Source organism: Canis lupus, chromosome X (genome assembly GCF_003254725.2).
Source record: "Canis lupus dingo isolate Sandy chromosome X, ASM325472v2, whole genome shotgun sequence".
Classification (NCBI taxonomy): domain Eukaryota; kingdom Metazoa; phylum Chordata; class Mammalia; order Carnivora; family Canidae; genus Canis; species Canis lupus.
The window spans coordinates 89,410,028-89,478,285 of NC_064281.1; the positions used below are offsets into that span (position 1 = coordinate 89,410,028).

At 37.2% G+C, this 68,258-nt stretch overlaps 2 long non-coding RNA genes across 2 annotated transcripts; one reads left to right on the plus strand and one right to left on the minus strand.

Annotated features, from left to right (window-relative positions):
- Positions 1-5,048: 5,048 nt before the first annotated feature.
- On the minus strand, positions 5,049-32,982 carry LOC118353725 (uncharacterized). The gene is made up of 3 exons (XR_004813084.2): positions 32,647-32,982; positions 14,521-14,613; positions 5,049-6,400 (listed from the first exon to the last, which is right to left on the minus strand). It is a non-coding gene; the product is annotated as an uncharacterized LOC118353725 (long non-coding RNA).
- Positions 32,983-33,053: 71 nt separating this feature from the next.
- Positions 33,054-60,515, plus strand: LOC112649446 (uncharacterized). Its single transcript, XR_003129580.3, has 3 exons — positions 33,054-33,263; positions 56,554-56,767; positions 59,804-60,515. It is a non-coding gene; the product is annotated as an uncharacterized LOC112649446 (long non-coding RNA).
- The last annotated feature ends 7,743 nt before the right edge of the window (positions 60,516-68,258 follow it).

Genomic DNA, 68,258 nt, shown 5'->3' on the forward strand with positions numbered 1-68,258 from the left:
AAAGGCAGACACTCAACCACTGAGCCACCCAGGCATCCCTATAATATAGTTGTCTTAAATATCTTCTGATACCATGGGGATGGGATTTGTTACCAGGCAGTGGGGATAAAAGTCCTTGCTTTTAATTTGGCTGTCTTGGAATCCTCTAACCAGTGGTGTTGGAGAACCTTGTTATAGCTTTGTGAGAGTGGGTGTCTAGGTTTCCCCTTAAGCTTTTGCCTTCATGAATGGGAGTCAGGTTACAGTTTCTTCCATGGTGTCTGAGTGCAGTAGACTGGTTTTTATCGAAAAGGCTTTTGTTTATTAGGCTCCCCTCTTCCTGATTCTTTGGCTAGAGACAATCAGGCTTGTTGAAGCTTTTTTTGTCTGCTCCTGTGGAGATTCATGAGATGGAGATGTATCTATTTCTATGTCTCTCTGTATGTATCTATCTTTCTGTCTGGGAACTCACCAGTGTATCATTCCTCAGTACCCTAAGTCCATCATTGATTTGCTTTCTTTTTCACCATCCAGAGTCTTTATATATTTGCTTTATATACGATGTCCAGCATTTTCAGTTGTACTTAGCAGGAGGAATAGGGAAAATACATTTCCATTTTCCTGGAAGTGGAAGTCCTGACCTGTTTCTAGATTTGCCAAAGGCGTTCCCTGTAGAATACGTTTTACAAGCAAGGCCTCAGAGCATTACTCACATGTACCCACTTCCCTATTCACCATTGCCCTTTTGCATTTCCATTACTTCCTTCAAGGCTCAGCCTCTTTCTCATTTTATAACAATCTTTATTTTTTTTTAGATTTTAAATATTTATTCATGAGAGACACACAGAGAGAGGCAGAGACATAGGCAGAGGGAGAAGCAGGCTCCCTGCAGGGAGCCCGATGTGGGACTCAATCCCAGGACCCTGGGATCATGACCTGAGCCGAAGGCAGATGCTCAACCACTGAGTCACCCAGGTGCCCCTCATTTTAGTATAGTCTTTAGTCATGCCTTCAGTAAGCATTTTTAAGGGCTAAACTCTTTCACTGTTTGTCTGACAATGTCTTTTTTCACATTCACTCTTGAATATTCAATGGCCCCAGGTGGGCAGTTATTTTCCTTCAGCTGTGGATGATGTCCACTGTCTTCTGGCCTGTGTTGTTGATATGAGATCTACTGTCTGTATGATTGCCATTTTATTGGGGGAATATATCTTTCCTCGGATTATTTGTAATCTTTACCTTTGCATTTGTTATTCTACAGTTTTCCCACCTTGTTTCTGCATGTCACTGTAATTTGACTTATCTCCTTTGGAGCTTTGCTCTTTCGATCTGAGTATTGGTGTCTTCCTTAAATTCTCCCCTCTTTTCACTACTGTTTCTCATCACTTCCTATCTTCTTCTTTTGGACTGCTTGTTAGATATGTCATTCAGATAGCCCCTGGTCACATAATACTAGCTAATTTGCTTATCATTCTGGTTTTGAGTTCTTTTTTGGGGGGGAGGGGCTGAACACTGTATGCTTTGTTGATGGTACATGACAAGGTAGGGCTCTCCAATCCCTCCCCCTCTCCAGGGGTTCTGGGATGCAAACTGTGTAAAGGTCGAGAGATTCTCAGTGTGTTGGGGAATGAGTTGGGGCAAGGACTCTCTAGCAACTGAGGGCCTCTCTTTTCCTCTTGTTTTTGCTGCAGCTGGTGGTCCAGGACGCTCTTACTCCTTGGAGGCCATGTAGACCATAACGTCCACCACATGGTTTCTGTAGCCAAATTGTCATGTCATTTCATTGTCATGCCAGGAAATGAGCTTGACAAAGTGGTTATTGAAGGCAATGCTGGCCCCAGCATCCAAGTCTGTCACTGTTAAAGTTGCAGGAGACACCCTGGTCCTCAGTGTATCCCAGGATGCCCTTGAGGGGGTCCTTTGATGCCTACTTCACCAACTTCTTGATGTTATCATATTTTATAGCTTTCTCCAGGTAGCAAGTCAGATCCACCACTGATACGTTGGGGGTGGGGACATGGAAGGCCATGCCAATGAGCTTCCTATTCAGTTCAGGGTGACCTTGCCTGCAGCTTTGGTGGCACCAGTAGAAACAGGGATGATGTCCTGGGCAGCACCCCTGGATATCATGCCACAGCTTCCCAGAGGGGCTGTCCATGCTCTTTTGTGTGGCAGCGATGGCATGGACTATGGCCCATGATGCTAAAGTTGTCATGTATGACCTTAGCCAGAGGGGCCAAGCAGTCGGTGGTGTAGAAGGCATTGTTTACCATCCTGAAGGAGTTGTCATACTTCTCATGGTTTACGTCCCTCACAAACATGGGGCTTCAGCAGAAGGGGCAGAGATGATGACCATCTTGGCCCTACCCTTCAAGTGAACCCCAGTCTTATCCATGGTGGTGAGGACCCCAATGGACTCCACAGCATACTGAGCACCAGCATCACTCCATTTGATATTGGTGGGATCTTGCTTCTGGAAGATGGTGATGGGCTTTTTATTGATGACAAGTTTCCTATTCTTAGCCTTGACTGTGCCATTGAATTTGCTGTGTGGAATCATACTGGAACATGCAGACCATGTAGTTGATTGAGGTTAATGAAAGGGTCACTGATGGTAACAAGATCCACTTTGCCACAGGTAAAAGCCCAATGCCAAATCCGTTTACTCTGACCTTCACCATGGTGTCCTGGGGATGTGGCTGGCACTGCACTAGAAGATGTGGCTGTCTGTTGAACAGAGAGGATCCAAGAGCTTGAGTTATTTTTAGATTCCTGTCAGCTGGGAATTTGTCTTTCAAGATTCATTATGATTATTAAAATAGCTATATTTTATTCAGTATCCATATGTCCCAAGAGCAGAGTTTGGTGTTAGGTCAATTTGCCATGTTGATGAAATGACATATACATTACTTTTTATAGTTTAAGAAGCCACGGTTACAGGCTAATGTGTTTCAGGTAACACATTCCATGCAACAGCATGAGAGTATGTTTGGTAGGCTTTTCTACTTGCTTTCATGATCATTTATGAGGAGTTGTGTTCATTTTACCATTCTCACAGAAAAAAAAGAACCCTTTCTGACTCAATCCCAAGCATAAGAAAATAAAATGTATGCTTAACTACTAATACTGTAAATAAATGTTATGGCTTTTAGGGATCTTGTATTCAGACTAGCAAGGAGCATATTTGGTTACACTCCTTGTATCACTTTGGTGTAATGAAAAATTGTTACATGGCATGTGTAACTTTGTTTGACTGAAATAACCTAGGATTTGCTCTGTGTTATTTCTCAAGTTTAGATCATTTATTTTCCCCTTGCAGACCTAATTTAGTTAAAATTCTGCCTGGTAATTTTTGAGGTTGTTCATCTCCATCCCATGGCCTGGAGATCCAAAATCAGTGGTGTAGCATACCAAGCACACTTGCAAGTTAGAGAAATCAAAGAAGTGAGCAAATGCAATGAGAAACCAGACAGGACGACCAGGGCGAGTCGTGGCCAGAAGAGGAGAGAGACCCATTATGGCAGATGAGCTCATCACAAGATTGTGAATTATGCCTGAGGTGGAACTGAAGCTGCCCCACACAATCTTCACTTCAGTGCCAGGATGAGGGTGAGCCCACCGTTTCCATTATTTGGAAAGCAGAGTCTCTGCAAAATACGGGATCATGCCTTAGACCCGTTAAGTTCTACACGATTGACAGAGTTCAATATTTTTGCATGAGAGCCTGCTCTGGCTAAGAGAAGATGAGCTGAACGTGGGGAAGATGTGGCGGAAACCCTGACTCAAGTCACATAATAAAGTCGAGAGGAACTGTTGTTCCCTAGACTCCCTGTTAACGTCTCCCCTATAAATCTTGGAGAACAGGCTGAATGTGAAAAGTGGTTTAAAATAGGAGTATTTTTGACTTCAGAGAAAAACTATTTTGACAAAATTGCAGTCATTTCAGTTGAAAGAATATTCATACTTATGATTATTACTGAATTTTATATGTGTTTTAAGATGCCAGTTCTTTTTTTTTTAAGATGCCAGTTCTTATGTTTTCCTTTATTTATTCCTCCTTAAGAAATGACCGTGGCTGACTGAATACAGAGAAATAGGAAAGGCGCCATAAAATGAACTAGACTTTTTTCCTTCCCATTACATCTTATTTATTTCTTAGTCTCTTTCAGTCCTAAAGCTTATAATGGGGACCATTATTCTGGACTCTATTTTAAAATCAGCTTATAGTACATTGGACTTGGAATCCTACTGTTATCATTGTTCCTTGAATTTTATTCCAAATTATATTGTAAGAATTCATTAGAGAGCATATTAAAATTACACTCAGAGAAGAGTAGTCCAGCTTTAAATAAATAAATAATGAAATTCTACAGATTCATAAGAAAATCTGGTGAAATTAAATGTTGGACAAAAATCCATAGAATTCCAAAAACAGTAACAAAACAATCTTTTAGCAGGTTATTTACTTAAATTCAGCTATGCGTTTGGAATGTTCATTGCTAGCTTTTTGGAATCAACTTTACTGCATATAAATTTTAGAGATTTATTTGAATATAAAGTTTTACTTTTATTAATATTATGTACATGTGTATGTATTATTACAAAATGAATGAACAAATGTTGTTTTCTCTCCCCCAGAATCCAGTTGCATCTACCTGATAAAATTTTTAAAATCTTAAATCTCCTGAGGGATTTTTCAGCCTATGACTCTGATATATTTCTTTAATTATCAGGTAGGCACAGTTACATTGTAGAAAGAGCATAGATTTTTTTTTCCAGGCAGAAAATCAGTGTTCAAAGCCTCTTTGTTTTGATGACAGTCTTCATGACCTAAGACCAGTTAGTTAATATCATTAGAACTCAGTTTCCTCACCTATAAATTGGGGAAATTAATATCTGCTTCCCAAGTCTTGTAATTAGTAGGCCTTGTTGTTTTTATAAGCAAAGATTCCATCCACTCTTGCATGATTTGAGAGATGCAGTGATGATCATCCCCTAAATATTTTTCCTGTGGATATTACCATGGTATTTAAAAATCCCATATCATATTTACATGTAGATTCCTGAAGGTTTATTTTTAAAAGTACATTTTTTTCTGAACAGAGGAAAGCTTTTGAAGTCCTTATTAGATCATAAAAGTGAAGTTGATTGAAATTTTTTTGTTGCCTAAAACTCTGATGTTCTAAGTGCCGTCCCCAAAGTAGCATGTGTGAGTATCACTAAGGAGCTTGTTAGAAATGTAGAAAGGCAAGCTCCAACCCAGTCCTACTGAATGAGAATATGCATTTTAATAAGGTACCAGTGAGTCACAGGTACATTACAGGTTGAGAAGCATTTATCTGCATGACTCCTGAAGAAATGGGATAATTTTTGATGTGGGAGAGTGGTTTAAGTCTGGGCAGGAAAGGAAAAGTTTATTGTAGTAGAAGACCTTGTATATCGGATGAGAGCAGGATGACAGACATCAAGGAGGGGAGACAGAAAGAGGGTTCCAGAGGAGACATGTTACATATTTCACAATCCCTAAAGAGATATATCCTTCATGACAAAGACTATTGGTAATCTAAAGGAAAAAAAAACAGAGAACTACAATACAGAGAGCTTCAATGTTATAAGAACTATATTGCATTTTTATTTAAATCTGTATCAATTCAAAAGCAGAACTTCTAGGCTAGTAATACTTCTTACAGACTCTGGAATAATAAACACATTTACATGTTAGCTCATGTTCATCCTACAAAACATGAAACCTCTGATCACTTCTAGGACATAATAAATCATAGATATAATCTATGATCTCTATATAATAATCTGGAACACTTTTTACCTTAAAAGTCTTATGCCTGGAAACTAATTGGCTTTGGGACCTGTTTGTTAAAAGGTACTTGATTTCATCCAGTCAATGAGATATACGTGTTTGTATAAATCAAAATATTTTTGAAGTTTTAAGAATCATTCCACTAATTGTAAAGCAGGACCAGGACCAGTTTCTTTCTTTCTTTCTTTCTTTCTTTCTTTCTTTCTTTCTTTCTTTCTTTCTTTCTTTCTCTTTCTTTCTTTCTCTTTCTTTCTTTCTTTCTTCTTTCTTTCTTTCTTTCTTTTTCTTTCTCTCTTTCTTTCTTTCTCTCTTCTTTCTTTCTTTCTTTCTTTCTTTCTTTCTTCTTTCTTTCTTTCTTTCTTTCTTTCTTTCTTTCTTTCTTTTTCTTCTTTCTTCTTTCTCTTTCTTTCTTTTTTTTTCTTCTTTCTTTCTGAATTTTAGTCCACAAATGTCAATGAATTCACTGGATGAGAACAAGTTAAAGATAATAAAACTTTCGAAGTGAGCTTTGGAAAGGCTACTTGAAGAAGTGCCATGAAGTTCCTGCTCCAATGCTTGTTTTCTCAGTGATTCACAGCATGGCATCATAAATCAGCATTGCCTCTGAAAATGGGTGGATTAAAAGTTAGATTGTGAGGGACACCTGGGTGGCTCAGCGGTTGAGCGTCTGCCTTTGGCTCAAGGCATGATCCAGGAGTCCCGGGATTGAGTCCCACATAGGTCTTCCTGCATGGAGCCTGTTTCTCTCTCTGCCTCTGCCTCTGTCTCTGCCTCTCTCTCTCTCTCTGTCTCTCATGAACAAATAAAATCTTAAAAAAAGTCAAACTGAAATAAAAGTAAGTGAATGACAAAATATACTATATATTTTCTATTCATGAAAAGAGTATATATTGAAGCCATATGAGTTCATATTTCTATATATATAATATCTATAGCTAAGTTTATATTTATGGAAAACATAAATTGCCAATGGATACTTCAATAACATTTGTAGTTAAGGGGGAGATGCCCTGATAGCAGTACATTCACAGGCAATTTTACTCTTTGCAGAATGGTGAAACTTGTTTCGTTTTCTCAGCAAATATATCCTGTACCACCTGCTTTGCCCAAAGAAGTAAATTAAGCATTGCAGTGGGTATAAATTATCTAAGAAAAACCCTTTATGTTATTATGGTCTAGTAAGGGAGACAAGATATTCTAGTAGAACACATAAGTGCTATAAACAAAATGTTCCTGGAGTGCTCGAGAAGAGTATGAAATCAACTTGGGAGAAATCTCAAAGCACAATGGAGGAAGTGGCCTGGAAGGAAACCTTTAAAAACAAGGATTGTAATCAGCAGACAAGTGAGGAGGAAAGGGAATTTTAAGCAGAGAACGACACAGTCTATGCAAAGCAACAGAAAAGGCACATGATATTTAAGAAACTGCTGGAGTCCTGTGTATGTGTAGGGAAGCAGAGGGAAATTAAAAAACTGTGTTGAGACAGTGGATTTCAACCGCTCCACATGTCAAAATAAATCATCGAGTTAGAGACAGATTGCAAAGGTCAACCCTGAGGTGATATAATAAAGTTTACTCTGGCCTTAGTGTCTAGAAAGGATTGGAGAGTGAAAGGGTTTGAGCAGGCCCACTAAAACAGACCACTGTGCTAATAGTCCAACAAAAGGGCAACAGCTAATAATTATGAGAAGCAACAATGGAAATGGAAAGAAAAGCTAAGATGTATGAGATCCTGCTCAGAAGAAGGATAGGATAGAGTGATTTGTTGAAGGTAGCCAAAGTCTAGGAAGAAGGCAAAATCAATGCTGATTCTGAAATTCAAGTTTAGGAGACTAAATGGATAGCAGTACCATTATCCAACTTAGAATATAAAAATTCAGTGAAGACTTCTGTGCATCACTATGAAAAGAAAACTTAATAATAACCCTTTCCTGACACCCATGGCTTTAGGTTAGTTATCCCCTTAATATACAGTTTCGTAGCACAATGAACCTTTAATTGTGGCATATCTTAGAATGTAATTTATATTAATCTGTATGGCATTCTACTATCTATGTGCCCTATGAGACCACAAAGTCCACGAGGGCAGAGAAGCACAATGTCTGGCAAATCATAAGTGCTCAATACATTTTTTGTTGGTTCAGTTTTCCATGTGAATGGTTGAGTAGACAAAAGAGTGAATTTTTAAATAACTTATTAGAAGCAACCAGTACATATTAGTGGCACAAAAATATTTACATCAAAGACAGTCGGTGTTAACTTGCATATCTGTTTATTCCAAGAACTTCAAAATGATGAAATTGTGCATTTGCTATCAACCTAGTGGGACAAAAATATTGAGTAAACTAATTTGATGAAAGACTCCTTATGATGAGGTTATGTAGGCTAACTTGAACAAGAAAAATTCAGAACCTTTTTAGAAGCTCCATCTTTGTGGGGGCACCTGGGTGGCTCAGTTGATTAAGCGTTGAACTCTTGGTTTTGTCTCAGATCATGATCTCGTGGGTCTTGGGATTGGGCTGTGTGCTCAGTGAGGAGTCTGCTCAATATTCTCTCCCTCTGCCCCTCCCCCATTCACTCAGGCTCACAATCTCTCCCTCAAATAAATATATAAATTAAAAAAAAATCTATAAACAAACAAAAAGAAGCTCCATGTTTCTTAGTGTTTGCTCTTCGTAGGACAAGCATGTGCTTAAAAGATTACCTTTTATAATTCAAGATCATAGCAGATGATTTTGTGTGAATTTTGGAAATTGTCAGTTGTATGTCTATGAAATAGAACAAAATTACATAAATGAACCCACTCTTCATGAAATGTTAAGGGTGGTGGCCTGCACACTTCTGCGTCCTGCATGACTTAAAATGAAAAGAACCGAGAGGACTTTTAGAGAGCTGCAGCTATTTGTTGTTCAAGATCTACACATCTTCTGTCTATTGTTAAACTACTGTTCTTCTGTCTTGTTTTACTTATAGGAAATGGAAGCTAAAAAGCTTGAAGGACTTGGTGATGATTCTACATTTAATTAGTGACAGAGCTAGACAATACGGGAGATGGACTTTATATGTATCGAATGTGTGTCTTGTATGTAATACCATTTTAAACATATTCATTTTTAAATGTCACAAGTCCCCTCTGGGATAACAGATGTCATCCCATTTTCTGCAGACAAAAAATTGGGGCTCATGATAATTCACTTTTTCCATGGCATATACTAAGTTGTAGGGTTGAATTCTTTGATTTCAAATCCCATGCTTCTTTAACAGCATCATGCAGTGTGCCAATCTTCCTGGTTTCTGCTACCATGTTCCAGACTGATCACTTTCTGGGCAAGATAGAGCAATTTCAGTAGAAACATTGTCATCCAAAGGGAAGGTATGTTCTTACACTATAAACAGAATGAGAATTTACGTGATTATTGGCAAGGTTGAGGAGACAAGGTAGATCTGATTTGAGCAACATATAGCCCTGACTCAGAAAAGCAGACCTGAAAGAAGCAGGAAAAAGCATCTCTGGATTGACAGAGCATAGTAAGCATTATCATACACTTAGGGAAAGGAGGACTAGAGGTTGGCAGTTGGAGGCCACCAAGAGAGACTTGGTCTTTGTAATTTTTGTCCTGTTCTGTTCCCCCGGATTCTTCCCTTTTTCATTGTAGCAAAATATACATAACATGAAATTCATCGTTTCAAAGTATACAGTTCAATGGCATTTAGTATATCTGCAGTGTTGTGCAAGCATTTCTACTGTGTAGTTTTAGAACTTCATCATCTTCAAAGGAAGAATCATATCTATTAAGCACGGATTCCTTTCTTTTTAAAGTCAAGGGAGAAAGCAACTGTACAGGCTGGGATAAAAACATTTAGCTGTGAAACAGAAAGCTTCCTGCTAAAAAATAATCAAGAGCATCTCCAAGTTTCCCAGTCATTCAATTTCTCCCTTCTGCTGAAATGTACCAGCGCCCAATCAAAGACCATAGGCACAGACTGACAGAGAGCTGGAGTTTCATAAACCAAATTGGTTAAACATCCATTCTTGTCGTGAACTAAGGGAATTACCATCGAAAATACGATATAAGACTCCATTGGGATAACATACTTTGGTCATTAGGACTTTACTACCCACACATATAAAAACCAACAAAACTTGATGTGTGCGAGTGGGATGGGGAAGAGTCGCTTGTAGTTGTTACTTAAAAGGAGGAAAAAGAAGTTTGTGATAAAATGTTAACACATGGTTTAGTGTTTCTAGACAAAAAGAAATCAAGAAAGTACCTAAAATATTGAAGAAATATTGCCCAGGAGGATACAAGAGGGACAAAACAGAGCAGTGGGAATGAGGAGAGAATTGCATAAGGAAAGCAGAGGCATGATAGGTTAAGTCTTCTAAAAAGTTTAATGCAATGAAAGCGACAACGGAATCTACTGGAAGGTTTCCTCAATGGAGCAGAGCAACCCTGCCTCCAATAGAAAGAGAAAAAGCAACTGATAATTGATTTTCTTCCCCAACAGGCCATGCTCCATTCACAGTAACCATGCAGGGTATTGTCTGCAGAAACCCACCAGATGGTCTGAGTGGAGAGGGAGAATTCGCAAGATGATACAAGGGAATACAAATCAGCCACTTTTATTGCAGCGTTGCTTGGAGTTTGATGGGAATGGCAGACGGCAAGAGTTTTTTAGTATGCATTTGATATCTTTCTTTGGGGAACCAATTTACTTTGATATTTTACCTCAAACATCAAAATGATACACAGTACCAGAGGCTCTCAGCGGGCTTTCTTAGCATGTCCCCAGAATGGGGACAGATTCAATCTCCCAGCCTCTCAGGTTACAACTCATTAACGGGAGAACAAGGTGACTAACAATGTGAGACAGTGGGCCAAACATTTACAAAGAACATTCAAGCACTCTTCACACACCTCTTGGAAAATCTCAGTAGGCAGGATAGAGAACAATTTTGGCTTTAATGGCTTCGATACAGTTTTTTAGTAGGTAAAATAATTTTGATTATTCACTTTTAGAATACCAGCAAGGAGTTTATTTATATCTTCCCAGAAAGGATCATGTTATAGGAATTGAGGTAGTCTTCAACCTAGGAAAATGCATGGACTCCAACGCTCCTTTTTAAGCTGGTGGCTTAGCATTTGTAATACATTTTCTTTTAGAGACAATTTACAGAATGAGTAGCCAGGTCAACCTCCAAACCCAGAATGTAATATTAAACTCAGTCTTAGATCGTGAAATAAAGGGTCATGAGTCTCTTATTTTTCACCCCCTTTCCAGGGCAAATGGTCAGTTTAAGGTAAATGTTTAAGACAAGGAAGGCTGGTCTTTGATTTGGGACGCATACCAGTGTCCTAGAAGCCACATAAAGCTCAATGCCCCCAGGCTGCTTTAATTGCGCCCCCTGCCCACTACCGTGGGATTCCAAGCAGGCCTGATCTGCCTCTTAAAATGCTGCCGGATCCAAAATTATCTATTTTATTTGCCTGTTATAAAATTGTCATGCTTTTCTTTCAGATAATTCATATTATACTCCAGTGTCAAGAAGGAAACAACCTGCTTTAAATCCTTCTTAATGCATGGATGGCTCATAATCCCTCTTTGTTGGCACCGATGTTTAAATTATTTAAAGAGACTTCTTGCCAATCCAGATATCGATAATCGACAGACTTTGTGTTAATAACATGAGGTGAGAATATTCAACCAGTGTAGGCAATTTTTTTTTCTGAACAGGAGGGCTCTGAACAGGTTAGTGATTCCTGAATGGTTAGCTCTCTCAAGAGATGTTGTCCCTAAAATGTTTCTGATTGTTTCTTTTTTGTTACTTTTTATCACCACTCCCAGCCCCCCACAAGTTTGTATGGTGACCTAGTGGTACCCGAGGCAGGATTGGTGATAAACATCAGCATTGAGGACTCTCCTAGAGACCAGGCAGGAACAGAAATAGCAGCCCTGATTTGTAAGGTGGGTGTTTTAGAGTGGAAAAATTAACTGGTTACCCTCTCATGATCAAATTCACTAGTTTTCAAAATGAATTTAACGATTCGTGAGAGCAAGATGTTCACTCTTCTGTCTGATTAAATCCCAATGAATCGTCAGCAGTGCAGAAACAGTATACACAGCATTTGACAATAACAAACTATAGGATGGCAGAATAATTTAATGTGCATTTTGTATAAATCAAGCGTTGTGTTTCCTCCATTGGGGTTACTTTTGCTGAAATGCACTGGGGAAAGTCATGAATAGGCAACAAAAATATTAGCACTTAAAAATCAGATTGCAAGGGCAACACAAATTTCATTGGTGTTGTGTGTTACTGAGCAAACAACTAGAAAGTCTATCAAGAAAAAAATGTGAAATCGATTAAAATTGAGATATAGAAAAAAAACGACTGAAATTCATTTACTTAGTGTCCTAACCCTTGCCAAGTCTTTAAAACTGTGGTTTCAAATAGAAAGCATAGATGAAGAGTAAGATTAAACAAGCAGGTATAAATTTACCTCTCTGAGAAGCACCAATCAGACAATAAACAGGCCAGAGAAATGTATGATATCCCAGAAAGTTAACAGTAGTGAAAATATTCTCTCCAGGAACCAATGGATTTATTCACTGTGAGCTCACTGATTGCTTAAGCATGGCCAGTTTTGGAGAGAGTCTCATCCTAAATAGCTGTCCTCTGAGATAATTCTATTACCTACTAGGCATATCCTTTCCCTTCTCAATGATGCATTTCTGGAGATTCTGAGCCTAGAAAAATAATCCTGGTAATAATGGACAAAATATACCATGTATTAATTATATGCTGAGTTTGATTGCAATTGTTCTACACCCATTATCTCATTTAATTCTCACAACTCTGTGAAATAAACATTGTAATATTTTCATTTTATAGATGAGAAAAATGAGACTTGTGAGATTGTGTCTGCCTGAAGTCGCATAGCTGGTGGAACTGCGATAGAAACCCTGATCAGTCAGAGAAAATCCATGCTCTAAAAGTCATGATCTTAAAAGTGGATTCATGCATGGGGTGCCTGGCTGGCTCAGTTGGAGGAGCATGTGACTCTTGATCTCAGGGTCATGAGTTTGAGCCCCACATTGCGTGCAGAGATTACTAAAAAAATAAACTTTAAAAAAAGGTGGATATATGCACACTAGCAAAAGTTCAAGAAGATCACTTGGGTTCTGGAAGTTAATAATAAATTATATATATATTTTTTTGTTTTTTTTTTTGGAAGTTAATAATAAATTATATATTTAAGTAAAAGCAAAAAAGCTAATGGGTACCGATATTTAGTGTTTATAGATTGACACAGGCACCCTCACTAGACTTACATATCAGATGGTCAAATACCATGGAGTACATGACTTGTTTCAGGGTAGCATGGGCATTTCACTACGCGGAGAAGTGGTAGTGCCCTGTCACTTTTGGCATATTGCCACAAGTTCCAATTTCTGTGTGTTTATTTTGTGGGTTACATTATGCAGTTTCCAATGGGCCAGTTGTTTGTTTGTTTAAGCATACTTTGTTTATAGGTGATACTAAAACGTAAACACAAACCAACACGAAAAGATGGGGCTGACCGTTCTAGTCTCTGATGTTTTTCTTGTTAACTAATTGTAAACAGAGTAAAGATGATAGTACAAACAGATCTGATTGGAAGGTGGCCAAGATGTATTTTAAAATTTTTCTGGAATCTATGTGAAATGCAGATGTACATCCACTATTATTAGCGATGAATGAATCTCACTCTAGATGTATATTGTGTCTTCAGCTATGAGCTATTGATAGTATGAAGCTATATTGATTAGCGAAGCATTAAAAGCTAACCACTTTGAACATGAGCATAAATCCCTACAAATACTTCAGCAACATTTAAAATCATTAAGTCTCTATGCGGTATTTGGTAACAGTTTTCTAAAGTCAGTCATAACTATTTATAAACCTCTTTTGAAGTTTCTTACTATACTTGCTTATGCCTACAAATTGTAAATATCAATACGTATATTAAGAGCACTGTTTAAGAACCGTGTTAGGATTGTAGGGATGCTTGTCTGGCTCAGTCGGTAGAGCAAGTGATTCGTGAAAGCAGGGTCATGAGTTCAAGCCCCACCTCAGGGGTAGAGATGACTTAAAGTCATAAACTGATCTAGGAGTGTAGTCGAAAATGTTTAGGGACACCTGGGTGGCTCAGCGGTTGAGCGTCTGCCTTTGGCTCAGGACGTGATCCCGGAGTCCTGAGATTGAGTTCCACATCAAGCTCCCTGCGTGGAGCCTGCTTCTCCCTCTGCCTGTGTCTCTGCTTCTGTCTCTCTGTGTCTCTCATGAATAAATAAATAAAATCTTTAAAAAAAAAGAGAAAATGTTTAGAGATCAGTCTTCTAAATCACTAGTACTATGTTGTTCCTCTAGGAAAGATGAGGCTTAAAGCTGTTCAGTGAAAGGACATTTAAATAGTAAGAGAATAAAAATGTGGTTTCAGGAACATAAGTTCTCAATGGCTTACTTAAAGCTTTCCAACTTTTAGTGTCTTCTTCAGTTTGTTTCATTGTCCTTATTCTACATAATCTTCAACAGTTTTAATACAGCTTTATGTGTCAGAACTACTTGGATCTGTAGTTTCATTTTCCAATTTTCTTGACTCTGTGCCTTCTGGTACATTATGTTACATACAGGTGAACTTGTCTACTATATAGCATGTTTGCAAAATCAGGTATTTTACCTTATTGTCCTCGCTCATTTATTTTTTTGGAGGTTGATTCTCTGGATTTCCAACTCTCTGAAGCACTTCTATTCAGCTAGTTTTCTTGAGTGACTGTGAAGTAAATTAGATATAATTTATACATTAATGCTTTCATGTTAATATATAAAATATATTTGGAAACATTATAATCTGGGTCATGTATATTAATTTCTCTCTCTCTCCCATGACAAAATTGCCTAAACTCTCGAACAAATTTCACCTAATAGAGTTGGTGCTGTCATATGCCTGGGGGCAGCCCCTTGAACTGTGGCGACGACACTACTTGTCAGAACTGAGGTACAATCAGCAAGTGGTAACATGGGAAAAATGCACAGATGGGTATCAAGAACACTGAGAGTAGATAAATCCACTAGGCTAGGGCATATGAGGGAAAGAAGTGCAGGCCCAGAGAGAACTGGCATCAAGGAATTCCAGAGATAAACATCAGGCAGATATATTGCCGGGTAAGAACTCAGTCTCAGAACAGACTGGTCGAAGGCAATAATGATTCAAGGTTAGAACTCTAGTATCTGGGGGGCAAAAACACTAAAAAAGATATAGAAATTTATGATGCAAGGACTCTTGAAAATTGAAACCGTGACCCAAATTCAAGAACTGGACCATAAAGGGAGATCTTGATGTCATATAGTAAGGCAAAAACTGAATTTACTAGAAGCAGGGTACACTTTTAAAATATTGGTAGTGCTCAAGCTGGTTTGATGCTTTGCTGCCAAGATATATATCTAAGGTCATATGTTCCTTTTGCTTCAGAGTCAGCGAGTGGGTTGGGGTAAATTGACCCTACTGTGGGGCCCATGGGAAGTAAGCTCAGGAAACCATGGTAGGGATTTGCTAATCTGAGCAAGTGTCGTGCTAATTGGTGCTATGAAGTACTGGCACATTTTGTGGTTTCCTTAATTTCTATCTCCAGATTGAATTTCAACTGGCTATGTCCCAGGGTAAGAGGTTATTGTAACTACTTTTAAATAACGTCAGTCTGTATGATGAAATACAGATCTGTCACTGTAATTGTGCGCACTGATGCACAGGCTGTATTAGTCAGGTTTTTTTTTTTTAGAGAAACAGAACATATATACATATACATATACACACACATATATATATATGTACATATATATGTAGGGGATATATATGTATACATGCATATACATGTACATGCATACATATATGTATATATACATGTATATATACATATGTAGGAGATTATAGTAGGAGGTTATACATATGTATATATAATTATATGTATATAATCTACTGGTTCCTTTAAGCAACACACATACATTACATATATAATATATGGAGATTATATATATATATTATGAGATTATATATGTATGTAATATATATATAATCATAATCTCCTATTGGTTCCTATACACACACGCACACATGCACTGGCTTCATACAACCATGGAGGTTGGCAAGTCCAAATCTGCAGGATAGGCTGGCAAGCTATAGACTCAAGAAAGAGTTGATGGTGCAGCTTAAGTCCAAAGGCAGTCTGGGGCAAAATTCTCTCTTTCTCAGAGGATGGCAGTCCTTTTGCTCTTAAGACCTTCAACTGATCGATTTGATGAGGCTCACTTACCCACTCACACTATGGAACATAATCTGCTTTACCCAAAGTCCATTTATTTAAATATTAATCTCATCTAAAAATACCTCCACAGCAACATCTAGACTTGTTTGGCCAAATATGTAGGTACCATGGCCCACCCAAGTTGGCATATATAATTAATCATCATCCAGGAGTTCATATATAAATTCACTTCAACAAAATTAATATTAATTGTTTACTCTTTCTTAGGCACTAGACTGGGTGCTATGAGTCAATTAGAAATGGTTGGTACTGGTAGTGTCAATATCAGCTATGGAAATATTGTAATATTCTGGGCACAGTTGGGGACTTGAAATAAGGCAGCAAAAGGAATAAGAATGGAGAGAAATGGACAGATAGAAGATATTCTATCTCCTCAGCAAGACTTGGGGAATAATTAGATTTGGAAGAGGGCGAGGAAGAAGGTGGATGGACATTTGGGTGGATGGATATGTAATTTATTAGAAGAAGGAGTAACTTATGGGAAGATGAATTTACTTTGGAATCTGAGATGCCCTGGAACAACTAGGTGAAGTTATTCAGTGGGCAGTGGATATATGTTTATGTGGATCCAGAGGTCTGGATACAGATACAGACTTAACTAGTTGGCCAGGTCAAAAAAATGAAGAATCATCTTTGAGCACCTACCCTCCATCCAAACAAACAAACAAACAAACAATCCTGTGAGCTCAAAGTTTGAAATCTAGTCTCAGTCTCCTCATTTTTCCCTACTTCCTTGCTAATAACCTAGTGAAAATCATCACTGTTTCTTGCCTGGATTAGAGCAACAGTTTCCTAACTGGCCTTTCTACTTCTAGACGTAAATTCCCATCATGGCCTATTATGAATTAGTCATTATGACTCTTAAAGCATAAGCCATATTGATGAAACTGGAGGCTATTATGCATTGTGAAATAAGCCATATACAGGAATAAAGAGCAAAACTACATGATCTCACTTACATGTGAAATCTTAAAAGTTGAATGCATAGAAGCAGAGAGTAGAATGGTTTGCCAAAGGTGGAGAGGTGAGGGATAGGTGAGGAGATGCTGGTCAAAGAGTAGAATGTTGTAGTTACATAAAATAAATAAGTCTAGAGATCTGATGTACAGCATGATAGCTATAGTTGGTAATACTGTATCAAATACTAGCAATTTACTGGGAGTAGGTTTCAGGTGCTTTCTCCACACACAAAAAATGGTAACTATGTGAGTAAGTGATATGTTTATTAGCTTGATTGTAGTGATCATTTCACTCTGTACATACTTGTCAAATCATGTTTTATACCTTAAATATATACAATTTATATATTTGTTTGAAATGTGTAATGGGGCACCTGGGTGCTTAGTCAGTTAACCGTCTAACTCTTGATTTCGGCTCAGGTCATGATCTCAGGGTCATGGGATCAAGCACTGCATTAGGTTCTATGCAGGGACTCTGCTCTAGATACTCTCTCCCTCTTGTCCTTCTGCCCCTCCCCCCACTCAAATGCTCATGCTCTCTCTCAAATTAATAAATAATAAATCTTAAAAATGTGTAAAAGATTATAAGCCATATCCTGCCATGCCCCTGATGAAAATTATAAAATGGTTCCTCATTTCAATCAGAGCCAAAGACCATGTCCTAATGATGGCCCACAAGATTCTAGATAAACTCCCCACTCCACTGTCTTACCTAATACTATCATATCCTCTCATTCACTCTTCTCCCACCATACTTGTCTTGTTCTGCAAACGTGCCAGGCATGTGCTTGCCTCAGGACCTTTGCACTATCTGTTCTCTCTGCCAGGAATATATATCCTGTATCCTCCAGATATCTACATGGCTCACTTTGTCATTTCATTCAAGTCCCAGCCCAAAGTTATGATCCTGTTGAAGGCTTTAGTGACACCCTTATGTAAAATAGTATCTTGATCCCTTAACTTGCTTTATCCTTTTATAGCACTTATTACCAATCAATACATTTATTTGTACCTTCGCTAACTGGAATACAAACTGAATGCAAGTCTATTTTGTTTACATATCTATTTACAGCATCAGATTTATTGTATATGGATACTAAACATAGTCACAAGAGTGGATAGATCACCCATGAACTCTTATACTGTGATAAGAGGTCCCAATATGAAGCATTGAAAGAAATCAACATTTACGAGATGAATAGAGAAAAAACTCCCACTGAAATTGAAAAGTGACCACACATGTAGAGAAGAGATGCCCAGGTCACCAAAACAGAGGAAGGAGAGAATTTCAAAAAGGAAGGTAAACAAATGAAAAAGTAAGATATAATATTGTTTATATTTGCCATTTTTAAGAGTCCGTGATTCTTATTAAAGCTATATGAGTGACTGTGAAAGTAAGCTGACCAAAACTGCATTGGGAGACAATATTTACAAATTGTTTAAAATTGTTTTATAAAGTAGAAATATAGGGGTATTCAGAGTTAAATGACAATTACAAGGTATTTGGCAGTGAATGCTTTAGATTTATTTTATATTACAGCTGGAGTCTTTTCAAAGAGTAGGCTAGATTCAAGAATATGTTTTAATCTCTATGAATAAATAGAACTGCTGGACTCTGAAATAACTAAGTACATTGAAAAGTTCCATACAATTTTTGATTAGCTATAATGAGAGATTTTTATTATCTGCTGGGATCCATAAACTATTGCCCTAATACCACATGTCATTTTGTGAGCAATCTCAGCTGGGACAGAAACAGAACACGCGTGTATGTGTGCATCTGAGGAGGCAGTAGAATTACTAGCTGGAAAGACAGAGAGGGATGAGATTCATAGAGGTATAGAGAAGAGACAGTTCAGAGGACCTGAGCTAGGTCTCAAGGGGAAAAAGCAAGTGCAGGGATACTCCATACTGAGGCCGTGGAGGCCACTGAATCAAGAGGAGTTTTTCCAGAATGGTGGGGGGTGGTGGTGGTGAGTGGCAAACACTCAGGAAGGACAATACTTCCTCAAATATACTAGGAGAAGAGAAAAATAGCTTGGTAAATAGAAATAAGATTACATGATCAAGAGAGGACAATATAAACCCACACATTAGGCTGAAAGGGAAATCTGGAACAAGAACCAAGTATTAGAAAACACTGAATGAGGATTTACGTTAAGCTAGTCAAGCATAAGTAATAAGTGAGATGCTGTGCCGGTAATTTGTCTCATTTCATAGATAGCTGTAGATGACTTGCATCTGGAGACTCCCTGGTCCTTTGGTAAAATATGCCATAAGCAAATATTTTTAAAATGGGAATGATATAAGAAACATTCTTCTGGGTACTGTGGAGTTTCAACAGAAAAGTTCTTCACTGGGGGCTATATTGTTATAATACTTGAGAAAGTAGCAAAGAGAAAGCTACAAATCCTAAGGATTTGGTCTTTGGGAGAGAAAGGGTTGAAAAACCCAAAACAAATAAAACAAAACAAAAGAGCACCTAATCTTAAGAGGGTAGCAACACAGAGGTAGCTACTATCAATCACAGTCTATATATCATGTATTCTTGAAATTTTAGGAGTTATAAATGGGTTACTGACCTCAATCGGTATGATCTTAGTGGGTTAACAATTATGGAAGTTTTGTTCCCTCTCATCATTCAACTCTACTACTTCTGATATCCCTTCCATATTAGGTAACAAATATCTTAAAGCTATCTTGACCATATGCCATAGTTTTCTGGTCCCCGGTCACTTTCGGTTATTAAAAAAAGTCATGTGGTTTATATATTTATTCATTAAGACCTAAGTGTTTTTAATTTTTTAAGGTTTTCTTTAAATTCCAGTTAGTTAATGTATGGTATTATGTTAGTTTCTGGTGTACAATATAGTGATTCATCACTTCCATACAACACCCAATTCTCATCACAAGTGCCCTCCTTAGTCCCCATCATCTATTTCTCCCATCTTCCTGCCCACTTCCCCTCTGGTAATCATCAATGTGTTCTCTAGAGTTAAGAGTCTCTTTCTTGGTTTGCAACTCTCTCACTCTCTCTCTCTCTCTCTTTTTCCACTGTGATCGTTTGTTATTTGTCTTTCTCTGACTGACTTATTTTGGTTAGCATAATACTCTATAATTCCAACCACATCACTGCAAATGGCAAGATTTCATTCTAAAAAAGTCATATAATTTAAAAACTCCAACATTCAATCTCATTGGCTTCAAAGCTTTCCTCAGAGTGATACCAGGAGACACCTCTCCACCATTGATGGAAAACCTGACCTTTTCTTCTACCTTTTTAGAGAAAAACTCCTTTGGATTGAGGCATAGAAGGAAGAATAAGAGAGATAGTAGGCTGTACTAGCTTGCATTCCTACCAACAGCGTAAGAGAGTTCCCCTTTCCCTGCATCCTTGCCGACACCTATTGTTTCCTGACTTGTTAATTTTAGCCATTTTGACTGGTGTAAGGTGGTATCTCACTGTGGTTTCGATTTGTATTTCTCTGATGCCAAGGGATGTTGAGCATTTTTTCATGTGTCTGTTGGCCATTTGTATATCTTCTTTGGAGAAATGTCTGTTCATGTCTTCTGCGTAATTCTTGACTAGTGCAGCCACTTTGGAAAACAGTATAGAGGTTCCTTAAAGAAGTTAAAAATAGAGCTACCTTAAGACCCAGCAATCCCACTACTAGGTATTTACCCAAAGGATACAAATATTGTGATCTGAGGGGACATCTGCACCCCAATATTTATAGCAGCAATGTCCACAAATAGCCAAACTATGGAAAGAGCTCAGATGTCCAACAGATGAATGGATGAAGATGTGGTATACACACACACACACTCACACACACACACACACACCATGGAATATTACTCAGCCATCAAAAAGGATGAAATCTTACCACTTACATTGATGTGGATGGAACTGGAGGGTATTATGTTGAGCAAAATAAGTCAATCAGAGAAATGCATTTATATGGTTTCACTCACATGCAATTTAAGAAACAAAATAGAGGGTCATAGAGGAAGGGAGGGAAAGGTAAAATAAGAAGAAATCAGAGAGGGGGACAAACCATAAGAGACTCTTAACTCTAGGAAACAAACTGAAGGTTGCTGGAATGGAGGTGGGCGGGAGGAGATGGGGTAACTGGGTGATGGGTATTAAGGAGGGCAAATGATATAATATAATGAACACTGGGTGTTATATGCAACTGATGAATTACTGAACTCTACATCTGAAACTAATGATACACTCAATATTAACTAATTGAATTTAAATAAAATAAGTCAACAAAAAATAAAAAAATAAAGTGAATCTCTGAATTAAGGAGAGAGAGGGAGAGAGAGAGAGAAAGAAGGAATCCTCTTACATGGTTAGTCTTCTGTCTATTGCTGGTGACTTTGGCTAATGGGTCCTCATTGACAGCGTAAAAGTCAGGATTCAGTAAGCTCTGTTACAGTAATAAACAACTCCAAAATCTCAGTGGCTTACAAAAAGAACTTTCAAAAATTAATCTTAAAAGTCTTCTGGGATCTAGGTGACTCTTCAGTTCATATTTTCCCATGTGTTGGCTTAGCATTCCAGGGTGTTTATATCAATGTGGCCTCTCCATGAATATTTTTACAACCACTGCAGTGAGGGAAAAATAAGCTGGAGCACCAAGCATTGGAAATGAAACACTTCCATATAGAGGTGATACGTGCTACTTCTGCCACATTTCATTGGTCAGATCATACTATATGTCCACATCACATTGCTTCAATGGGAAACTGTTCCATGTGTTCAGAGGTAGAAAGAATTTGGGTAATGAAGAATGATGGTAATGCCTACCACTGATGTCTTGTTTGGTTTTGGGGGGTAAAGGGCACCATACAGTGTAATCTTCACTGAGCTTCCTGATATTGGCTGACAGTATGTTAGAATCATACCCTAACCCCTTCTCTGGGTAAAATGTTTTGTCGATTTTTGTCTGCCTATATAGCCCTACTGCATCTGTCTCTCTTGTACTGTATACTCCTTCATGTGGACTTAAGGATATTGCCAGGTTCTTTTCTGCACAGTCTAGTGCTGTGGAGTACTGGGGAGTGTCTTGTGTGAGGGCTTTCCTCCCTTTTACCAAGAACACCACACTACATTTCTTCTTTGATCTGCTTCCACTGGCTGTACCAGGAAACTCTGCCTTTACAGCAGAGAAGGAAGCAATGGTAGCTATGTCTACAGATACCCCACGAGCTCTGGGAGGCACACGTCAAGCTTTCCCCAAAGCTCCCTCACTCCCCACTACTATACTCCCAGAGTGCCACAGGCAGGTCTTAACAGGCATCATGCCAACAGTGAGATATTTATCTCCTAATCCTACAGAGGAAAGACGGAGAGGAGCCGCTATAACTTGCCATTAGAGTGCCTACTACATGCTGGCTTGCCTGCCTTCACATTAGCCTTCTGCTTTTATAGACTTTGGGAGTGGCCTGCAGAGATACTTGAGGCTAACAGAGTCAGTTCAGCAGCTTCTTTATAATAACCAAAAGGGAGATGTCTGGCTCCAATTATTAATTAGGCCTTGGAGGCCTCTCTAAAATGTAAAGTTTAAACATTCTTTGTTCTTGGCTTTGGGCTGCAGGTACCAATTCCAAGGCAAAAGCAAAGTCATCCTCAGTATCCTTTCCTATCAGGGGTCTTTGTTTATTTTTCTTCCGCTTGCATAACTTAAAAGAAATTTGAAAAGGGAGCTATTCCTTCGCACATTTTTTAGTTGATATGTAAAATCTCCCCATGTTTGAAAAGTTGTAAAGGGTTCCATGTCCTGCACATTGTAAACACTGACTTGAAAACTTCACAGGACCAATTCCCAGCCTACACAAATATGATCGTGCACTCCCTCTGCCCATCACCCATATTCAACAAACTTTAAGATATTGCCACACTTGCTTTATCTATCCCTTTTTTGTTATCACTTTTTTTGCTGAAGTCTTTCAAAGAAATCGGATGGCCCATGTCATTACATACTCCATCTTCAGCTTGCTTTTCTGAAAGTATGAACTTTTTGTGAGAAAACCACAATGTCATTCTTGTAACTAACAAAACTAAAAACAATTCTGTGAAATCTGTTCCAGTTCCCTACCGCCTATGTGTGATAGTCAGCTTCCAAGATGACCCCAGATGATCCCCACCCTCTGGTCTTCAAACTCTTGTATGGTATCCTCTTATGTTGCACCAAAGTTAGTCTGTGCGACTAATAGCATACAGCAGAACTGATGATATATAACTTCCAATATGAGGTTAAAAAAAGGCTGGCTTCTATTTTATGTATTCTCTCACATACCTGCTCTGTCTGTCTTGGGTCACGTATACTGGGGAAAACAAGCTGCCATGCTGTGATCTAGCCTTGTGTAGAGGCCTGCATAGTAACGGACTAAAGCCTCTGGCTAACTACCGGAAGGGAGCAGGAACCTGCCAACAACCATGTGAGTTAGTTTGGAAGTGGATTTTCCAGTCCCAGCCAAGATCTGAATTGACTGCAGCCCTGGCCAACAGCTTGACTTCAACCTCACGAGAGACCTTGAGGCAGAAATTTAGCTAAGCTGCTCCAAGATTCCAGCCTCTTAGGATGTGTGTAATACAATTGTTGGCTGTTTTAAGTTGCTAATTTTTAGGGTAATTTTTAAATAGCGGTAGAAAAAACCAAATTACTGTATAACACTACCCCAAAACTTAGCAGCTTAAAAAAACAAGGCCTTATTTAAGACCTTTATTATTCTGTGGAGTGACTAGGCTGTTCTGCTGATCTTGCTGAATGAGGTTCACTCAAGTGGCTGCATTCAGCAGACGAGTTGTCAGGGAGCTTAACTCATTTGGAACATCTGGGATGACTGGACCTTTCTCTTCAGTCTTTAACCCTGGTCTTTTTCAAGGGCATGTCAGTTTCAGGGAAGCATTTTAAGTGGTCAGAGGCAACATTTTCAAGGACCTTTCTTCAGCTTCAGGCTCTATAATTCATACAATGTCATATTTATTATATTCCATTGGTCAAAATAACTCAAGGGAAGATCAAATTCAAAACACTGGGGAAAAACACACCACGTCTTGACAGCAGGAGCAGTAATGTAATGTGGCAATAGTTTTCAATCTACCCCAGTTCTCTTCTAGGCACAATTACTTACATTCTCACCTTGTATAACATAGCTTATCTTTTCCTCTCAAATTTGAATCTCATTAAGACATTTGGCTCAGGCTCAAATTCTTAGTCTCATTATCTAAGTCTGATCCAAATGTAAATTAGGCTCATACATGTAGTTCATCCAATATATTTCTAGAAGTGCAGTTCTTGACCCTAAGACCTGTCAGATAAAAAGTCATGTTATTTGCCTTCCTCAGATATATCCAAAGGTAAGATAATGCCAGGATACCTACAATAAGCACTTCCATTTTTAAAAAAGGAGGTCCAAAGGTAAACAAGATAGACAAATCTTTAGTTATTCTTACCAAGAAAAAAAGAGAGAAGACTCAAATAAATAAAATTATAAATGAAAGAGGAGAGATTACATCTAAGATTATGCAAATACAAAAAGATCATGAAACAAGTATGAACCATTATACATCAACAAACTGGGTACTCTAGAAGAAATGGATAAATTTCTAGAAACATATATTTGACTAAGATTGAATCATGAAGAAATAGAAAATTAGAACAGATCGATTACTAGTAAAAGGATTGAATCAATAATTCAAAATTCCTGGCAAAGAAAATCCTAGGACTAGATAGCTTCACTGGTGAATTCTACCAAACACTTAAAGAAGAATTAATGCCAATTCTTCTTCAATCCTTCCAAAAAATCAAAGAGGAAGGAACACTCCCAAACTCAGTTTACAAGCCCAACAGTAACCTGATACTAAAGCCAGAAAAGGACACTAAAGAAAAGAAAATTGCAGTCAATATCCCTGATAAACACAGATGCAAAACTCCTCAACAAAATGTTAGCAAATCCAATTGAACAGTACATTAAAAGGATCATACACCATGAATAAGTGGGATTTATTCCAGCGATGCAAAAGCGGTCAACATATGCTAATCAATCAACACGATACATCATATTAAGAAGATAAAGGATAAAAATCATATGACCATCTCAATAGATGCAGAAACAAACATTTGAAAAAAATCTAACATTCATTCATGATAAAAAAAAATTCAACGAACTGGGTATAGAGGAAATAAATTTGGTATAGAGGGAATGTACCTCAACATAAGAAAGGCCATATATGACAAGCCCATAGCAAATATCATACTCAATGGTGAAAATGTTTCTTCTAAGATCAGGAGAAAAAAACAAGGATGCCCATTCTTGGCCCTTTTATTCAACATAGTACTAGAAGTCCTAGCCCAGAGCAATTAGTCGAGAGAGAGAGAGAGAGAGAGAGAGAGAGAGAGAGAGAGAGAGAGAGAGAAAGAGAGAGAGAGATCATTCAAACCAAAAAGGAAGAAAGAAAATTGTTTCTATTTGCAGATTACATGATATTATATATATAAAACCTTAAAAGACTCCACCAAAAAACTGTTGGAGCTAATTAACAAATTCATTTGTTTCCTGTACCTTACTGTACATAGCTAGGAGAAGCCAACTGTCATGCTCAACATTCTGCTGAGGCATGTCTTTAGCCCAAGTTGTAAGTTCATTTATGTGTATTTTCTATTCTCCAAGATTGTTCAGGTGACATTTTGCTAATTGTTTCGCTATTATACAATGTAGATTCTCTTTTTCCTAGACTCAAATAACACTTCTCTGTTGCTTTTCCAGTTTTAACTAGCTGTCTGACATTTCTCAAAACTTTGCTAACAGACTCTCCATTGTTTTCGTAGCCTCTGCCTGCTTCCTGGTCCCATAGACAGTATTGCACCTTTTAGTGCTTTGTTACAACATCACAATGCTTCTGCAAACCAATATTATAAATGTTACCTATTACAAAGTAATAGATCACCCCAAAGTTTAGTGGCTCAAAACAATAACATTTTATGGGACCTCCACCATATTTAAAACTAAGAACATTTCCATCACCCCAAAGATACCCTTGTTCCCCTTTCCAGTCAATCTCCATCTTTGACATCAAATAACCACTTGGAGATCTTCAGTCTATCTCCATAGAAGGGATATGTTTTTCCTCAAGTTTCATGTAAATAGAATCATGTACTATATACTCTTTTGTGTCTGTAATCTTTTTCATAGCCATATTTTGAAGTTCATCCAATAGTTTATGTTCAAGGAACTCTATGAACACAAAGCAAGAGAAATACTAATGAAACTACATCTAGGTGCTGTAAAGCCAATGAAAATAATAGAGAGACAGCAAATATTAAATGCATTCAAAAGAAAATAAAGGCATTGCCTCCAGAGAAACAATAGATGATAGTTGAATTCTCAAAAAAATAATGGAATTTTGAAATTATGAAAAGTATATTCTCTGATCATGGTGCTATTGAGCCGGGTCTATTAAAAATCAAACAGATAACTAGGAAATATTTATACATTTAGAATTAAGAAATACAATTCTAAACAAAGGCTAAAAATAATTATAAGTTAAAAATATTTTGATTAAAATGAGAAGTAAATGTCAACATATCAAAATTTTTAAGATGCAGCCACAGCTATCTTTACATGGAAATTAAGAGGAGTGACACCGATGGAAAATATGGAATAAAGACTGCTAGATATCCACTCCTTCATAAAAGTAACAAGAACACTGGCAAAAATTGTCAAAATAAACTTTTTCAGAACTCTGGCAATTAACCAAAGGCAACAATCATGAGAGGGGCTGAATCAAGAAAAATGGCCCACAGGGTGCCTGAGTGGCTCAGTCTGTAAAGCACTGGACTCTTGGTTTGGGTTTAGGTCTTGATCTCAGGGTCATGGGATCAAGCCCTGTTTTGGGCTCCACACTCAGCATGGACTCTGCTGGAGATTTGCTCTCTCATTCATGCACACACACACTCTCTCTCTCAAATAAATAATTATATAAATAAAATCTTTAAGAAAAAACAAAAATGGCCTACAGTCATGGTGAAAATCAGCATCCTACCAGTTCCTGGGGTGTCAGAGCAGAGATTAAACTTTTGTAACTGATTAACAAAATAAAACATCTAAAAACAAACAGAAAAATTTATTAGAATTTAAGGGATAAACTGACAGAACTACATTAGTATGGTGTATTTTTCATAAGTTCTAGTCACTGAAAGATTTAGTAGATTAAATATGCCCAAGGTTATAAAATTTGAATTATACAATAAGTATAACATAACAGATATATGTTGAAATTTTTATACCAAATTTATAACCAAGTAGGAAATAATGAGAATGAAAGATTCTGAGGCACCTGAGTGGCTCAGTCAGTTGAGAATCTGCCTTCACCTCAGATCTTTCCCAGAATCAAACCCTGCATCAGGCTCCTTGCTCAGTGGGGAGTCTGCTTTTCCCTCTGTCCCTCACCCTGCTCAAGCTCTCTCTCTCATAAACAAAATCTTTAAGAAAAGAGAGAATGAAAGATTCTCTTTATGATAACAAGACTATCTAACCTGTAGAAATAAAAGTGAACTGTATGAAACTTACACAAAGAACACCATAACACTTTACTGAGGGACATAAAGGAAGAATCAACTAAACAGAGAGATGTAAAATTACTCGGGGTTAGAAATATTAGTTGTCAATTTTCCTCATATAAATTCATGATTTAATGGAAGTTCAATTAAAATACCTTTTTTTTTGGAAATAGGAAAATGAAGCTCATTTGAGAATATATGCAGTAGAGATGGATATATTTAGAAAGAACTAATAGGAAAGATTGTATAGATTTTAATATATATTATAAAGCTACATATTTTGGAATTGGTGTCAAAATAGGTGGATCAATCAGAGGAACATAATAGACATTTCACAAAAATACAAACTGGTATGAATATTTAATATTAATTTCTTTATTTAGGAAGTATTTGCTGATTTCTTCCTGTTCACTCATCACTCTCTAGGTATTGGGGATATAGAGATTAAGAAGACAAAATGTCAGGGCACCTAGGTGGCTTGGCCAGTTGAGCAGCCGATTCTTGATTTCGGGTCAGGTAATGATTTCAGGGTCGTGAAATTGAGCCCTGCATTGGGCTCCACGCTCACTGTAAAGTCTGCTTGAGATTCTCTCTTTCCCTCTCCCCCTGCCCCTCCTACCACATGCATGTGTACAATAAATAAATAAAAAATAAATAAATAAATAAATATTTTTAAAAAGATAAAAATATCTGCTGATGTGAAACATCTGATGCTAAATAAAACAGTAAACAAGTATATATTTAAATATATCATTTCAGGTAGAATTAAGTTGTATAAAGAAAAATAAAGCAGGCTAAATGTACAGAGTGTGCTGGATGGAATGGCATTTTATTTCAGATGGAATGTTCAAGGAAAGACTTTATGAGTGGGTAACACTCAAGTGGAGATCTGACCTAAATAAAAGAGTGAGCAGTGCTCACTGTCTAGATAATAACAAACAGTAAGATCCTTAGGTGAGATTGAGCTTGGCATGTCCAAAGATTAGAGAGAATACCGGTGTGGTTAACAAGGGAAAAATGGTAAGAGATAAATCTGAGAGATAAAGTGACATTTGAAGCTGGTGAGTCCAGTTCAGATATTTCAAGGAGCTCAGTGAGGACACTTGGAAAATCACACCACACTGATTCCACAGGATAAATGTTTCTTTCAAATTATAGAAGAAAGGGCAGCCTGGGTGGCTCAGCGGTTTAGTGCCGTCTTTGGCCCTCGGTGTAATCCTGGAGACCTGGGATCAAGTCCCGTGTCGGGCTTCCTGTGTGGAGCCTGCTTCTTCTTCTGCCTGTGTCTCTGTCTCTCTCTGTGTCTCTCATGAATGAATAAATAAAATATTTTAAAAAATAAAGATTTATTTAAAAATAAATTATAGAAGAAAATATAGGTAGATATTTAAATTATTATGGAATGGGTCTGGACTTTCTAAGAATTAAGGTTGTAATTCATAAAGGATAACTGATAGATCTGTCTAAATGAAATCTTACAACTTATGTAAGTGAAACGCTGCAAAGACAAACTGAAAGGCAAATAAACTAGAATGAATATTCACAAATATGAATTACAAATAATTCACATTGTTAGTAGAGGCATAAGTAAACTCCTACAATTCCTTAATAGACAAACACCCCAATCTAAAAAGGGCAAAGGACACAACTGATGACAACACAAGTAGATATCAAAATGTGAAAAAAAGTGTAATTTTTTTTTTTACTATAGACCAGTGTATACAGAGACACCATATACACTGGAAGTAATAGTTTAAATCAGCACCATCTTTTTGGAGAGAAGTTAGGCAGTATTTACCACAACTCAAAAAGACATATAGTACGTGATCAAACAATTAAGTTTCCAGAAATTTATTCTAAATAAATTATTGAAAATGCTTGCAAAGATTTTAGCTATAAATATGATGTTTATCATATTTACAGAAAAACAGGAATAATAATGTTCAACATTAAGAGATTGAACAAACTCTGACTCAGATTCACTTATGTATACATGTACATTCTAGGCAGGATTAAAGTTATATTGTGGAAGAATATGGAATGATTTAAAAAGACATTTATGATGTATTCACTGATACAAGGAACTTACAAATATGTATGTTAAAAACCAATATATATGTTCTCCTTTTCCTTTAGCTGTGACTTGCAAACTTTTTGGTGGTCACAAGGTCTTTGAGAGTCTATGAAAGCTATGGATCCTTTTTAAAGAAAATGTACATATGCATATACTTTAAAAAGTTTTGCAGCTCTTCCCTATCTGTTTTTAATCCACCTTTTTATCTTTTTTTTATTTTTTTTATTTAAAAAATTTTTTTTTAATTTTTATTTATTTATGATAGTCACACAGAGAGAGAGAGGCGCAGAGACACAGGCAGAGGGAGAAGCAGGCTCCATGCACCGGGAGCCCAATGTGGGATTCGATCCCGGGTCTCCAGGATCGCGCCCTGGGCCAAAGGCAGGCGCCAAACCGCTGCGCCACCCAGGGATCCCCCCTTTTTATCTTTATATCTTGCAAATTATTAACACTATCCTTGCTTTGAGCACCCTTCTCCACAACACATACACTGTCCAGTCAAACACAGTTTTTTAAGAACACACCATGCCACCATAACTGTGCAAAGCCATTATTCTATACAGTATACTGTATCCATCATTTTCTTAGCTACTTGGTTTTGAAGACCCAGATCATATGTCTTTGGTGAGGCCTTCGTTTATTTTATTCACTCAGTTCTCTATGCTTTGAATTCCTATAGCATATGTATACGTTCTTCTACTCTAAAGTGTATTAGATTGCATTATTTTAATTATCTCTGTGTCTCTCTCTTCACCTTCTTCTCTTTCAACTTGGAATTCCTAAATGCAAGTATCACATGTAGCTTATCTGATTTATTACTTAAAAATTTAGTAGAATGCATAAATAAATGAATGTATTACTTAATTGATTCATGCCAGTAATGAATGATAGTGCTTCATAAATCAATTTTCTACTTGTATCTGACAGTGGTTTCTGGGTTATTCAGATGTGCTAAAACATCTAGTATGAGTTTAACTCTTTCCCTTTTCTCAGTCTAGTTCTCATCCCCTCACATTGGACTTCTTTCACTTCAGAGGTGAAATCAGTCACCTCTGATATAAAGTGTCGTTATCATGTGGGAGCAAAGAAAAATAAGGATTTCCTGCATTTATACGGAAATTCTTTGGGGATTTCTTCCATGATATAGACTTATTATGATAAAATGGAAAAAAAAAACATTGCAAAGGTCAAAGACATAAAAAAGTGTTTGAAGACATGCAACCATATGATATAGGTTTGGAGCAATGTTAAGGGAGCATGGAACATAGCCCATTCAACCAAGAGCAACTTCACAATAATTCATATCTTTACTTGTATCCCCTGAGTCTTATTAAGGGGACACATGGTCTCTGGAAATGGATCTTAAAATTATCTTTGTTTCTTCCTGTCTTATAAATTTGTCTGATATCTTGGCGCTTCTTATATATATTTCCTCTCAACTCTCCCACTCTGTGCAAATTAGTTTCATCCTTCAGCTCGAAATACCAGTTATAGTTTTCCTTTTATCTTCCTTTACTTTTTCTCTTTCCTTTTTTAAATTTAAATTCAATTTGCCAACATATAGTACATCATTAGTTTCAGATGTAGAGTTCAGTAATTCATCAGTTGCATATCATACCCAGGGCTCATCACGTCACTTGCCCTCCTTAATACCCATCACCCAATTATCCCATCCCCCTACCCGGGTCCCCTTCAGCAACCCTCAGTTTGTTTCCTAGAGTTAAGAGTCTTTCATGGTTTGTATCTTCCTTTACTTGTGATCCTCCATTGCTAAAGCCTAAAGGCCTATGTGGCAAGGCTGGACCCTCCTTTTAGGGTGCAGAGAAGGAAAGAGCCAAGAGGCATAGTCCTCTTTTGAAGAGGTATCAGGAGAGAAAGAGCTGTGTATAATAAAATAGGATGAATTTTTAACTTTCCATATTATGAAATTGTTGCATGATCTGAAGCAAAGTCACATAACCTCTCTGCTTTCATTCCGTATTTGTACTCATTCACAAGCATCCACGTAAATGTAAAATGAGAAAAAAGAAAACGCTTTACAAATGCTGTACAGATGCAAGTTGGTTTTATTATTATACAAAATGATCCAGGGTCAAAACCAGAAATAGGGATTCCTGGGTGGCTCAGCGGTTTAGTGCCTGCCTTTGGCCCAGGGCGCGATCCTGGAGTCCCGGGATCGAGTCCCATGTCCGGCTCCTAGCATGGAGCCTGCTTCTCCCTCTGCCTGTGTCTCTGCTTCTCTCTGTCTCTCTGTCTATCATGAATAAATAAATAAATCTTAAAAAAAAACATGAACCTTTAAAAAAAAAACAAAACCAGAAGTATTTTTCAAACATTTTTATATAAAATAGTTTTGATCTTTAATGACCAGAAATATTAGTCATAGTGAATGTTTTTATATAATGCTGGTTCTGGGACCTTCTTTCCTGAAAATATTAAAAGTTAGAATTAAAATCATGAATCCTTTATTACTTGTACAATGTTTAGTTCTTATTTGACTTTTAGAAGTTTAAAGACTTTAAACAATCTTCTGTGATTAATTTTAAGACAGTATTTAAATTCTCTACAGAGCATAACTTAAAGCCTTTTTTATTCGTCTTCCATAGAATCTGTAACGAAGTAGAACTCTTTTCAACTCCTTTAGATTTTTCTGGGACTTGGTGCCATCATGAGAGTTAGGCATTTTATCATTCAAGATCCTGAAAATGACTTTGAGTTAGTCATCTGAGAGTGGAACATGAAACTTCAGAGAATACAAATTTGATTACATTTGAGACTAACTAAATAAAACTAAACAACATATGAGCCCCTGAAAAAAGGCCCAGAAAAAAAAAGCAGCAGAAATATAAGAAAGCTGTGAATCAGCAAAAATCTTACCTTTCTCTTTTTCACTCTTAAGAGTCAGGAGCACCAGCCTCATTAAAAGAGCCAACAGACAAAACCTTTTATAGAGTGGGATCTCCATCTGCTTGGAGAACAGAGGGACCTCTGGAGTTTTCAATATAGCGATATGTCTATGCTGTGTTCCACATTTCCCCTACAGGTTTTGGAAGAAAAAAAAGAAAAAAAAACAACCAAACCCTGTACTTCTGAATTACTTAACAGGGTTGTTTGGTTGAGGATTAACTCCTGAATTGCTGTGGAGACAGATGTCCCCATCAGCTTTCAAAAGATCTGTGCGTCTGAGAAGAGTTGTGTGTCTAAAGATGATTCATCCAGCTGGATCTCTTTGTGGTGATTTTCCAACAACTGTATGTAAGGGAGGAGGAGAGAGGGAGGGAGGAAGGGATGAGTAGATATTGGTCGAGCAGGGCGGGAAGGATTTTGGGGATTTTAGCAAGCCAAAGTTAACAACAGTGGAAACTAGAAATATGACTTTAGACCCCTGAAATGGAAGAAAATTCTGGCATGAAGAGAGACAGTTTTTTTCTGGTACACACAGAGGGGTATGAAGTAAGGAATGAGTTCTCAGAAGTGGCAACTACAGTATCCCGGTAAGAGCCAGAAGGAACTGGCAAGAAAGATACTGGCTTCTCTTCTTATTCACATCTGTGAGTTCTGTATTAATCTGCAAATTTGCCTTAAAATAGGATTGCTGTTTCTTTAGGCTTTCTAGGTAAAGGTGAAATCTGGTCTTGTAGTTTTTATTCTAAGACTAAGGCATTTCTAACTTCAGTGCTCTTCATATCTATAATTTAAATGTCTCATCGCTCTGGTTCTGGCTAAACCAGCAGAGGCAATGCCATCCATTTTATAATTTATGAGAATGCTTAAAGATTTAATTGCATAAAGCATGATGATAAAAATCTGCTGTCTGAAGATATGATGCAGTAAAGTTTCAATGTAATTTGAATGGAATTAGGCGTGTGTCCCTGTTAGAGCTAATAGAACATGAGTATCAATAGTTCTCTGCAGGCTATTAGGAATGAACTTGAATATATCTCTACTTTTAGAATTTTGAAACCCACTGGCATTATTCTACTGAAAAATTAACTAAATTTCCTTGAAGTCATTTGATTTTTTTAAAAAAGTCAAACTATTATGCTTATGTCCTTCAGTGGAAGGGAATAATTTTTTTGTAGAAATGGTAGAAGGGATATTGGGAAGGGGGAAGAGAAATCCAAGAAATGTGGGGAAAATTTTTGAAGGACACTTCTTTCTTCTAAATAAATGTACAGCTCATGGTCCAGAGATACCAGACACCAGGGTTCTGAGAGATTTTATAGATAATACTGTTGATTATCAAGAGTGGGAAAATATACTAAAAGATTTGAACAGGGAACTACCATTCCAATTGTTAATAAGGAGAAGAAAATGGATCCTTTACAGTCAGTGGATATGTGTTCAGAGTTGTGTATGAATTTAGAAGGGGCTTAGAAAGGGGTAGTTTGTAAGCTTTTATTAGAGAAAGCAGTGGTCCTTTGAATCCACCATGAGGTCACCAAGAAAAGTTCTGTCAGACCATTTTTTTCCTTGTTAAGGGAGATTGGGGAAATTGTCTAGGCATAGACTACCCAGATCACAGTATTTAATTCTTTTTCCCAATTATCCTTCTGTGGCACATGACACAATTGATTTCTTTCCCATTATTTTTTTTGAAATACTCTTTCTCCATAATTCTATAGAATGTTTTCTATCTCTGACTGCTCCTTGCAATCTTTCGTTTCATTTCCCCATGCCAATATAAACTATGTCCTAAATGTAGTAGTGTTCCTGAGCATTTGATCTTCTGTATGACTTCACTAATGTCTGTTGCATAAATTCCTACCAATTAGCTCATGATTCCTAAAGCTGTATCTGAGTCCCAAACCTCTGCACTTAGATTTGCACAGGGACCTCGAGCTCAACCCATTCAAAATAAATGGAATTCTTGTACCCTCCAGCTGCTCTCCTGCCTGAGTATCCTTGTCTCTGTGAACTTTTTTGCCTAGTTACCAAAGCCAGAAAACTGGGTATCATCCTTAACTAGTATCTTCACAGGCTGAATGAAACAAGACACATCTTTCCCAGAGATAACCATGAGATACTGCACTAGGATCACCCAAGACCCCACCCAAGAAAGCAACCCAGCTGTGTCAGTATGTATTGCAGGAAGTATGACTTAGCAGCACTACACAAAAATCTCTTCAGTGCTTTTGCCTGATTTTTAAATTCAATATGCATTAGTAGTTTGATGTGGCTGCTGGAGAAGGCAATACTTCCTTCAGCTACATCAAGAGAAGAAAATCTAGAGTGAGCAAATGATGTCTTCAATCTGCTCTCGATGCCACACTTGAATAACACCGTGGGGAGGCTGGAATTGCTATGGAAGAGAGCAGCCATGCTCACTTACTATGCAAGAAATGGCAAGAACATTCTACAGGCCATTAAAGATCAAATAACCTCCAATAGCCCTTTTAAATCTCTTTTTCTATACATGCATTGCATTTTTTATTTCAAAATTTAAATAATGGCATTTAATGGAAATTAATTTACGTTTTACATTTTAAAAGTAAGCATTGTATTTTGATTTTACTCATAGGTGTATTTGTGGGGGACCAAGTTGCCATGGATAACAATGTGTGAGTTCGTTTGTTTCCCAATTTGGGGTCTCTATCTGCGCGGTGGAAAGGGAGACAATCGCATTTATGACCTTCCCTTCTTCACACAGTTCCCCTGAAAAGGAAGGTGGGTGGAGGAGGGGATCTAATCAGTATAGATCACTTTCATGTTATGTCGTTTAAGGAGAGACTGCACAGTAAAGGGGAGGCACCAGGTTCGGAGACACCTGCTTTTTATCTCCTTTCTGAGTCTTACTTTCCTCCTCTGTAACATATAGGGCTTCCGTCCCAGCCTCAGAAGCCATTAGACATCGAGTGGCACACTTGAAGTAGGGGTTATAGTTGGCATTTGACAAATGCTGTCTTTGCCCAGTGGCCATAGCAACCCTGCAGAGGTTGGGAGACAATCGCCTGGTAGTGAGGGAAAGTCTGGAAGCTGGCTTAAGGCAGGCAGGGATTTGTCTCCGTGCTTTGCCTCCTTCTGTGTCCCTTCCCGTCAGCTTCTATTTTAAAGATGGTGATTTAACAAATAATGGAAATGCTTCACAGAGATCCTATTGTCCACACCTGCATTATTTCTGTAAGTAAGGGGAAGGCTGGTGGTGACGTAAAAGGTGGGATGAGGAAAGCAGATATGAGTTGTGTGGGGGGTGGGACAGGACAGCGGCCTAGGGAAAAGAAGCAGGGGGAAGAATTTTAATCTGACTCAATGGCTGAGAAGAATCTGTTGTAGGCAATTTGGGAGGAGATAAATGTAGAGAAAAGGACACTGGGGAATTTGAAATAGAGCAATAGCGAACAAGATTGACTAGGGCCGAGGGATCATGGTAGACAAGGAGACCCAATAGAAGGGCACTAGAACAATAGAGGTGTGAGAGGGAGTGGGTGAGTGGGGATGGGGTGGGGAGGGGAGGAATGGGTGCCAGCCTGACTGAAGGACTTGGTTGCAGCAATGGATGTGGCACGTAGGACGAGCTCCCACTGAGAGGGGAGGTAGAGGAAGCGAATTATTATTTCATACACTTGCTTCTAACACAGCTGGCTGACTCCGACCTGAATGAGGCACCCTGATGCAGACATTGTCTGGTCTGATCGCTTTCCTCTCACTACCAGTGAGTTCTTCCAGTTCTTCCAGTTATAAACTTTGGGCCTCCACTGGAAGGTTTCCCGGGAAGGCAAAGGAGGAAGGAGTAGCTCCCTTTCCCTCATTGCAGGTTCCAGTGGATCCCCCCATGCGTCACCAGTTAATCTGACCCCGTTATTTGCAGCATGGAGAGTGGCAAATAGACAGATCGCCCAATATAGGTCAGATTGGATTCTGTCTCTGGCTGGGGGCCAAAACTACATTGTCCCTGGTACCCAGGATCTAAGGTCTGATTAATGGCTTCTCTATTGAGTGAAGGCCCATGGGGATGAAGAAGATTTGAAGGGCAGACGTCCAAAGTGAACTTGGCTCTGGAACACAGTAAACTTTATTACTTTGTCACTCCATGTTTTTTTTTTTTATTCCAGGGATTATTTTCATTTTTCTTTCTTTAATTTTGTTGTTGTCATACCTGGAAGACAGAAAGATACACATAAAACCAACATCATGGACAGTAGTTAAATAGCCTTAGCTGAAAGCCTAGTGATCACAAAACAGCATCTCAAATGAATGAAAAACAGTTGGAGGAAACACTTCTATCAGTATTTATATTTGAGAAAGTTAGCTTTCTGTTTCCAAAAAGCTAAACAGGTGATGATTCACACATAGGCAGACACCTCATTTTGAGCAGCACTTGGCTCATAGCTATCATGGCCACTGGGTCAGAATTCACTTTTATTGATGATGTACATAAATGAAATTAATCATTGACCTAGGCAATCAATCTGCATGAAGCTGCTGTTTCTTTTTCTTTTCTTTTCTTTTCTTTTCTTTTCTTTTCTTTTCTTTTCTTTTCTTTTCTTTTCTTTTCTTTCTTTTCTTTTTTCTTTTCTTTTCTCTTTTCTTTTCTTTTCTTTTCTTTTCTTTTCTTTTCTTTTCTTTTCTTTTCCTTTCCTTTCCTTTCCTTTCCTTTCCTTTCCTTTCCTTTCCTTTCCTTTCCTTTCCTTTCCTTTCCTTTCCTTTTTCTCTCCTTTCTTCTTTCCTTCTTTTCTTTCTTTCTTTCTCCATCCTTCCCTCCCTCTCTTCTTTCTTTCTTTTTCTTTCTCTCCCCACTTTCTTTCTTTCTTTTGATTGTGATTTCATGAGTTCTCTTGGCCATGAAGGGAGGACTTTCTATTTTCTGCATCCTCTTGGATGCTCTGATATAACCACAACATTGAATCCCCAGCTTTGTGCAAACACAAATACCAAATAGACACGTTTAGGCATTCACTGAATACCTCCTTGAAGGATAAAGATTGGTATGTAGAAGAGAGTCCAGAGACTTACTCCTTCCCCTCAATGAGCCAAAAGGGAAGATGGCCAAAGACCACTGTTAAACACACAACAAAATAAACACATATATTGTGAAAGGACCACAGGCTGCTGAGGAGATTACAAATCTGCAATCAATTCCTTCAGTTGTACTTCTGAGATACCCCTTGTAGGTTAGCCTTCATTTTGATTCATATTATTGCTGATCCAGTGTAGGCCAGGCAGAAAAATTACGACTCATTATCTTAGGCAGGGAGCTTTGAATAGAAAGTGCCAGAAGCTAAATCAAACGAGTGTAAGCAAATATAAAGAACGCTATTACAAGGAACCAAAGTCAAGGATACATTTCATCCTTAAGAAAGATGAGAACCAAGAATGAGCATGCTATTAGGAACCAGAGTAGTCTTCCTTGGGTTCACTCTCAGGCCACTGTCTTTCTTTAAGACGTCTCCTCATATCTCATGGGCTCTTTTTAAATTCTTTTTGCCTATTTCATGTCCTTTTGGAAGACTTATGTTTTCTCCATTTTCCTGTGTAAGATAGCCCATCGATTGCTTATAGGCTGTTGCTCCCTCAGTTCAAGCAATTAGTAGAGATGAATATCTTTGACTACCAATTTCAAATAATCAGGAGAGAGGCATTAATTTCTATGCCCTGAATCATGTGTCCATCCTTGATCAATTTCTATGTCAGGACTGGGGGAGGACAGTCATATAGTGGAAATTGCAAAGATTCTCCCTACTCCATGTGGAAGGATGGGCCTCAGAGTAGAGGTTAACATCCCTAGACATGCCTTCTACAAAAAAAATCAAGATAAGAGGTTTTTTGGGGACATTCAGCAGACTGACGACACAATGAAAATGGTTTTGGAGGAATAGAATGTGGAAGTGGCTAACGGTGGCCTTTTTGGTAGTGTCATTACTGTTTAAAGAGATTTTTAGTTTAAATAAACAACACAAAAGAAAATGTAAAATCCCATAAAATTATACCATTTTTGGAAATGCATAAAATAATAAATGAAAGTCACTTTTATCACTTCAATATATCTGCTATGGCAACACAGAATATTGGGTGTGCATTACACAGAATATTGGGTAGTAGTTTTACGCTTAATCTTTTATACTGTTTCCTATGTAAGACTGGCTTCTATACAGCATGTTTACTGGTTTTGTCCTTCTCCTCCTTTATTATTCATATCAGTTCTCAGGGCTTTAATACATGTTCAAAATGAACTCAACTACATAGGCATTTAGGAAGAAATCAATGTTATGGAAGGATTAGGGAAAAGGCAAGAGTTTCAAATGAGTGTAAAGTATGCCCTGAAGAAGGCAAATAACACCTGACCATGGAAAGATTTAGAAGACAATACCTCTCCCATTGCTTGTACTCACTTTTGTCAGGATACCAACTCCTGTGGATCTTATAAAACAACAATTTGCCTGCAGATTTATAGAAGAGCTTTATATTAAGACAGAATTAATTTTTTGACTGGCTTGGATTTTTTTTTATTAGAAATTCTGACTGGGGATCCCTGGGTGGCGCAGCGGTTTGGCGCCTGCCTTTGGCCCAGGGCGCGATCCTGGAGACCCGGGATCGAATCCCACGTCGGGCTCCCGGTGCATGGAGCCTGCTTCTCCTTCTGCCTGTGTCTCTGCCTCTCTCTCTCTCTCTCTCTCTCTGTGTGTGACTATCATAAATAAATAAAAATTAAAAAAAAAAAAAGAAATTCTGACTGGCTGTGACCAGACAGTCGGTTAAAGGGAAAATGAATTTATGTTCTCCATAACAGAGAAAGATGCAGGAAGTTAAGAAGTACCATCTCTGGGACATTTCACACTATGAAAATAGCCAGAATTTGATAGACCTAGTTTCAAATCTCACCTCTACCAAAAACTAACACTGTGAATTTTTGGTGAACTTTTATCTCGAGTATGGTTTTAACCTTTGAAAAATATGGATAATTATTTCTTTTTAAGAAAGATATATTTATTTATTTGAGAGAAGTGTGGGAGGGGCAGAGAGATTGGGAAAAAGATGACCTCAAGCAAACTCCACACTGAATGTGGAGCCTGACATTGGGTCCATGATCTCATGACCTGGATATCATGACCTGAGCTGAAACCAAAAGTTAGTCACTTAACTGACTGAGCCACTCAGGCATCCCTGGATAGTTATTTCTTATGAGCAGTGAGTGACTTAAAGTACAAAAAAGAAGTCAGGGTAATGCCTGTTATTTACTAGGTGCTTGAGAACATATAGCTATGGTTTATATCTTGTTTTTATTTGCTGTTAACTTACTAGTCTTCTTTAATATTGTCATTGTTACTTGATGTAAAAGCTTTGATTAGGTTGACAGCAAGGCTCCAGGACTTTTCCTTGAAGGATCAGTCTTGGAAAGAATGTTCTTCCCATTAGCCAAAATAAAGGGAGACATTTCCAATCTCCTATGAAGTAATAGGAGATCAGATCTGGGATGACTTTTAATGTACATCCAGTCCAATCATCTTATTGTACAGAGATGATAGCAAGGTCGACAAAGGAAAACTGACCTGTCCAAGTGCCCAGAAGTATTGGATTCATTTATTTTTGAGACACTCTTTTCTCTGGATTTCCATAACACCACACTCACCTGCTTCTCCTCTAGCTCCTTTTCAGTTTCTTTGGTAGACTTATTTTCCTCTGTGCATCTTTTAAATGCTGGTGTTCTCCAGATTGTGACCAAGCCGGTTTTATCAGTCAACACATGGTTCTTCCGTAATATGAACTACTCTCATGGCTTAAATTATCCTTCTGTGGATGGCTTCCAAATCTACATTTTAAGTTGTGAACTTTTTCCTTATATCCGAATATCTACTCAACATCTCGATTTTGGTGTCCCAGAGACACCTGTGTGTCAGTATGTCCAATATGGAACTTGTCAGTCCACCAGGAAACTTCTCTTCTTTCTCTGTATTCTATTTCAGTATGTGGCTTCACATATGGAACCCTATTGACCAAACTGGAAACCTGGGAATCATTCTTGACCTCATCTTCTCCCTTACTGCCCCCACACTCCCTAAACACCCAATTGTTCGGCAAGATCTGTGAGAACTAGTCCAGGCCATTATCATCCCTGGTCTGTACCACTGCAATCACTTACTGATTGGCCTCCCAACATACAATATTAGACCCCATCCCCACACCTCCTCTATACTCTAGGTAGAGAAATATCTTCAAATATTCAAAAGTAATTGTCACTTAGCTGCTTAAACATCATTTGGTAACACTCTGCTTCTCTCAGAATAAACCCTCGACTTCTTAAATGGCTTTACAAAGGTGTACACCGTCTACTTGTACCCTTGCTGGCTTTTTATTCTCTTCCCCACTCCATTCCATTCATTCTGTGCTTTAGTCAAACCCCATTAGTTTTTATTTCTCTAACACAAGACATAGTGTCTGGCACATATTAGGTCTTCAATAAATGCTTTTTGACTAACTTAAGGAACCAAGTATAGTGTATAGGTATCCTGATACTTAGTTCAAAGTACTGCTTGCTATATTATCCTGCTAGTGATATGGGGCTGACTTAAGATTTTATGTGTCTGCAGCTTCTTCATTAGCATGCTTCAACACCAAAACAGTCCTCTACTTTTGAATCTTTGGTTCAAGGCTCATTAGTCTGCATTTATCAGCTCTATTCAAGCAATAGTTAATGGCTAGGCCGGAAACAAGTAAATGAAACATGCTAATCTCTTTGATCAAATCATATTATTATATATTATTTTCTATGTCACATACTTTTGCATTACATGAAAGCTGTGTTTTTGGATCGGAAATAAGATCATTCTAATTTGAACGAGCCCATGACTCAAATTGCCCCAGTTCAATTGTTATCCTGGGATAATACTAGTGAGAGCTGTGTTTTGAACTTGAGTTCAGAGATTGCTGTACCTAGTAACCAACTTCCATTACTTTTTCTTTTGAGAATTGCCACCAGGAAAGTCTGGAAGACTTAAAGACTTCTTTCCTTCTATTGTAGGAGTTTAATGATCTTGCAAATTATTGACTGATTGCATATTATTAAACCTTTTTTACAGATTGAAAATGTAAAATGGAAATGACTTTTAAAGGCTTTTTTTTTCTTGCCTCCACAGCCCATGACCACGATTAGCAATCATGAATATACGTGACAATGTAGGCTGCCCACTGCACTGTGCTTGGCTCTGCCTCCCTCTCCTCTCTTCCCAATCTTCTTTCCCTCCTTTCCTCCATTTTTATAGAGCCCTTTCACCTCTCCAACACCACGTTCTGCCGCCTTGCCTTTTCTCCTTGCTGCTGCTTCTACATAATGATGAATGGTGTGTGTGTGTGTGTGTGTGTGTGTGTTGCGGGGAGAGGAAAAGCAGTGAGAAAAACAATGTCTTCAATCTATGGGAATTTGCAAGGTAAAACTATATATATATATATATATATATATATATATATATATATATATACACATACATATTTTTCCTCATTTATATTCTTTCTTATTCTTACATACAAAGAAAACATAAAATCCAGCATTATCAGAGCCATAAGGAAGCTTAGATAACATTTGGACTCTTGCATGGGGTAACTGAAGCTCAGAAATGTGAAGTGACTTGCATAAGGCAGAGCTCAAATATGCCACAGTTTTATGTACAGAGGGCAGAACAAATGCATTATGTTAATGTAGTGAATGCATCTGTTAGGTCAGGGACTTTTCTGAGAATGAGGGTGAGATGAATGCATGATTAGAGGCTGTGTAGCTATGAGAGCTCCATTTCAAAGTTTGGGTTGAGGGTGGCGAGTGCAATAATATTCCTCCCTTACTTGTGCCTCTGTTAAAATGTCTATAGTTGCCTTGCACTTGCTTTGATACTGTCATGGACTGTTCCACAAATGGCAGCCATCATACTCAGAATTTCCCAGTGAGGACCTTTAGCTTTATAAAAGATGCTACACTTATCCAAACAATGAAGGCATAGATATATAAGTAGGGCAACTCTACATCCTGATTTGCCTAGGACAGTCATAATTTATGCCTGTCGTCTGAGTGTCCCATCTGGTTAGTGCACTCTTTCACTATCAACGATGTCCCAGTTTGGGCAAAAATTATGTGATCACCCTATTTATAAGCCACAATGGGATGAGAAACAGAATTCTCAACTTAGTTTCAACTCCTCTAATACTCCGGAACAGGTTGCACTTCTAATTAGTGTGCAAAGTGCCAAGCAACAATTTGTTATTAGTTCTTGTCATCATAATGCACTTTATGCATATATAATCCCTTCACAGGAGTCTCTCAGAGTGCTTTATGAAGCCTCACATTTTTGTAACATTTGTGATATTACTCCCAAATTACCAATGACATCTGCAGCAGAGAGGTTAAATGATCTGTGCAAGGTCACACATCAATTTAGATGGAAGCAAACCTGGACACATTATGGGCATTATAATTACTTCATATTGTCATAGCCCTTCTTTTTGCAGAGTTATTCCTTACAACTCTATGAGCGAGGCCTGCTTTATTTTAAATGGACTACATTTTAAAACAGAACCAGATAAGAGAAGTCTAACAAGTATTGGAAAATATAGTCTGTAAAAATAATTGTTGTCTTCAGACTAAGAGACACAGTCTCTTTTGGTAAGGGAATAATAGCTCTTTAATGTCCCTAGCTAATGCCAATCTTCAGAGGCCCCACGAGACAACACACTCCCTCCTACTCCTTATGAGTAACATTACCCCTGCTCTACTTAGATAAGCCAGACTACCAAGTGAAAGCAGATTCAACTTCTTTTCTTGCACAGATACTCTGTTATGCATCCTTGTCCATTCTTGTCTCCTGGACAACTCATCCTTAAAGACTCAGCCATGGAAACCATTTGAGGACCTCAGACTGAGTTCGGTGCTCCTATTCCATGCTTTCATAGCATGTTTTTTTTTTCTTTTAAAGATTTTATTTATTCGTGAGAGATACACAGAGAAAGGCAGAGACATAGGCAGAGGGAGAAGCAGGCTCCATGAAGAGGGCCTGATGCGGGACTCAATCTCAGGGCCCTGGGATCATGACCTGAGCCAAAGGCAGATACTCAACCACTGAGCCACCCAGGTGACCCCATAGCATATTTTTGTCACACTTCTAACATTGTCCTAATCTCTACCAGCCCCTTAAAGACAACAGGTTGCTTTCAGTGTCTTACTCACATCTATACCTTCAAAGTTCTGTATAGTTTCCAGAATATAGCAGATGCTCAGTAAAGAACTGTTGAACGAATTAAAAATATATTATTATGTATTGCAAATAAAATGTATTACTTCATGGAATTCAGCTTCTTGGGTCATACTTTTTTAAAAGATTTTATTTATTTATTTATTTATTTATTTATTTATTTATCTATCTATCTATCATCTATCTATCTATCTATTTATCTATCTGTTTATTTGTTTACTTATTTGAAAGAGAGAGAAAGCACAAGTGGAGGGGGCAGAAGAAGAGGGACAAGTAGTCTCCCCTCTGAGCAGGGAACCCGTTGTGGGGCTCGATCTCAGGACCCTGGAATCACAACTTGAGCCAAAGTCAGATGCTTAACCGACTGAACCACCCAAGCACCCCTGGAGTTGTATTTCATTAAATTTTTAACTCATATTATCACAGTATACGTCTTTGTAAAAGCGTAGAATATGCTTATTGACCTAGAGATTGTACATTTTGTATGTTTGTTTGAATGCTGGACCATTTGTTTAGAGAAGAAATCTGGTAAGTTTACTTAACCTCTAAGTTTGTCACACTATTGGACCAGTTTTAAATTCAAGCTACTTGTGTCAAAAAAGTTAGTAATTATTTTCCAAGAGATCCTACAATATTTTTTTTAAATAAAGGTAATGAGATGACAAATTTTGCTTCAATTCAAAGTACTCTAATTGTGTTCTCAATTGAAAAGTTATTTAAAAAACAATTTCAGCTTTGGTCTATATAGACTTTTTCAAGGTAACTAATTAAAACAAAGCTATTTGCTATATGAGAAAGAAAGGTAGGCATATTTAATGAGTAAAATATTGAAAGTTAAACATTTCAGCTTTTGTCATAAAGTGATTGAATTGAAGTTCTTTTTATTAGCAGCTTTTTAGATATGAAATAATGAACACCCTATTGGTTTTAGGTATTTTTAACATTTATATGTGCTTAGTCCACTTTGTGTCATTTTCATAATTAGGTTTAAACTCAAGTCTCTGAAACTTGTGAGGGTACTTATTAGCTGCAGGGTCAGCAGCCTTAAAGACACATTTTGAATCCTTTATTAAGATTTTATTCTACCATGGGATATTGGCTGCTCTTCCCCGGCTGGTCATCCTGCTTGATATAATGGTAATGACAATGCAGCCATTGTACAGTGTGCAGCCAGTCTGTAACATAAACTAGAGTCTGATACCATTGTTAGGACCTACTACAGTATGCATATATGCTTCAGAATGCAACAGAATACCTCAGGTCAGTCGCAGCTTTATGCATAGATTTAAGGTATTAAAGTCAATTTGGAAAATAAATTTCCTGACTGTAGTGACTGGAAATTTGGAAAAAAATTTCAGAGCCGGGGTTAATTTGTTTTTGCTTTTCAGAATCCCATGATTTACCACAGGAAAAAAAATCCCATAAAATTTCAGAACTTGATTGTAGTCATGGCATAACCTCATTTAAGGATAGAAATTAAATTTTAAGAAGTATTTTATGAATCATTTGGATATCTAACACCAAGAACCCTTCTGTGGCAGGAGAAGGCAAGAATTGCTTCTCATATTACAACTTGGTCTTGGTAAACCACTACTTCACAATATTGCTATGAATTATGAATTATCTCCAGGCAGAAATGAATTTGTCTAATTATAATGAATATCTAATCTTATTAGATAAGGATCTTTTGCAAATTGTGATGTCATCAAGTTCAGCTCAGGCAAAGGTTTAACTTATTTAAATTGAGCAAAAGTTTTAAATAAATTAAAATCTACATAAATGCTATCAGTATGGATTAGTTATCAAGCCCATGGCAAATGAAAGGGTTATTATTGAAAATGGTGATGGGTAGGAGACTTTACCTTGCTTGCAAATTAACAAGTTAGTCTGCTACAGTCTCACTGATGCTGATGGAAGACATGAGATTCCTGGTTGGAGACAAAGGACTTTTTAAGTCAAGTTACAGGAGGCAGCATGAGCATCATGTTCACCTCCGTTCCCATCGCCCTCCCCTTAAGCACCACAGGAGTAACACAAGGTGGCCCACATGGTGAGTTTACATCACACCAGAGGAACTTCAAGCTTAGGAAGCCCTAATCATTTATAATTGGCTGCAAACAAACCTGCCCCAGTTTGCTTTAGAAGAAGACATTATCTTTTTGATACTGGAGAGTAAACAAACCTGTCCTTTGCTCTGGAGGGAGACACTATATCTTCTAAATATATTTGCTAAACAAATGTATCTGAAAGATGAGTTTAGATCAAAGGTAATCAGTCCCCCTGTTCTCACAACATACAGAAATGCAATGGACTCATGAAGAATTGCTTTCCAGCAGTCATTTATTAATCATATTCATTTCAAGTTGCTATTTTATAAGCTGAAATTGTAATACAAACAACTTGGTTCTTATCAGATAACACCACCTAAGTATTTTTTTATGTATGTGGACCCCTGTTGCCTTAGACAAGCTGTTTGCCAGTTACATTTTACATGATGGGTCCCTAGAACATTTAAACACTTGGATTGACTTTGGAAGGTCATATAATTCTCCTGAAGGCACAATATGGCTAATGGCTTATATTAGTGGCTCTGCATGGGCCATTCACTTTCATTCCGATGATGCAGCTGTATCATGGTTTCACTGAATGATTTTGAAACCCTTAGCCAAATCGCTTCTTTCAAAGGTCATGTATACATACCAGCCGACATTTTGAGAAGGTGTAAAGTTCGATATATGGGTGGAGATGTTAGTTTCTTGATATAGAAATGCATTTGCCTAATGCAAATTTTGACAGCTTTTTTAAAAAAAAGATTTTATTTATTTATTTGAGAGAGAGAGAGAGAGAGAGAGAACATGAACAGGGTGAGGGGCAGAGGGAGAGGGAGAAGCAGAGAATCCCAAGCTCAGCATGGAGCTGGACTCAGGCTTGATCGCACAACCCGTGAGATCTTCACCTGAACCAAAACCAAGAGTCGGATGCTTAACCAACTGAGCCACCCAGGCGCCCCTTGATAGCTTTTCTTTTAACAGGCTTGGTTCTGTTGAATCAAAGGCAGTTTTAGATGCAAAAATCTTTTGATGGGTTGTCAGGTATTTCTGTTTGCCTTTGGTCACATACATGGTCAGCACACCTTGTATCTATTTAGAGGATAGAGAAGCACACCTTATTACTGATTGATCATTCAGTTATCTCCATGCACCATTTTCTCTCTTGCCAGTGCCTGGCACATGCTCTTCCTCCTTCTTCCTGGAAATTTCAGGACTTTCTTCTCCCCCTTTCCTAAACTACCTTCAATTTATCCCACTGGTTTGAATTTGATGATGTCACAGACCACCGTGCTTACCTATAAAATAGCACTTATGACATTCTCATACACATTTTTTACTTCTCTGCATTTCTTGTTGTCCTTTGAGTTCCTTGACAGTGGGGTATATAATGATTTTATTTCTGTACCCAGAATAACTAGCACAGTGCCAGACACAAAGTAGATAATAAATTGCTGTTAAATTGAAATGAAAAGAATTTATGAAGTTCAATTTAGATAATGTATACACCTTGAGAGCTTGTTCTGCAATTCTAATACGTGTTCAACAATGGTTCCTTAAACTGAATTAAATTGAAGTGGTATGACCAATTTAGATAATCTGTGTAAGCTGTCTAGAACAGTGGTTTGCACATGCATACAGGATAATTTTAATACTTTTGTGGGGCCCTGACACTTTACATTTTATTTTATTTTTTTCACTATACATTTTAAAAGACTTTTTAAGTAATTTTGCATGGAAATTATTTATCTGCAAATTATTCATTTATTTGTTGACTGATTTCTCTGCAATCATTATCCATACTTGGAAATTTTTTCTAAATGAGATCTAACCTATAAGTTTTTTCAAATGCAATTAAATTTTTATGAATACTAAACTTAACAATTAATAAAGTTGACTTAATGCTATATTTTGTGAACATTTAATTAAGCATTTAATAATCCAGATTGGAAGTTTTTCCTTCTTCATCGGGTGCCAAGAGTTTTTATCTTTAATGTTACAAATAAATCTGGGGGGTTCTTGAAAAATTGGTAGGGCCTGGAGACCTCATCTATAGTGACTGGTGAATAAAATTATCCTGTATATGAACTACTCAGTAAATGTTGTTAAGTCGGAAGAAGGGCAGGTGACAGAGAAACAGGTTTATGATTTTGACTGTACACTAGAGAGAAAGTGATTTCTATTGACCACTCATGGAAGACCTTTGGAATAAGTTATTCTTATATATAAAAGCCTGTATACAGTTAACCTGAAGAATGGCCTCAGTTTTGCTTAGATATTTGGGTTTTTTTTTTCTAAAATGCTGAGTGTGATCTTTACTGTGAGCCCAGAAACCCAACTTGATGCTGTAATTACGTCTAGTATAGGGTTGTTCTAATATTGGCGCCCCCACAAAGAATACATAAGCACTTAATAAATGTGTGTTACGTTAAACAATGAATGTATTTTGCTGTGAGATTTTGCTATTCTTGCAATATCCTCAAAAGATGTAAAGTTGTGCAATTACTTTTATTTTTTTTAACTTTTTTTTAATTTATTTATGATAGTCAGAGAGAGAGAGAGAGAGAAAGAGAGGCAGAGACACAGGGAGAGGGAGAAGCAGGCTCCATGCACCGGGAGCCCGACGTGGGATTCGATCCCAGGTCTCCAGGATCGCGCCCTGGGCCAAAGGCAGGCGCTAAACCGCTGCACCACCCAGGGATCCCTGCAATTACTTTTAAACCAAAAAGATACATGATGGAAAAAAAAAAAGGTGCAAGAGCCAAGGACCCTGTGGGTGAATATTAATTAAAATCACTGGCATGTTATTTCGGTTGATTTTATAAATTTCTTTTATATAAAATTGAATCGTATTCTTACTGAAATTTATTAACAAAATGGCATATGTGGAACACTAGAGATTAATCTCTTCTCATATTTTTATGTGTTTAAAAATTGAAAAGGCAAGGGGAAAGGTTAGGCTTTTAAAAATCAATTTCCCCAACAACATTTTTTAATTAGGTCTACAACAGAATCGTCATCTGACTTCTCATTGTAAATGAATTACTACTCTGTAGTTGAGTTCAGTCTTTAATACCGAACTTGCTAGAATATATTTTTGTCACTAAAACCACAGAGCTTTTTGTAAAAACCATGATGATTATATGAAGGATAAAATACTATCAATATCACAAAACAAATGAATAAATAAACAAAAAAGCAGACACAGAACTTATAAATACAGAGAACAAACTGAGTAGGGGATGGGCAAGATGGGTGAAGAGGTACAGGCTTCCAGTTATGGAATGAATTAAGTCATGGGGGTAAAGGTACAACATAAGGAATATCGGTGTTACATTGTAATACACTGCAGTCAATAGTATTACAATGGTGTTATATGGGACAGATGATAGCTAAACTTGCAGTGAGCATAACATAAGGAATAAACTTATTGAATCACTATATTGTACACCTGAAACTAACATTGTGTGTCAACGACACTGAAACTCAAGAAACTGCGGTGTTGACACACAATGTTACATTGGTATCCTTTCAGAAACAAAAGGAACAAGCAAAGGGAAAAAAAAAGAGAGAGGCAAACAAAGAAACAGACTCATAACTATAAAGAACAAACTGATGATCCCCAGAGGAGAGGTGAGGGGTATGGGGGGGAAATAGGTGATGGGGATGGAGGGCACTTGTCGGAATGAGGACCGAGTGATGCATGGAAGTGTTGAATCACCATATTATACACCTGAAAATCATATTACATTCTATGTTAACTGGAATTTAAATAAAAACGTAAAAAATAGCTATTGTGACTCATAACTATAAGTCTACAAACTAAAGAATTCTCATAAGAATTTGAGAGAAAAGTCCACCATATTCTGAGGAGATTTGAGTAAAGTCTTTTTAGAAGAGCTCTAAAGTTCTAAACTGAATTAGTTTAGGAGGGCTAACTCGAGGGTAAATTCCTGTTCCTAAATCTCTTTTCTTCATTTCACTTCATTATACTACCTAAAATTCTACCAGTTAGGGATTCAGTTGGGTGTTCCACGGCTTCTTTTTGAAATGAAAAGGTTTGTGAGAGGAAGAAAGATGATCAGGTTTTCGTACATTCTAGTGGCTAACATTGATACAATTGCTTTCATGATGAACTCAGTCATGCTATATGAGAGAACTGACAAGTTTGAGTGTGAAAGGGAAGTTGGCAATTCTAGAGCTGGAGCATAGTATGAGATAGAGTCAGTAGGAGTGGAATGCTACTGTGTGTAAGGGCATTTGGGGGTGCAGGAAAGTAGTCTGGGACATTAAGAACCTACTGCCTAAGAAATGAGTTACTAGGTGGTAATGAAGGAGTACATGGAGGGAAGTGGAAGGATGACAATGACACCTGTTGTCTAGTTTGAAACTTTGCTTAATGCTAGTGCCTGCTTTTATTACATGTCCCAAGTGTATCAAGGATAGTATCATTACTATGATAGTGCAAGTATATTAAGGATTAAATAGACTTTTTTGGGTTAGTATAGTGGATGTTGTGGTCAACAGCTCAGATCACCTCCAGCTCCATTTTAATTCTGAAGCACTCATTTCCCCAGATTTGGCAGTGTTGATCAGCTGATGGCTTCCAATGAAGTCCCTTTTTGGGATTTGGCCCTGGGCAAAGATCATTTCATCCCAAACACGCCCTCTCCCCAAGGTCAGCTTGCATCCAGTGACTGGGTCAATGTGAAGGTACAAAACCCCGCCCCTTATCTCAATTTGAGATAATTCTGAAAAGCGATTCCAGCTCCAGAGCTCCCCAGGAGATCAGCTGAGGCCTTTGCTGTGACTATCACAATTCAACTTCTCCCTCTGCCCAGTCCCGCTGCCCTCACTCTTCCCCTCACAAATGTGTATTCTATTCCTAACTTCCAACAGCACATCTATGTCTCCAAGTGAACCCCACCTTCAACACTTGGAATAAGAACTTAACTAATGTATAACTTCATTTTTATTGAAAAACGAATTTCAAGTTTCGGGCACTTTATGAGGTCTAGGTGATCTTTAGACTTGCAATCCATTTGCTTATATTTTGGAAAAACAAACTCTTGGACTTTTATCTAACTTCCAAGAGTATATAAAGCTTTTTGTATTAATGCATTTGATGAACTTGGTCAAGTTGTCTTGAATGCAAAGCTTGGAAAAATTATTTTTCTCCATTCCCAGGCTTAAGTGGCTTCTTTCTTCCCTAACCACAGATACTGCTTTTGTGGTTAGCCCCATTTCCATTGCGTTTCTCTAACACACATCACACTAACAGCAACAATTACATTTATGGCTCAGTGTCACACTGATGAGAGACTTGGAGGTCAATAGGCAATTGTCAGCAATTGAATCTTCTTCACTTCCGTTATTCCATTCTTTCTAATTCTTCCCCTCTACTTCCTGCCTTGCTGCTCTTTGCAAGAATTTAAAAAACACAAATCATAGCCAGTGTCTGTTCAGCCCTGGATTAAAACCTGAGGTAGAAATGTGTATTAGCCTTAGGAAAAGTACAAATGAAGGAGGAGAATAGGAGGAAAAGAAAGACATTTTTCCAGAGAGACAAAAACTGCAATCCAATAATGACACTTACTAATTTAATAAAATGTGAGACCATGCCCAGCAAAAGCTTGCATGCTAATCATTTCATCATTCTGGTTCACAGTAGGAATTCCAGAGATTGCAAAGAAGAACAAATGTTAAAAAGGGCTAGGGCAATGTTCTTTTCTCTTTGCTTTATGAGAAGGAAAAATAAAAGGTACTCCGTAATTTCTTATCTAGGGATATATGCTTCCACAATGTCTTCTATTTCTTATTAAGAAAGACATGGAATGAGCTAAATAAGCAAAGTGACTTAAACTCATATGAAGTTTCATTATTATACACTCATGTCATCACCTTGTGTCTATTTGTTTTAGAAAGAATTGTACTTACTTTAAGGAATTCAGCATGTTGTGAGAGTTCCGTTAATTTCCTTTTGTGCCCTACTTTGTTTGGGATTTAATTGCTGTTGGGTACCCGAAATGACTACGTGTCACAAGATGATAATTTACTGAAATCTGACATGATCTAGCATGCAGAGAATTCATCAGGTTTATTTGTGAGTTTGGAACCATGGTAATCAACAGTCAGGCCAGATGTTTTATGGGCTAAAAAGAGATACCAGGCAATGTTGAGTGCGATTATCTAAGTGAGAAACACCCACACTCCCTAGGTGTAATGGTGAGTGTGGATGCTTCAGTTTCATGTTATTAAGACTGGCACTGAAAAAAAAATCCTACTCAAATCTTTCATCCATAATACAGCACAGAGGAATAATTTCAGCCTGAACTCTGGATGCAGTGTAGGAAAGGATAGAGAGATGCTGTGGCATTAACTCAAATGAATGGTAGTTTAAGTAGGGCAGAGCAACATAAAGGCAAGAATATATGCATATTCAAATTACCCATCTGCACCATCTACTTACACTTGAGGCATTTCAGCATGCTTATTACCCAGGAACATTTTAATGAGGTGCTCACTCTCAGTACCTGAGCTAATTTGCGTCTCCCAAAAGATTATTTTTTATATGATTCTAAAAGAAAAATAAAAGAGGGCTGAATATTTCATAGGTATATTTCAGGGGAAAAGCCTGTCTCTTCATGAACTATCTCAATGTGTGTAGTTCTGTTATTGGTTAGCATGTAAGATTAATGCATGTGTCAATAAAAAGAGACACTTTCATTAGAAATAAGTAATATAAATATGATAGACACATCTTCAAAATATCAGTTTTTATTGTTGGCTTGTTGATGTGGAAAAATATGAAATTGTGGACAGCAAAAGATAAATGTATAAATAAAAATGAATATAGAAATGATATCTTCACTATTATTTTATACATGAAACTATACAATTTTCCAAGCAACTAGTAAACTCATTAAACCATTATGTTTCTGATTGCATATTTTAGATAGTTAATAATTTAAAATTCTTACCTCATAGACTACCATACTGATCTCATCATAGGGAGAAATATGACTTTAGTAATCTGTGAGCTTGAATTTTTGTAACAATTATCAAATCACATACAGTGGAATAATTGTATATACATTAAACAAATGAGAACATCAAAATAAAAGATTTTGGAATGTGAGTCTAGTTAATGCCTTTGCATGTTAAGTCAAAATGTACAGACATCCAGGATATTTATGATCCCCAAGTGATGACTTATGACATACTGTTTCCTTGAATGAAAGCTATGCTCATTACATGCATAATCTTTTCTTTCAGAGTTTCCGTAGATGAAAACTATTTTCCCATATGGTCTCATGGATCACATTAAAGTGTTCTAAATCTCAGTCTCCTCCTTTCTAAAATGGAAGATTTGAAAAATATTTCCTTAATCTACTTTTGAATTTTCAAAGTATATGATTCTTTAACCTTAATATTTTTCTTTAAAAAAGACAAAACTTCTATAACCAATGAATATGAGCAGTGTTTTATTAGGATATCACTTTTATTATGATCCCAGTACTGTTGTAAGAGCCAACACTCAACAAAAGGGACCCTAAACTGTTTTCCAACTTTTATATTGATTCAGCAAAGAGAATGTTTTTGCAAAAGTAGCATTGTTTGTAGCTGCTTTCATTAGACTTCTATATATTGTCACAGGACTATATAAAAAATGTTCTCTGTTGCACTTTATTTATTAGGGCAATTTCATCTTTACTGGTGGACCCATTTATCAGAAGAGTGCCCACTTGTGTCCTGTCCAAATTTATAAAGGGTAGGTAGTTAGGAACCCTTCACTTTGGCCTCTTGCCTTGGGTTGAAGAGTCATGGGCAGACAGCAGGCTATACTTGTGCTTCTTACTTCCTCACATCAGATTTATAAAGTGAAAAGTCTAATTGAACCTTATTTGGGAGAAGCAAAAAAAAGCAGACTTCTTGATTTTATTCAGTTTTAGACTCCTGGGGCCAATGGCAGCCACATCACCATAAGTGAGCATGTTGTGCTCACTTGAATTCAGCAGACAGACCAGAATCATTGGAAACTTTAGCTCTCATTTTGATAACATGGAAACACTTACCTTCTGGTATTACAGAATTATAACATATCTATATCTACCTGTATACATCTTTCAGAGAAAAGTTGGCTGATGTCTTTATTGCTTTGGAGTGTTTTATGTATAAACTCATATACATTTTAAGCATAGATAATTTCTGTAAAATTATAAAATAGCAAAGAATGCTAGATGGGAATTTAAGGATGATTTAGTGAAAGTCCCTAATTTTCTAGATAGGAACTCTTGGGACTCAGAGATATTGAGTGAATCACCACAAAACCAGGGGTTGGCAAGGCTAGGACTACAAAGCTGGTCTTTTTCGACATACAAACACCAGGTCCTCCTGTTTTGAATTCAAATGTATCATAAGAAATAGTGTGAAGAGTTTGTTTTGCTCACCTTAATTTAGGGGCAACTTATCTACAGTATCCTGATGTCTAGGTATATTGAGAATTTTGGCCACTAAACAGTGCTTGAAGTTGAGGCAGCAGAGATCCACCACACAATTGTACTCACTGCATATTTTTGCACCAGATTATAAACTATATTCTTCATTCGTGTGTGTGTTAAATGCACATTTATTTTGAGTGCCTGTTTTGTTCAATAAAGAGTTACATGCCCTTCAGAAGGCAGGAATTTTCCAGCACTGGGGCCAAATTATAGAGCTAAACTTTAGAGAAAAAAAGCACAGTATGTTTCCAATCACATCTATTTTTATGCTGTGAACACTCTTCTTGTACCGTGTCATTAGGACCTTTGTGCCTTATAGCTTCAAAATAAGCTTGTTGTGAGCAATATTTTACATCTTTATTTTACATTTCTTCCCAATTCCCTTTCCAAAACACACACATATATCATCACTGTTGAGCACCATCCCGTGGGACAGAGAACACACAGGTGACCAAAAAAAAAAGATGACAAAGAAGTTGCGAGGTCATCTGGAAAACAAAATAAGATGAAACAAACACTAACTCTTGTTTTCTTTTAAACAAACAGCCTGGGGGGATGGGTTTTTTCTCACTACAGAAAGAATCCAAAACATTAAATAGCTTAGCACTACTTAAAAAAAAAAAAACCTCTTTTGAAACGTCTGTCCTTAGAAGGTGAAAATCTAGTCTGACTCCTTATCACCAAGATATTTCAGAAAGCAGTTATTCAACTCGATCACAGGATGTATCAACATTGGTGATCCTACAATGTATCTTCACAATAAGTTATCTTCAAGGCTCCCAGAAACTCAAGAATGAGTACAAAAATAATCAAGCCTAAGGCACAATTTATTTTAATAATAGAGGGGCTATTACTTGTTGAATGTCTACCATGTACCAAGCATTCTGCTGGGCCGTTCATACATTCTATTCTCTCTCTACAAAACTATGACATTGGTATTTTATTTTTATTTTACAATTGAGAAAACTGAGACTCAGAAAGTAAAGTGATCTCCTCCGGGCCATTGTGGTGCAGCTGATTGAAAGCTGTGTTTGTGTCATTGAAAGTCCCTTCTTATTCTACTGGGCAACCTTGTCCTAAGCATAAACTTTGGATATTTTTACTGTGGCAGGAGGGAATGAGAAAATGTATTCACTATTTCTCGACCCTCTAAACTCCTGCATGACCTCCAGCATCTAAACCTGTCTTTTATACTCGATAAGCTAGTCTCAGGCTGAGAATCAATTTATCTGGGCCTGGAAACTTGAGTTCCCTTCAAGAAGCCAAGTTACTTCCTATCTCCTCAATTACCATGGATTTCAGTTTGTTTATTATTATATTTCTTGTACTATTTCTATTCTGGATAACCTTGAATGAGGGGACGTTTATGCTTTCTTTCCAATCATGCTGTATTCCCCATCAGTGATTTACTCCTGCCACCATTGGATAAAGTGCTATGAACAGCACTGGTTATTGACCTCAAAGACTGCAACAACTGACAGGCATTTTGATACATCAACCCTATCTTTCTTTGGGAATACATGAATGGTGATCTGGCCCTTCTAGGGCCTTAGATTTTCTTTTCAAAACTTTTAGTACAGGTGATGATATTCTTAACACTGACAGTAGTTTATAGGCCACCAAAATTCTAGTTTTAAAACACTTCTTATTTATTTTACAGAATTATAGCCACAATGGTCTGGGTGTGATACATTGTATATATTTCAGGTATATTTTTATGAGAAGTAAACCTGAAATTGGTCCCAACCAACAAGTCCTCTCAGGGTCTGTAGTTTCACCTTTCCAGAAATATAAACAGAAAGCATATTTAGCACCTGGGAAGCTCATTTTTTCTTTAGGCTAAGTTCTAAATAGGTGGTGAGCCTGGCTGTTCTGACTCTCCCCCATCTATCATTGTACTGCTCCTTGGAGAGTAACCCCTTCCAATGTATCACAGTCTGGATTATCTCATTACATGAAAAACTGTTGTCTCAAGTGTTATTATATTTGATTTCATTACATAATTCTTTGAAAAATTTTCTTTGGCCGAATCTTTTCCTTAAGAATGTTAACTTTCATCCACAGTACAAATCAGTTTGAGAATCACCATGTGTTTGAATAAAGTAAATAGAGCTGCAATCAAAATACCAAAGTCTGTACTCTGGTAAACGAGCTGGAGAATACAGTCCAGAAATAAAGAGAGCCATGGTATGAGGATGTTAGACCTTGCAGATCATCTCATCTTGCAGACAAGGAAATTAAGGACAAGAAAAATGAAATGATTCACTCAAGTCACAGGGTAAGTTCATTATTGAACATGAAGAGAACACATGTCCTGTGAAAGCTGTTTATCCTTCTATATCCCTTATTTTTAACATTGACTGCACGTTTGAATTACTTAAAGAACTCTTAAAAATACAGATGTCTGGGCCTTATCCGCAAAGATTTGGATTTAATTCATCTAGGGTGACAGCAAGTCATTTGTATTTTTAAGGCCCTTAGCCAGACTCTTCTACCATGCATCCAAGAATGAGAGCTACCAAACTGTATCATGGTGCTTCCCTAAAAGTAGAAGCATAAATCATTGATTTGGCGGCTACAGTGGAAATGCCTGTTCTCTCGAATGAATTTATTAAGACCTTTTCTTGATTAGGTATGTTGGAGGAGCTGCTACACAAATGGCATGATATGATAATAAGCCAATGTCGGGGTGTTGTCCCAGACACCTAAGTGATCCCCCTTTGGCTTATTACGAAAGGAATTCTAGCTTCAAGAATCTCCATGTTTTGGATCCCTGGGTGGCTCAGTGGTTTAGCGCCTGCCTTCGGCCCAGGGTGAGATCCTGGAGTCCCGGGATCGAGTCCCACATCCGGCTCCCTGCATGGAGCCTGCTTCTCCCTCTGCCTGTGTCTCTGCCTCCCTCTCTCTCTGTGTGTGTCTCTCATGAATAAATAAATAAAATCTTGAAAAAAGTCTCCATGTTTTGTAGAAGATGACTGGTTGTTCTTTATATCTTCTGCTTCAGGAAGCCATCACTGAACCTCCTTCTTTGCAGTCTTCTTTAGATGTCCTTCCTATGTTCTGTCACAGAACTATGTGATTCTGTGTGTCACCACAGATGCCATATTGCATAGGATTGAGATGAGGGATTTTTTTTTGGCCTGTTTCTCCCACTAGACTCTGAGAAATATTAGGGGAGGAATCAGCTACTTGTGTTTGTATCTTTGGAAATTTAACATATTTCCTGCCAGAGAGTACCTGAGAGGGGAACTGAATTTGGAGTTCTAAAAACACAATTACAATGAATTTAGTGAAACAAGAGGAGAAAATGTTGCCAATTCAGAATAAAGATAACAGAAGAGTGCCTGGTGCCAAAAGGACCAAAAATCTGGTTTGCCTCTGCTATTCTTGTAAGGAAAGAATATGATGCACAAAAGACTCTTTAGCCTGTTTCTTGCAATGTTGGATCCCCAGTGCTTTGAACAGGCTGACATATAGTAGGTGCTGAATGAATATTTGTTGGAATAGTAAAGTGTGTGATATCTTGTTCTTAACAAATAGATACACTTGCTCCTACTAATTCCTACTCCTATCACTTCCCCAAATATGTATGAATTTCTTACACATAGATTGTGGTCAATAATAATTAAATGTACGATTAGTTGAAGGTTCCATTCTATAAACTATTCCTATGCTCTTCAGATATTTCTTGTCTTAGACTGTGTTAGAAAAAGGAGGTGTCATTGTAGTCTGAAATAATGCTTCCCTGAAAGTAGAATTCTGGTGCCTTGCTGTAAGGGACATCACGGAGATCCTGTCTCACAGGTGTGAACCATACTGCCTGGAGTTCAAGTTGCTATGGTTCACTAATATATTTAGATATTCATTTACAGACAGGCTCAAAAGTCAAGACTAGTATCAAAACTGTCTCTCTAGGCCCAACATCAGTAACTGGGCTAACTCCCATCCACCTCTCCCACCAGGATTTTTTTTTAAAGATTTTTAAAATTTATTTATTCATGAGAGACACACAGAGAGAGGCAGAGACACAGGCAGGGGGAAAAGCAGGCCCCATGCAGGGAGCCAGACGTGGGACTCCATCCCAGGTCTCCGGGGTCATACCCTGGGCTGAAAGCGGCGCTAAACCGCTGAGCCACCTGGGCTGCCCTCCCACCAGGATTTTGTCCTAAATTACTATTTGGCCTCAGATTAGCCACTTGCTGCAAAGGACCAAAACCACTTTATATTCCAGATAAGTAGCCCACAAGGGCCAGTTGAGATATCAGGCTTTAGTCAAGTGGACTGGAATTCAAGGCTATTACTTTCAAGAAGAAACTAAATTATCAGGTCTTGGAGAGAAGCACCATTGTCTTATTTATTGTCCTTAAAAAAATCTTCGGTAACCCAGAAGCCAGGAATCATCCTGACACATCATGTTCTGAATCTAGATACCAGTAGAACATGGAGGTTCAGTGAAGAGGTAACATGTGACTTGAACAGCTGAAGCAGAACCATGAGAATATAATTTTAAATTGCAGCAACATTCTAAGCTCCACAAAATACAGACTGAGAATTGAGGAACAGGCTGTGGTAGGAGCACTATTGCTATATGACCTGTGTCAGTACTGGCCCAGAAACTAAGATGAGATAGTCCTATAGTTATGATCAGTTAGTAGGCAGGACTGTGGGGAGCTAAGGAGGTTAAGATAAACAGAAAAGAAGACAGGCACTAAGGTCCTATATTCATATAAATCCAAGAAAGCTCACAGGTCTATAGGGTTTTCTCCTTGCCTATTGAGTCTTTGGGAAGCTAAGTCCAAGGCGTATTTTCATGTTCATGGCAAGGATGTGGGTGAGGAAGGAGCAAGATAGTAGTTTGGTTTGGTATTTAAATGAGGAATAGCCAATCTCTTATTTTTTCCCAAATAGAAAAAATAAGCAAATATGTGTGGCATAAGAATAAGAATTTATCTGGGCTGCCTTAAATCTTTTCTGGAATGAAACAGAGAATAATAAGTAAAAATATAATTGATCATATTTAAAATCTCCTATGAGGAAGGAATGGAGGAGGGGATTTTTAAAACATTGAACTTTTGTATGGTAGGTATGCTAACGAAAATCTATTGATTTTTTCATATGACTGTAGAAACACATCTTTGGTAATTACAGTTCTTTTGATTTTAAAAATAAACCATACATTTGCTTGTTTTCACTACAAAACAGCATTAATAAAGACAGTGTAGTATTAGCATAAAGATGAATATATAAATCAATGGAAGAAAATTGAGAGTCCAGAAATAAACTCTTATATTTATTGCCAATTGATTTTTGACAGGATACCAAACATTTCAACAAGGAAAAAAGTCTTTTCACCAAATGGTACTGAGACAACTAGATATCTACAAGCAAAAGAATGAAGAGGGACCCTTACTTTACACCATACACAAGAATCAACTCAAAATGAATTGAAGACCTTAATATAAGGGTTCAAACTATTAAACCCCTAGAAGAAAACATAGGTGTAGATCTTAATGAATGTACATTAAGCGATGGCTTCTTAGTTATATCACCAAAATAAAAATCAACCAAAGGAAAAAAATGTTAAGTGGAACTTTATAAACATTTTAAAAAAGAGTATTTCAAATGACACTCAATAAAGTGGGTTTAATGCATGTAACAGGAGAAAACATTTGCAAATCATATATCTGAGAAGAGTGTGGAATACAGAATATTTAAAGACACCATTGCATCTCAGCAATAAAAACACGGATAAGCTGATCAAAACAGGAGCAAAAGACTTAAATAGAGATGTTTTTCAAAAATGATGTAAAAATGATCAATAAAGTGGTGCCTGGGTGGCTCAGTCAGTTAAGCATCTGTCTTAGGCTGAGGTCCTTATCTCAGGGTTCTAGGATGGAGGTCAGACTCTCTGCTCAGACTCACAGCAGTCTGCTTGTCTCTCTGCCCCTCCTGCTCATCGTGTTTTCTCTCTTTCAAATAAATAAATAAAATCTTGCAAAAAAAAAAAAGGTCGATAAATACATAAAGGATGCAAAACATCAATAGTGATTAGGTAAATGCAAATCTAAACCACAATAAAATACCATGTTACACTCTCTAGAATGGTTAGAATCAAAAAGACAGACATCATGCTTTGGTGAGGATGTGAAGTTGGAACCCTCAAACATTGCTGGAGGACATGTAAACTGTGCAGCTGCTTTTGAAAACAGTTTGGCAATTGCTTAAAAAGTTAAATATAAAGTTATCATATAACCCAGCAATTTCATTCCCAAAAGAATTGAAAAACATGTTTCTACAAAGACTTTTACAGAAATGTTCATAATAGCATTATTCATAATAGTTAATAAAATGAAAATGACCTAAATGTCTATCAACTTATGGACAGACAGGATGTGGTATATCCATTCAATGGACTAGTCTTCAGCAATGTCCATTAATTGAAGGATAAAAACTGAGATGTATTATCCAGCAATGAAAAGGAATGAGATACTGACATATGCATTGAAAGTGAAAAGAATTCCATATTGATACATAGCCCAACATGGATGGACTTTAAAAACATTGTAAGTGAAGAGTAAGTGAAAGAAGACAGTTACCAAAGATCATTGATTGTATAATTCCATTTATATGAAATGTCCAGAAGAAGCAAATGCATAAAAACGGACGTAGATTAGTGCTTGACAGGGGCTAGAGGGAAGGGGGAAATGAAGCCTGCTTCTGTGTAGGGAGTTTCTTTTTGGGGTGTCTAAATATTACAGAATTACATAAGGTAGTGATTTTTGCACATGCTATGACTATACTAAAGAACACTGAATTATACACTTTAAAAGGTTTAATTTTATGTGACATGAATTATGTCTCAATAAAGATATTATTAAAAAATATTGATGGCTGTCTGTAAACCTTGCCAGGAAATACAATGCATTCAGAATAGGTCCTCAAATTTTTCATAAACATTTTTCATCCAAACCCATTTGTAAGTTTTTCTTTTCACGCATCTGTTCCAAAGGAATATATATATATATATATATATATATATATATATATATATATATATATTATCATACAATACATTATCATATTACCAAGGAGGAAAAAATCCAGCACTTACAGAAACTTAAGTACAAACAAGAAGCTTATCTGAGCAGAAACGAGAAATGTTTTGTTGGCAAGCCATGGAAAAACCAAACTTGTTCATTTAACTTCTTGCATTCCAAGGTCCATTTATGTCACGGGTTTGAGTCTAGTAACCGCATAACTTGTGATAACAGTTACTGGATACTTCTGCATTCATTTAGAGGCAACTTTTTATATTTGTGGCCATTTGTTGCAAAATGGGAATTTCGGTACTGACTCAATTAGTTGGCTTTATGAAGTTTCACAGAGGAAAGCAGAACACAAGAGAGAAAGAAAAAAAAAAACATTCTTAGAAGTGTGAGGGTCTTTCAGCACCCCGGAAGAGGAAGAGAGGTGCCTATGTGTGTGCATGCTCACAATCACAAAGGCAAAAGAGTGAAGGTTGAAGCCATAAGACTTAAAAAATGGTGATTTAAAATGATGACTTAGGAGAGTGCCATATAATAAAGACAGAGGACCTGAAATACTCATTTCTACTTCTCTGGAGGAACCTGTAATGTTCCAAAGGGGTTAATCATTGAACATCACAGGGCAAAGGCCCAAGACATCAGGAAGTTTCATAAAGATCAGCGGCCTATAGTTTCCTTTCATACTTTTTTAAACAAAGATAAACAGGACACAGGACATGTTCTTTTCTTAATAGCTTTATTGAGGTATAATTGATGTGTAATAAAGTGCAGTGTTTGTATCTAAAGTGCTCAATTTGGTAAGTTTTGCCATATGTTTATGTCTGTAAAGCCATCACCATAACCAAGACAGTAACCAATGAACGAATTCCACATCACCCAGAAATTTCCTACTGTTCCTTTGTAATCCTGTCTTCTTGTCCCTCCCTAAGCATATCACCTTATCTTCACAACTGTCCCTCCTTCCTCCACAGAGCACCTGCAAGTCTGCATTTGGTCACCGTAGGTTACTTTGTACCTTCTAGAGTTTTATATTAATGGAATCTTACGGAATCTACTCTTTATTTTCTGGCTTCTTTTACTTACATCATTTTGAAATTCATATGTGTTGTTATGTGTATCAATAATTCATTATTTTTATTGCCTATACCACAATTTCTTTTTTTTAATCATTTGACCTGTTGATGGACATTTGAGTTGTTTTCAGTTTGGGGCTGTTGCAAACAAAGCTACTCTGAACATTTGTATATAAGTCTTTATGTGGCCACGTGCTTTCATTTGCTAATTAATTTTTTAAAACATACAAACTATTAATATGGCAATCAGGATTTATTTTGACTGAGAAATAGCATAGTAAAGTTCTTTTTTTTAACTCCAGGAGGAATTTATTTGTTATTAAAAAAAAAAAACCTCTGCTACGAAATGACAAAACTACTGCTTATTTGAATCAGTTCTGTGTAACTATTTGTCAAATCATCCGTAGAACAATTATACAGTTACCTTGTCAACAAATGTAAATTAATTCTTTTCTATTTTTAAATATACACGTGTATATATATACTTTTTTAAAAAGTAGGCTTCACGCCCAGTGTGGACCCCAACACGGGGCTTGAACTCACAACCCTGAGATCGAGACCTGAGCTGAGATCAAGAGTTCAACTGAGCCACACTGGTGCCTCTATTTTTAAGTATATTTTATGTTAATTATAGATATCACCAAATTGCCAGTGATCTTTTCCCTTATACTCTGTAGTTTCTATTATTTTTTTCACCAGGTGTGTATAAATTGTAAAATAAAGCAAAATTGTTTGAAATTATTTTTTCCAATGGATAAAGCAATATTGAGAAAGAACAAAGCTAAAGGCATCACACATTTCAAACTGTATTACAAAGCTACTGTAATCAAACCAGTATGGTACTGGCATAAAAACAGACACATAGACCAATGGAACAGAATGGAGAACCCAGAAATAAACTCATGCAAATACAGCCAATTGATCTGTGATGAAACCACAAAAAATATGCAATGAGGAAAGGATAATCTCTTCATGAATGGTGCTGGGAAAACTGATATCCACATGCAGAAGAATGAAATCTCAACCCTTATACACAAAAATCAACTCAAACTTGATTAAAGACTTAACTGTAAAACTTGAAACTTTAAAACTCCTGGAAGAATGCATAGAGAAAAAAAACTCATTGACAATTGGCTTTGGCAATAATTTTTGGGGTATAACACCAAAGGTGCAGGTAACAATAGTAAAAATAAACAAATGAATATACATCAAACTCAAAAGCTTCCGCACAGCAAAGGAACCTATCAACAAAATGAAAATGCAACTTATCAAATGGAAAAAGAAAATATTTGCAGACCATCCATTTGATAAAACTTTAATATCTAAAATATATAAGGAACTCCTACAACTCAGTAGCAAAAAGACAAATAACTGATTAAAAACATGGTCAAAGGACTGGGATAGATATCTTTCTGAAGAGGAGAGCTAAATGACCAACAGGTACATGGAAAGATACTCAACATGGCCAACTATCAGGTAAATGCAAATAAAAACTGCAATGAGATGGTTAGGATGGCTATTATCAAAAAGACAAGTTATAACAAATGTTGGCAAGGATGAGAATAAGAAGGAAGCCTTGTGCACCATGGGTGGCAATGTAAATTGGTGCAGCCACTGTGGAAAACAATATGGAGGTTCCTCAAATAATTAAAAATAGAACTACCATATGATTCAGCCATCTTACTTCTGAGTATTTATTTAGGGGAAACAAAATCAGTATCACAGAGTGATATCTGCCTTTCTCTGTTCACTGCAACATTATTCAAAATTGCCAAGATATAGAATCAACCTAAATGTCTGAATGAAGAAAATGTGATATCTATCTACCTATGAATATTTTATCCATAAAAAAGAAGAAAACCCTGTTATTTGTGACCATATGGATGAACATGGAGGACATGGAGTTCAATAAAATAAGTCAGATAAAGAAAGGCAAATACTGTATGATCTCACTTATAGGTGGAATCTGCAAAAATCAGACATGCAGAATCAGAGAGTGAAACAGTGATTAGCAGGGATTGGGGGCAGGGGAATAGGGAGATGTTGGTCAAAGGGTACAGATTTATAGTTAATAAAATGAATAAGTTCTAGGGATCTAATCTATAGGACGGTGATTATAGTCAATAATACTCTACTGCATACTTGAAATTTGCTAAGAGAGTACTTAAGTGTTCTCATCTCACACACACACACACACACACACACACACACACACACACACCTCAAAAGGTAACTATGTGAGGTGATGGATGTGTCAATTATCATGATTATGGCAACCATTTCACAATGTATACATGTATCAAACCATCACATTGTACACCTCAATACATAATATTCTTGTAAATTATACCTACAATAAGGCTGGAGAAAAATTATTTAATTTCTTTTTCATTTGGTCCCCAAACTAATCCCTTTAAAATTTATATCATTCAGTAGTATCATAATTATTATTATTATTATTTATATCATTTATATCATCAGTACTTTAAATATATTTTTTCATTATGATGTATCTGGATGTGCAAATTAAAAGGAAAAATTGAGGCAAGTTTTTATAAAGCTCAAGTTGAAGATTTTCTCTTTAAATTAGTAGTTTTATTATGATTATTTTTAACGATGTAAGAGATTGGGCCAGAATTCTCCACATAAATACTTCAGAGCTTCACTTGACTGTTTATATGAAGGTGTTCACAAATATCATTATAAAGTGGATTTGGGGGGCAACTGGGTGGCTTAGTTGGTTGAGCATCTGTCTTCAGCTCAGGTCGTGATCTCAGGGTTGGGCTTCCTGCTCATTGGGGAATCTGCTTCTCCCTCTCCCTCTGCCCCCTCCCGGCTCATGCTCTCTCTCTCACTATCTCTCTCAAATAAATAAATAAATAAAATCTTCAAAATTAAAAAAGAAAGTGGATTTGGGCATATGGCCTTTCACGAGAAACACTTTGTCATATAATATGAATGAACTGGGCAAGGGAGCCTGGGTGGCTCAGCGGTTTAGCGCCACCTTCAGCCCAGGGCCTGATCCTGGAGACCCGGAATCCAGTCCCACATCAGGCTTCCTGCATGGAGCCTGCTTCTCCCTCTGCCTGTGTCTCCCTCTGTGTCTCTCATGAATAAATTAATAAAATCTTAAAAAAATGAACTGGGCAGCTGACAAGTTTATCACAGTGTATTAGATAAAAATTGGAATGTATTTCTTCTTTCAAAGGAAAGGGTTTTGGAAAACATTGAGTTTTCTACCACAAACCTATTTTCTGTATCTTTCTTTCCTTTGATCATGACAATAATTTATAAGGTATCATCCCAATCCAGCCCAAATTGATATATTGTGAGAGCTCTTCTGTGCCTTTTCATGAGGGTTTGGGATATCTTCACAGTGTTTGCTAAGAAAAAGAAGGTGAGAATGGGAAGAATTGTGTTCCTCACATCCTGCATATATTAGTGTTGGGACATCTTTAAAGGACACTCTAGATAAATCATTAATAATAATGTACTTATTTATAATATTTTATAATAATTTTTATAATTTTTATAATAATTTTATATTATGTATATAATAATAATTTTATAATTTTTATAATAATTTTTATAATAATTTTGTACTTATCTTGTGAGAAACTTCATATATGCTATACCACACTATGCTAAAATCCTCATGAGAGTCTCAATGGATAAGTAATAGTATTATCTTCTTTTAACAGAAGACTTGAGGCTAGAGAAGTTAAATAGCTTGCTCCTAATCACCTGACCTGAAACAGGCAGAGTGGGAGTGGAACCTGACTTGATGAACTCTATTGGTCTTTCTTGAAGGAGGGAGATCATGTTTATTTAACACTTATTTAAGTGTTAGGTGCGTTATAAAATTCTCAACACTTATCATTACCATAGGCACCTGGGTGGCACTGTCAGTTAAGTGTTCAACTCTTGCTTTTGGCTCTTATGGTGATCTCAGGGTTGGGAGATGGAGCCCCATGTCAGGCTCTGTGCTCAGCAGAGATTTTGCTTGAGATTCTCTCTCTCCTTCTCCCCCTGCCCTTCCTACTCATGCTCTCTCTCACAATCTCTCTCTCTTTCAAATAAATAAATAAATCTTTTTTTAAAAACAAAACCTAATCATCACCATACTTCAGGGAGAAAGAACCATTATGGCCTCCATTTCATAACTACATGTATTTCTATAAGGAAACCAAAGTGCAAAGAGGTTTAATAATGTACTCAATGGCACATACACTGGAAGTAAGCAGAAGCTCAGGAAGATGAAGACAATCCAGGTATTCTTACCCGTAGTCTAATGCTCTTACTTCTATGCCACATCTAACAATAGGTTAGGAGAATATCTTGAGAAGACCTGGATAGCAATTCTCTTTCCTGTGCATTTTGGGATCAAGCTGGGTCTTGGGTCTATGCTTTTTGCCAGAATAGTAGTGGGAATTCTGGAGTTTGAAGAATGGGGGGAAACAAAGTTAACATGTTTGCAATGCTGTGCAAAGCCCAATGAAGTGGTCTAAATTTTTCCTTTATTGGGTCCAAATTGATACCATTCACTCATTTCTGCTTAAAATTATTATAAACAGAAAGTAAATTCAATGGCTTTGTAAGCAAAATCATCTGGAATATTCAGAAGCCAAACATCTTCTTCCCTTTGCCCACAATCTCAGAATAAACTCATATGGCAGATTCATAGAATAAAGGAACACAAAATTAATCAAATATTAATTGTTTTCTTTTCATATAATAGGCAATAAAGCAATAGTACACTTCATATAAAAGTATACCAGTGCTCAGGGAAATGGAGATAAATACGAAACTGAAAATACCCAGTAGGAAAAGACTAGAGTTTAATCAACAATGATATATGTGTATAGAATACTAATGTTATGGTATTTAGACATTTTTGGTATCTGGTGATAGCTACTAATCAGCTGCAGTTTTGTTTAAAAAAGAGCTTCCAGGGGCATCCTGGGTGGCTCAGCGGTTTAGCGCCGCCTTCAGCCCAGGGCCTGATCCTGGAGACCCAGGATTGAGTCCTGCATTGGGCTCCCTGCATGGAGCCTGCTTCTCCCTCTGCCTGTCTCTCTCTCTCTCTCTCTCTCTCTTTCTCTGTGTCTCTCATGAATAAATAAATAAAATACTTAAAAATAAATAAATAAAATAAAAATAAAAGGAGCTTCCATAATGTATGGAAATATGAATCTTATTTAATATTTGAGAATGTCCAAGAATTCTCAGAAATTTAAAGGCATAATTTATTTAAATAATTTAAATATGGGACCAATCCCTAAACCACCATGCCTATAAAAAAAACCAACTTAGATCTAGAGTATAAATTGTTGGGAGAACTGTACAATTCAATGACACTGAACCAATGTACTAAAAATGTCCATTAACAGCCTTTTAGTTTCAGAAAGATTCATATTATGTTCAGCTAATGATTTAATAGCAGGTGAAAGATCTTATCATTTCTTTGAATTTCTCAAATTCTAGTTCTATTTTTTAAAAGCATGATGTATTGGTCTAATACATTTAATATCATTGAGATAATCATATTCAAATACTTGAATTTCATCAAAGGTGGAATAATCCATTCAAATTGTTCAATGCCTGAGACTTGCATTTCAAATACTATTTATTGCATTTTTAGAATTGCACA